A 72,089-nucleotide genomic window follows, 5' to 3' on the forward strand; every position below is an offset into this window, starting at 1 on the left:
GCCTGTAATTCTCTTTCTTGGTTGGGTCTTTGTGTGGTTTTGGTATCAGAGTTACTGTAGCTTCATAAAAGGAATTTGGCAATGACTCTTCTGTTTCTATATTGTGAAATACATTAAGGAGAATAGGTATTAGGTCTTCTTGGAAGTTCTGGTAGAATTCCGCATTGAAACCATCTGGTCCTGGACTTTTTTTGGAAGGGAGGTTTTTGATAACAGCTTCTAATTCTTCACGACTAACAGGTCTATTTAGGTTGTTCACCTGGTCCTGGTTTAACTTTGGTAAATGGTATTTATCTAAAAAAGCGTCCATTTCTTTTACATTTTCCAGTTTTGTGGCATACAGGCTTTTGTAGTAAGATCTAATGATTCTCTGAATTTCCTCTGTGTCTGTGGTTATGTCTCCCTTTTCATTTCTGATCTTATTAATTTGCAAATTCTCTCTCTGCCGTTTGATTAGTTTGGATAGGGGTTTATCAATCTTGTTGATTTTCTCCAGGAACCAGCTTTTTGATTCATTGATTCTTTCAATTGTTTTCTGTGTTTCTATTTTGTTGATTTCAGCCCTCAGTTTGATTATTTCCAGTCTTCTACCCCTTCTAGGTGAGTCTGCTTCTTTTTTTTCTAGAGCTTTCAGGTGGGCTGTTAAGTCTCCAATGTGTGCTTTCTCTGTTTTCTTTAAGTGGGCAGTTAGTGCTATGAACTTTCCTCTCAGAACTGCTTTCATAGTGTCCCATAGGTTTGAGTATGTTGTTTCTTTATTTTCATTGTCTTCAAGGAAGAGTCTAATTTCTTTCTTTATTTCTTCCTTAATCCAGGTATGGTTCAGTAGTTGACTATTCAGTTTCCATGAGTTTGTAGGCTTTCTGGGGGTAGCATTGTTGCTGAATTCTAGCTTTAATCCATGGTGATCTGATAAGATACAGGTGGTTATTAATATTTTTTTGTAACTGTGGATGTTTGCTTTGTTACCGAGTATGTGGTCAATTTTTGAGAAGGTTCCATGAGCTGCAGAGAAGAAGGTATATTCTTTCCTATTTGGGTGGAATATTCTATAGATGTCTGTTAAGTCCATTTGATTCATTACCTCCATTAATTCTCTCATTTCTCTGTTAGGTTTCTGTCTACTTGACCTGTCCATTGGTGAGAGAGGAGTATTAAAGTCTCCTACTATTAATGTGTGCGGTTTGATGGCTGCCTTGAGTTTTAACAATGTTTCTTTTACGTACGTGGGTGCTTTTATATTAGGGGCATAGATATTCAGGATTGAGACTTCATCCTGATGAATTGTTCCTGTTATGAGTAGAAAATGTCCCTCTCCATCTCTCCTGATTGATTTAAGTTTGAAGTCAACTTTGTTAGAAATTAGTATGGCCACCCCTGCTTGTTTCTTAGGTCCATTTACTTGAAAAGCCTTATCCCAACCCTTTACTCTGAGTAAGTGCCTGTCTTTGTGGTTGAGGTGTGTTTCTTGTAAACAGCAGAATGTTGGATCCTGTTTTCGTATCCAATCTCTTAGTCTGTGCCTTTTTATAGGAGAGTTGAGTCCATTGACATTAAGTGATATTAATGACCAGTGGTTGTTAACTCCGGTCATTTTTTAAGTTGTAAATTTTGTGTGTTCCCCTTCTTTGTGTTGCGCTGGTGAAGGGTTCTCTAGTTGTCTGAGATATTGTGGTCATTGTTGGACTCCTTGGTTAGTGATTTTCCTTCTATTACTTTCTGTAAGGCTGGATTTGTGGCTACGTATTGTTTAAATTTGTTTTTATCCTGGAAAATTTTGTTTTCTCCATTTATAGTGAACGAAAGCTTGGCTGGGTATAGTAGTCTGGGCTTGCATCCATGGTCTCTTAGTTTCTGCAGTACATCTATCCAGGACCTTCTGGCTTTCATGGTTTCCATAGAGAAGTCAGGTGTAAGTCTGATAGGTTTACCTTTATAAGTAACTTGGCCTTTTTCCTTTGCTGCTCTTAGTATTCTTTCTTTATTCTGTATGCTTTGTGTTTTGATTATTATATGGCGAGAGGATGTTTTTTTTTGATCCAGCCTATTCGGTGTTCTGTATGCTTCTTGAACCTTCATAGGTATATCTTTCTTTAGGTTGGGAAAGTTTTCTTCTATAATTTTATTAAATATATTTTCTGGACCGTTGAGCTGCGCTTCTTCTCCTTCTTCTATTCCTATTATTCTTAGGTTTGGTCTTTTTATTGTGTCCCATATTTCCTGAATGTTTTGTGATGAGAATTTGTTGGCCTTGCTGTTTTCTTTGATCAGCGTGTTTATTTTCTCTATGTTATCTTCAGAATCTGAGATTCTTTCTTCTATCTCTTGTATTCTGTTGGTTATGCTTGCTTCTGTAGTCTCTATTCGTTTACCTAGATTTTCCCTGTCCAGCTGGCCTTCTGTTTGTGTTTTCTTCTTTGCCTCCATTTCAGTTTTTAAGTCTTGAACTGTTTCCATTATCTGTTTGATTGTTTTTCCTTGGTTTCCTAGGGTATCATTCACTGATTTACTCAATTCTTCAAACTTTCTGTTATACTTCTCATCCATTTCTATAAGGGCATTTTTTACATGTTGTTTAAGGGTGTCAATCACTTTCATAAAGTCAATTTTATCTACTTCTTCATGATTAAGGTGTTCATGTCCACCTGTTGGGAGGTCGCTGGGTTCTGGTGGTTTCATATAGTTTTTCAGATTGTTAGGTGAATTCTTGCATTGGCGCCTGCCCATCTCTTTCTCCGAATGCTCCCCTCTGGATGTTCTTTTACCGGATCAGGTCTCCTTGCCTACTGATGTACCTTCCCAGTGATGGCTCTCTGCAGTGCTAGCTCTCCTGTTGTTCTAGTGATGTCTCTCCTTGCTTGTTGCAGACAGGCCAGTGAAACAAAGGAAGTCTCGCCTGCCTACTTGCCTTGAGGATTTGCCCCCAGCGCCAGACAGACTGAGCTGGATGGTGTTATGTGCCCAAAGAGGAAAGGGGGCAGAAGGAAGAAGGGTTCTGGATGAAAGCTGGGTGGGACAAGAAGAGAGAGGCAGTATGGGGGGTATAGAGCCCCTGCAGGGAGCCCAGGGAGTATAGGGAGGGGGATGAGGAACTTCAGAGTTCCCTTTCCAGGGCTGCTTCCGCTGCCACTGGTCACAAACTCACCGCACTGCTGTCTCTCCTGGTGCCGAGATCAGATCTCCATGCAGGTTGGGTAGTTCGTAAACAAAGCGCCTACCTTGGTTGGTGCAGGCGGGCCAGTGAGACAAAGGAGGTCTCGCCTGCCTACTTGCCCTGAGGATTTGCCCCCAGCGCCAGACAGACTGAGCTGGATGGTGTTATGTGCCCAAAGAGGAAAGGGGACAGAAGGAAGAAGGGTTCTGGATGCAAGCTGGGTGGGACAAGAAGAGAGAGGCAGTATGGGGGGGTAGAGCCCCTGCAGGGAGCCCGGGGAGTATAGGGAGGGGGATGAGGAACTTCAGAGTTCCCTGTCCAGGGCTGCTTCCGCCTCCGCTGGTCACAAACTCACCGCACTGGTGTCTCTCCTGGTGCCGAGATCAGATCTCCGTGCAGGTTGGGTAGTTTGTAAACAAAGCGCCTACCTTGGTTGGTGCAGGCGGGCCAGTGAGACAAAGGAGGTCTCGCCTGCCTGCTTGCCCTGAGGATTTGCCCCCAGCGCCAGACAGACTGAGCTGGATGGTGTTATGTGCCCAAAGAGGAAAGGAGACAGAAGGAAGAAGGGTTCTGGATGCAAGCTGGGTGGGACAAGAAGAGAGAGGCAGTATGGGGGGGTAGAGCCCCTGCAGGGAGCCCGGGGAGTATAGGGAGGGGGATGAGGAACTTCAGAGTTCCCTGTCCAGTCACAAACTCACCGCACTGCTGTCTCTCCTGGTGCCGAGATCAGATCTCCATGCAGGTTGGGTAGTTCGTAAACAAAGCGCCTACCTTGGTTGGTGCAGACGGGCCAGTGAGACAAAGGAGGTCTCGCCTGCCTACTTGCCCTGAGGATTTGCCCCCAGCGCCAGACAGACTGAGCTGGATGGTGTTATGTGCCCAAAGAGGAAAGGGGACAGAAGCTGATTCTTTAATTTTTAAAGAAGATGTAGGTATTGGTTTTATGTATGATTGCTCTATTTGCACGTATGGCCTTTTACCAGAAGAGGGCAGTAGATCCCACCTTGTGGTTTCTGGAAATTCCAGAAGGAAAAGCAGCCCATGCTCCTAACAAGCAAGTCATCTCTCCAGGCCTGATTCTTTAATTGTGTTTTGCTTGTGTGCATTGGTGGGAGATGTATGATACTACAGTCAGGGAGTGCGGGTGGGGGGCAGGCAGCATCTAAACCCTCTGTGCATGTGGGCTCAGCAATGGAATCTCCATGAAGTCCCTTTTATTTTATTTTATTTATTAAAAAAGAAAAGCAGGGAGGGAGGGAGGGAGAGGAAGAGAGAGAGAGAGAGAGAGAGAGAGAGAGAGAGAGAGAGAGAGAGAGACTCACTTTGCAATCAGTCAGCATCCAGGCTTCTCACGCTACCCCAAGTCCCAAGAACCACTATAACCCTAGCTTTGTTCTGTATACTGCAGTGAACCCCAGCATGTGCACACACATGGCTGAGATCAGAACCCTAGACTAGCTCAACTTTCCAACCCAAGACCTGAAGCTTCATCTCTTCCCCGGCACAAATTCCTTTTTCTTTTATTCATTTCTTTATCAATGTCAGGTTAATTATTTTAATTTTAATTATTTTTAATTGTATAGGGGGGCCAGAGGCTTTGTATTCTCTCGAGTAGGCAGACATAGTATAGAAAGAAAAAGAAAGAAAGAAAGAAAGAAAGGGAAGAAAAGAAAGAATAAAAGTAAAATTAACTGGGCGGTGGTACTGGGGAGGCAGAGGCAGGCTGATCCATGAGTTGGACGCAAGCCTGGTCTACAGAGCTAGCTCTAGGACAGCAAAGATGACACAGATAGACTCTGTCAAAAAACAGAAAACAAAACAACAAAAAGGTAAAATTAAGTAGACATAAACAGAAATATAATTCTCTTGGAATCAATCAATCAATCAATCAATCAATCAATCAAACAAGGAACAGCAGTGCTGAGGATCTGATTTATGAGGGAAACAGTAAGCCCTGGGCTCCAGGCAGCTACATGCCATTAAGGTCTCTTTTTTATTATTTTATTTTTATTTTTATTTGAGACAGTGTTTCTCAATGTGTAGAACTTATGGTCTAGGATTTTTTTTTTCTGTGTGTCAGGCCAAATTTGAACCCAGAGATCCAGTTGCCTCTACTTCCAGAGTGCTGGGATTAAAGGCATGCATGAACAGCTGGGAAGCAACAAGCAGCCTCCTACTACAGTTAACCATAAAAACTAAGGGGTCAAAAATGAGAAAAAGGCATGAATCATTTAAAAAAGTAATTTGTTATATAAACTATCCAAGGACTAGAGAATTAGAAAAGCTGAGTTTAATCCCCAGAACCACATAACTCTGTATGGTGGCACATAGCTGCACTTTGGAGGCTGAAGCAGAGGCAGGTGGACTAGAATGTATTGTAAAATAATGTCCCACCTGGGCTACGTGAGATCCTGTCAATTAAAAAAAAGGGTTGACTTTTTTTTAAAGGAAATTGATATACAATTTCTTCTATAAAATAAGATTTTTAGAAATATGTACTATTGTATTTTATAGATCAGACACAAGAAAAGAAGTAAAAATAAAATGTTTGTGCTTAGTTGGGGGTGTCAATATGCTCCTATTGTCTCAGAAAGGTGAGGCATGGGCACAAGTTTGAGGGGCAGACTCAAGTACACAGAAAAATCCTTTCTCAAAAATAAGTAAATAAATAAACAAAAATATACATTTTATCTCATTTCAATTAAATCTTTAAAATGGTCACCTGAGCCATTTTATCAATAGAAATAGTTCTGAAAACTGGATTGTCTTATGTCAGCTGTGCATGCTTCCCCAAGCTGCAGTGCAACGTCAAGGGCAGATATTTAATGAGAGTTGCAACCAGTCTGCCAGGATGAGGAAGTGCTCATGTGGTATGGAAACTGCTATGGGACATTTCTGGGCATTGCCATGAGCCTCCAGGTCACCAAACAAGACAAGCAGCTGTCTGGATCCATTGACAATGTGTGTCATCTTTTGCCTGGCCCAGTGAGAATCTAATTGCATAAGAACTGGTGGTGTCTTTCTCTAAAGGTTTCCAGCTGAAATCCAGGAGACCAAATTACAGGGTTAGGGCTAAGACTGCATGTATCTTTTCCATTTTTTTCTGGGGATGCTGCTGTTCCTTGGGACACATTTGAGTGGCAATGATGTAGAAGACCATGAACACACTATAGGGATGAGCATCTGTAACTTGGTGTTCTTAGAGAAAGATTGGTGGTAAGTCCTCAGACTATGTTAGAATACAATGATGTGTGCCAATGAACTGATCTCTAGTCTTTCATTAGTTTTTTGCTTGTTCTTTTGCCTAAGACAGGGTTTCTGCAGTCCAGGATAGCTGAACTTCTGATCTTCCTGCATCCAACCCCCAATGCTAGGATTATAGGCATGTAAATCCATGCCCAATCTTGAAATTAATATTTATTTTTAAATAAAAAATAAGTAATAAAATAATAAATAGTAATAAAATTTAATAATACTTAAATAATAAGAGATAAAATAAAATAAAAATGATTTATTGTACCTAATTAATTTAGATAGTTGTGACAGGATTTTGCTACGTAGCACTGGCTGTCCTAGAACAAGTAGACCAGGCTGACTTGGATATCATAGATTTCCAGGCTTCTTCAACCCCAACACACCCAGCCAAAGACACATTTTATAAAATGTGTGGAAGGCATCTTTTAAAGATAATTTTTGGAAAGTCTTTCAACTAACTTCCTATATTTTCTGTTAATACGGCAATGTTTTGTCTTATTCCATTGCTGTGATGAATATAGAAACAATCCCAGTGCCTTAAGCCTGCCAAGCAAGTATTGTACACCCCAGGCCATGGTCAATGTTTTGGGAGATTATTTAAAAAAAAAAAAAAAAAAAAAAAGAATAGATCTGGGCATAGTGGTTCATTTCTGTAATCTTGATACTTGGGAGTTTGAAGCAACATAATTTCAAGTTAAAGTCTAGGGTGACTAAACAGGGAGATAACTTTTTAAATAAAAATAAAAACCTTTCTCAAAGGCATTTTTGTGAGATTGATGGGCATCTTCCCATCAATAAGTTCTGGTCCGGAAAGGCATACTCTGAATTATGAGTGGGCTATTTGAATGGGCAGAGCAAGCCTGCATCTCAGGAACTGAGCAGAAATTATTCAGGTAGCTGCATCACTAAAGCCCACCCCAGCACTGGTGACAACTTACAACAACCTGAGAAACTGGAGCACTCTGCACAGCCTGAAGGCAGCTCACTAGGTGGGAGAGTGACTTTCCAGGTGGTAGGTAGGCTGCTTTTTGCTGCTTCCAGGCAGCTGTTGTGGTCTCAGTGGCTTCTGTCAAGCTCAGCTTTCTTCCTTCAGGGTACAACTCTCAGCTTTTATTATTTGCTCTGGACTTGGTTGGGCCTGGTGTGTATGGTCAGTTTTGGGCACTTTTTGAAGCTATGCTAGGTTGTTTACCTTCATGTTTAAAGAGATTTTTTGCAAGACAGAATGCTTCAATCTGTTATAGAGAGGTGGACTGACACAAAGTTTAAGAAAGATTTCTTTCTGCAGATTCTTGCTTATGCTCACTCTTGGCCATTTGCCATGGAGAGCTTACAATAAGATATCTGGTGCTAGAATTCAGAGTGTCTTTTTTTTAAAAAAATATTTATTTATTATGTATACAATATTCTGTCTGTCTGTATGCCTGCAGGCCAGAAGAGGGCACTAGACCCCATTACAGATGGTTGTGAGCCACCGTGTGGTTGCCGGGAATTGAACTCAGGACCTGTGGAAGAGCAGGCAATGCTCTTAACCTCTGAGCCATCTCTCCAGCTCCAATTCAGTGTCTTAAGCATAACTTTTGGAGATGTTCTCTCACCTGCCCCCATCACATTCACACCTCTTTGTTTGGGGTTTGAGTTATCTTTCTTTATTTTTGTGCTATGGTTTTGCTGTGTAGCTTGTCTGATCTGGAAACCTTGATCCTTCTGCCTCCGCCTTTCAATGCTAGGACCACATGTATTGGACCTCATTCATGGTACAGACTCCTGGATCTAACACTTTGCTTCTAACTTCTCTCCTCTTCCTTCTTTCTCCATCAATAAATACAAATCTACCCTCAGTGACTTATCACTCCTGTGGGTAAGACTCAGTGTTAGAAGCAACACCTGTGAATGTATGAAGGCAAGATGCTTCACAGTCAGTGTAGCACAGGCTGACCTCAGACTCTCAACAGCCTTCCTGCTTGGCTTCTTCCTGCTTAGAGTACTGGTGTGCCCACTAGGCCTTGCTTATGTTGCTGTGTGTCAATATTCTAGTTCTGGAATCCCCCACCCACATAAGTTCAGAGTAGTGATTTATAAACTGACAGGAAGCAGCACTTGGAAGCCTGGGAAACTGGTTATGGTGTTAATTGTGAACTTTTTAGCTCAGGCTGGTTTTTCTTTGTTGCTTTTGGTGTTTTGTTTTGTTTTTTCTAAGGGGTTTAGGATTGGCTTTTTAAAGACACTCTGACCGCACACTCCTTATATAACCAAGGATTTCCTTGTAACCCTGATTCTTCTGCCATTGTGCAGCCAGACCACGGTATCATGTGTGTGTTTATTTCCCATCCTGTTTGAGGAAGTGAAGAGGAGGAAAAAGGTTAGCACATTCTCTAGCACTTACTTCTCTGTATTTGACAGGTCTCCAGAATGTTACACATGTGAATACTATGGACAGGTGTTTACCTACACATATTACATAGATAAGTACCTCACTGCTTTTCCCTGCATGGACAAGGGAGATAAGAAGGTCCCACATTCCCTTTTCCAAATCTCCTTTAAGAAGACTTGCCAACTCCTGATGCTACTTCTTCATGTCCATGACAGGCAGCAGCACTACCTGGTGAGCAGCTGGTGGTTTGATGGCCTCTTTTACAGTCTGTTTTCATACACCTCTATCCTCCCAAACATATAGTGAGGAGCTCTCAGATACTGATTGGGAGATTCATTGCCTGCCTGGTCACTGTGTTGTAGAAGAGGCAGATGTTTGAGCTTGAGTCTGTGTTGGATTTGTGACTAGGGCAGAGGAAGAAACACAGAGGTAGGAGTAGGCTCCTGGGTTAGGAAAAGTACCTGTCTTAGTTAGGGTTTCTATTGCTGTGAATAAACACCATGACCAAAGGGCAAATTGAGGAGGAAAGAGTTTATTTGGCTTATACTTCCACATTGCTATTTATTACTGAAGGAAGTCAAGAACAGGAACTCAAATGGGGGAGAACCCTGGGGGCAAGAACTGATGCAGAGGCCATAGAGGATTGCTGCTTACTGTCTTGATTCCCCTGACTTGCTCAGTCTGCTTTCTTACAGAACCTGGGACCACCAGACTAGGGATAGCATCACCCACAATGGCCTGGGCCCTCCCCCATTAATAACTAATTGAGAAAATGCCTTATAGGTGGATCTCATGGAAACATTTCCTCAACTGTGGCTCCTTCCTCTCTGATGACTCTTGCTTGTGTCAAGTTGACCAACACAACCATTCATCACAGTAGTACCCAAATAGAGGCATCTTGTAGTTGAATCTAGAACATAAGGGCCATGGTTTGTACTAGAGGTTGGAGAAGGATAAAGTAACTGTATTTTGCTCCGCATCCAGTCAGGCAATAGACAGTCATAGGGAAAAGAAGCTCACTATTACAGACCATGGTCTTTGTAAGGATAAGAAACAACAATGATGCCAGGGAGCAATTTCTGCCAGCCCAGACACCAAGTCCTGCTAGGCTTGGTTAAAAGGACTAAAACCATTTGTCCTTAGAGAGGGGATGGGGCTATACACTTTTGTTACATTATTTCTAAAATTGTGTTGTATGTGTGGTTTTGTGCATTTGTGAGTACAGTACCTTGAGAGGCCAGAGAGGCTATTCAGTACTTGGAATTGGAGTTTCCGATGGTTCTTAGTCACCATTTTGGTGCTGGGAACCAAATCTGGATCTCCTGAAAGAGTATATTGTGCTCTTAACTACCAAGTCAATTCTCCAGCTCCTCATAATAGTGTTTTGTAAGGTGTATTATATGAATGCTCTTATTCTTAAAATGTTCCCTGAGTCGGGCTGGCGGAGCCAGCGATAAGCGGCGACAGTTTCCCACCAGCGGGAGGGCACGCACCATGTGCCCTGTGGTGGCGGGTAACAGACACGTAAACACAGAGATAGGCATAAAGCATTTTATTGGGGGAGAGAGGCAGAGAGAGAGAGGGAGAAGAGAAAGAGAGAAAGAGGGAAAGAGAAGAAACGCGCGCACGCTTAAGAAACAAAAGAGGGAAGAGCAAGATGGCGCAGGCAGGTCAGAGGTAATGGGAGTGGGTGTGGCTTGTCCCTTAAAGGGAAAGGAAAGCACAACAAATGCTAAGATATGTAGTTTTCCATTTTATATTTCTGAATTGGACTGTGTTCTGAACCTGGGCCACAATTTAAAGTTTTTGTTTATTATGTTTTTAAAATATGTTCATTTTTAAGGAATTATTTCTTTTTACTTAATATGAGTGTTTTGCTTGCATGTATGTTTGTACATCTTGTGTGGGCCAGGGCTCATAGGTGCCAAAAGAGAGCATCAGATCCCTTGGAAGTAGAGTAATAGATGACAGCCAGTTGTGAACTAGGTCCCTCACAAGAATAGCAAGTTCTCTTCACCAGAACCATCTCTCCAGCTTTCTAGCTCCTAAATTCTGTGTTGTTTCTGGTTTTGTGTGAGTGTGAGCATGTGTGAGTGTGTGTGCTGCTGTGCATGTGGGTGTACACCTCTTTGGATTATGTTCTCCTATATCACTCAGCTTTAGTCTTCTGAGGAAGAGTCTTTCAATGAACCTGGAGCTAGACCGGCAGTCAGCAATGCCCAACAATTCTCCTGTCTCTGCCTCCCAAAGCCCTGTGCTTTCAGGCATGCTTGGCAATGCAGGCTTTTTATATGGCTGCTGGGGTTTGAATTCATGTCCTCATGCTGTGCAGTCATTGAGCCATCTCCGCAGTCACAGAAAGGCTCTTGTATCTCTTCTCTTTGCAGAAATTTGCTAAGTAATTTCAACCTTTACAATAACAATAGCACTGCTTAACGCTGGGTTTTACATCTCTACCCAAGAATTCTTTCTTGAATGCAAGAGGCATCTACCCATTTACACTGCTCAAAGAATGACTGAATTTCTGGTGTTTTCCCATGACAATCCTATGCAGAGAATTGATGTGGGTTTTGTTTGTTTTGTTTGTTAAAGTCAACATTAACATTGACTTTTATTGAAAAAGAATTGAAGAAGATAATTCAAGAGAAACAGATAAGCAGAAATTTGAATATCTGGTTTGGTTTCAATTTGTGTGCTGGGGTTAAACACAGTTGATGCTATGTTGAACATTTTCCCACCACTGAGCAACAGCCACTGACTAACATCAAAAGACACTGGGTCTATGCTTGACAATTCTCTCCTGCCAGGTGTAGTAGCTCCGTAATTTCTGCACTAAGGAAACCAAATGCAGCTTCTAGCCTGACTTGAGTTATGTAGTCTCAGGTAAGTCTGGAACACTCAGCCAGGAGATGGATGACTCATAGGTGTGCTTAGAATAAAGAAAAGATTTCTCAGACTGTCATTATTACTCAGTGTTAAAATATTTGCCTTAAAAGCCTGACAACCTGAGTTTGCATCTGGGAACCAACAGTTGGAGTTGAGAATAGACTCTAAAGTGATTCTTTGGTTTTCATACCCATCCCAAGTCACATATCAACACATACACACACATTAATAACAATGTTTTTAAAATAATATAATAATAGTAAATTTATCCTGGGATGGACTTGGGAATCAGAGGCAGGAAGACCTCTTTGAATTTGAGGCATACACGGCCTACATAGTGAGTTCCAGCGAGGGGTACATAGAAAGATCACTTTTAAAAATTAATAAATAGGGGGCTGGAGAGATGGCTCAGTGGTTAAGAGCACTGTCTGCTCTTCCAGAGGTCCTGAGTTCAATTCCCAGCAACCACATGGTGGCTCCAAACCATCTGTAAAGAGATCTGGCACCCTCCTCTGGCATGTGGGTATAAATGGAGGCAGAAAGTTGTATACATAATAAATAATAAATCTTTAAAAAAAAAAAAAAAAAAAAAAAAAATTAATAAATAAATAAAAATAGGTTTAAAAATGTATCTCATCCCCAGGAAAACATAATGTTGGGACAGAATTGTGGGGAGATGAAATTTATACTTTCTTTTTTGTTTCTTCCTTAGTGTACAACGTTTAGGAATTGTTTCTTGCAATCAGAGCACATGCTGATACACTGGAGAGAAATGGTACCAGTGTGTGTACTGTACAAAGATAGGTGAGATCTCCTTTAGTGCCAGCCCTCTGTAACTGAAAGCATGATGCCTGAAATAATTCATCTTGGGTAAATAGTTACTTACCAAATGAATTATGGGCCAAGTAGGACTACATAGTGATATTGTGTCTCAAAAATATAAGTAAAATAATTTATAAAGAATTTTTAAGAGACGCCTTAGCCAAGGTCTAGTCTTCGCCTTTGAAGAATTCCTGACTGTGTAATCTTGAAGAAATCCATTAACTTTCCTTTTTAGTTTCCTCCTTGTAAAATGTGGGGAAATTGTATTTTGGGGGGTTCTATCAGTCAGTCTATATAAAACGCATATCACAATGCCTGATGAATTGTAACCAGTGAAGTATTGGCTGCTAATCATTCTAGAGGGATGTAAAAAGATGGCACCTGATCTATGCTCCACAGAACACTGAACATCAGAAGCATATTGCGTAATATTTTAATTGTGTTCTGACAAATAGTTTGCTTGGAGTCAGAGGAAAGAGATAGCCACTAGCTGACTGTTGAGGTTTGGAGGATTGTAGACAGAAGAAACATAAAGTTGATATGGGAGTTCTCTCTGTGTGTTGTGATTACCATTAATGAATAAAGAAACTGCCTTGGCTTGTTAATAGGGCAGAACTTAGGTAGGTGGGGAAAACTGGACTGAATGCTGGGAGGAAGGAGGCAGAGTCAAGGAGCTGCCATGGAGCTGTCAGAGTCAGACATGCCAAATCTTTGTCAGTAAGCCACTGCCACATGGTGATATACAGATTACTAGAAATGGATTAAATTAGTATAAGAGTTAGCGAATTAGAAGCTAGAGCTAATGGGCTAAGCAGTATTTTAATTAATATAGTTTCTGTGGGGTTATTTTGGTTCTGGGTGGCCAGGATGAACAAGCAGCTCCTCCTTCTGCAGAAAGTGGTAAGGCAGGGCTAAGAGAAGATCTTGGCCCTTTTGGGGAGAGGAACTGAAGATTTAGGATGGCACTAGTGCCTGCTTCAGGTTCTCTGACCTTTCAGGTTCTTGCCCCAATATATGACTCCTGATTTTTCATTAATAAAGATTCATTAGATTAATGTTGCTACTGGCATCTAGCTTAGGGCACGAATTTACCAGATAGCTGCTTGCCCATGACTTTGCAGCTGCTCGAACCTGCTGGAGATGCACACAGGAACTGCAGAGTCACTGCATCGTTGGCTGACTTTCCTTCCCCCCACCCCCCAAGCCCTCTGAGTGAGCCTTGGATTTTGCTCTTGCAGCCTCTCTATAGCAATCTATACTAGCTTCAAACTCCACAGGTGCCTGGGTTCCAAATGCTGCTGGTATTAACCCTTTACCACTGGCCAACTCTGACTTTAGGCAGATCTGTGTTTTTAATTCCCCCCCCACCATACATGCTTATTCTGCACAATCCCCTGTATTCACTTTTCAGACAGTCCACTCCCTCTCCCTGTGGGTTGTGGGATTCCACTGGACCCTTCCTCAGGCTATTGACACCCAGACAGCTGCCCTCAAACAGGTTGTGCACTGCCTGTATTCTCCACCCAGAAGTGCTATGCAGTGACAACCAGTCTTATACTTTTCTGTCATCATCATCATATTTGGTGGGACAACTTGGAATTCTTAAAAGGGGGAATTAGTTAATGAAAATAGTTTTTCTCATATTAAAAAATTGGTAACACTATTATGATAGAGGGTGTTAGGTCTCTGTATGATTCAACAATGGATGCTTTAAAAATGGAAGAATTAAATGAGGGGATAATTAACTTATATGGGATTTACATAATGTCAATTATAAACTATTGGTTTGGCAATTCTTGCTTTATACCCAAAAAAGTTGGTTGATGTGAGTGCTAAGATACAGGCCTCAGAAAAGTTTACTAAAGAAAATAATGCAATTTTCACTGATAAGTAACAAGCCTTAGAAAAACTTTCTAAAACAGATAATAGAGATATTCAGATAAAGATATAGAAATTTAAGGGAAAATCAACCTCACCATTATATTATAAAATTATAGAGGAACAGCCCAAGGTTATCAAAAAACAACCTTAGTTTATCCTGTCACCCTACAGGGCCAAATGACAGGCATCCCAAAGGCTGTGGAAAAGCTAAATGGATCCCTCTGGAAATGTTAGATTTGAGGAGATTTAAAAAAGTGATAGTCTTACATAGTATGCATTCACCTTTTGTGAAGCAGATATTAAATTCATGGTCAAATAGTAACAGAATTGTCCCACAAGACTGGAAAGGCTTGGTTACAGCAGTATCAGAATTTGTTCCTCAATTACAGTGGAGGATCTAGTAGAATGATGAGGCTAGGACCATTGAACAACAAAATAGGCTAGAAGTATTAAAATCTTCCAAGACCAACTTATTGGAGAGAACTATTATCCTGATGTACAAAGACAGTCTCTACATGATGACCACACCCTGGCTCTATGCCATGTAGTGGCATAGAATTGAAGAAGTCAGAAAGATCTGAATAATTTACTAAAGTTAGACAGGGCCCAAAGGAAACCTTTATTGTTTTTTTTTATTACAAAAATTGACTTGAGGTATAAATAAAATAACACCAAATTCAGAAGCTAGATGAATAATAATTGAATCTTTGGCTATTAAAGATGCTGATTCACAAAGCAAAAGGGTGATTAGACCTTTAAAAGCAAGATCAGTCTTCATAGAGGAGTGGATCTGAGATACAGTCAATATAACCTTTATGATACTTGGATGTATCAGAGATGTAAGGAAAGATCAAAATACCAGGTATTTTAGCTGTGGAAAACAAGGTCACCTAAAAAGGGATTGTAGATGGAGTATTCCTAGAAACAATCTTTCTTCTAATAAAAACAGAATATCCTTGTCTTCTAGAGTATGTGGAAGGTCAAAGACCAACATTGGACCAATAAATGCAGAACAACAGGCAGCCAAGGTAACCCTTTCACATTGGGAAATGCCTTGGGGAGGTCTTTTGCATGATTCAATGTCAAATTTGCGTCAGGTATTTCCTGACACCATAAGGAAAACTTCTCCCCAGAGCAATGAAAAAACTCAATGCCTATCATAAAAAAAAAAAAATCATACTACTCTGGATGATAGAATGGCGCACACCTTTAATCCCAGCACTCGGGAGGCAGAGGCAGGTGAATCTCTGTGAGTTCAAGTCCAGCCTGGTCTACAAGAGCTAGTTCCAGGACAGGCTCCAAAAACCACAGAGAAACCCTGTCTCGAAAAACCAAAGGGGGGGGGGAAGAATAGCTTTAGAAGAGAGAACAAAAATTTCAGGAGAAATTATAAAGCAAATATAATGACAAACTTCTATAAATGGTCAAGACCAAAGCAAAAAATATGAATAAGTTATATTGTAATTGAAGGTCTTGTAGAAAGGGGCAAATGTAACCAAAATTGCACCAGTATCTTGGCCTTTTCAGGTGTGAATGTTCAGTTTTTAAGGTTTGGAACTTTATCTCAGGTAAAAACAAAGCATGAGATGGATCAAATCTATAGAGCCAGAAGTAAAGAGAGGAAAATTAAAAGTATATGGGGCTAACATAGCAATGAATTTATGGGAACATGATTCATTACAACAATAAAATACTCAGATTAACATTCCTCTAACCTTTCAAGAAAACCATAATTTATCTTGTGTTTCTGGGAAAAATATTAAAAGGTGTATTAGTCACAGATAATTAAGTTTGTACAAAAACAGGGAGCAATAGGTACTGATCTGTCAAGGGTACGAACAGCCCTATTTTTAAAATTTTAATTGACAAACCTATCTTGATGGAACAACGGTCTTTGACAGAAAAATTACAGGCCTTGAACAGCTGGTACTGGAGCAACTAAATGATCAACATATGGAAGAATTTACCAGTCCTTGGTATCATCCTGCATTTTTTATTAAAAAGAAATCTGGAAAATGGAGAATGTTAACAGATTTGAGAGCAATAAATAAAGTAATTTAGCCAATGGGATATCGACAGTCTAGAATTCCTCTGCCTTCTCTATTACTTAAAGGATGCTCTATTATAGTTATTGATTTAAAGGACTGTTTCTTCACTATATCTTTATAAGAAAAAAATAGAGGAAAAAATTGCCTTCATGGTGCCTACTTATAATAATTCTCAGTCTGTTAAGAGATATGGATGGATCTCTCACAAGAAATGTTAAACAGTCTCAACCTGTGTCAATATTTTGTATCACAGTCATTGGAAATTATTAATGTACAGTTTGCTCAATCTATAATTTACCATTATATGAATTATATATTAATAGCTAATTCATATGTAGATATTTTTTAAAATGTTTGAAGAAGTAAACAAAATTTTGCCTTGTTGGGGATTACAAATTTCCCCTGAAAAAATACAAAGAGGAGATTCTATTAATTACCTAGGATATAAAATAGGATTATAAAAAATTTGACCCCAAAAGGTACAAAGCAGAAGAGGTCAATTGTGGACTCTTAATGACTTTCAAAAATTCCTGGGAGACATTAACTTTCTACAGCCCACAATTGAATTAACAACTCAAGAACTGAATAATTTGTTTTAAACATTAGAAAGTGACAAGGAATTAAATAGTCCAAGAAATTATCCATTGAATCTGAGAGAGAATTGACCTTGGTTAAAAAAAAAAAATCACAGGGTTCACATGTGTATCATTTGGATTGACAGCTTGATTATATTCTGATTATTTTACCTTATACACATTCCTCTAGGATATTTGCTTTTTTAAATTAATTTATTATGTATACACATGCCAGAAGAGGACACAAGATCTTATTATAAATGGTTTTGAGCCATCATGTGGTTGCTGGGAATTGAACCCAGGACTTCTGAAAGAGCAGTCAGTACTCTTATCCTCTGAGCCATCTTTCCAGCCCAGAAATTTGTTGCAGAGAGAAGATATCTTATAATCGATATTTTACCACACAAACAGTAAATAAAGACCTATGTAGAAAATATTTCTGAGTTGACTCTAAAAGAAAAATTGAGACTTTGTCAATTAACCGCAGTAGATGCAGCAGAAATTTCAGTAACTTTTACTAATACTAAAATTTTCTCTCTATGGGCAGAAATGAATATTGGCAAAGAGATTGCCTTAATTTTTTGGTAAAAGATTAACAACAAATATCCCAAAAGCAAGAGAATTCAGCTTATAAAGAGAAGTAACTGAATCCTTCCTCACATTGTATAGGGAACACCAATTTCTGGAGCCCCTACATGCTATATTGTCCCCCCCCCCAAAAAAAAAATCAGGAAAGGCAGGTTATAAATCAGGAAATGTAGCATGATTAATTAAAACTCAGAGAGAGAAATTGGAGTCCAACATGTAGGTCAGAAAAGCAAAACAGTCAGTCACTGACTCTTACCTTTACCTCAGTCTAAAATGGCAATCCTGCTTCCAAGAATCTCAGAATGAGACTGAACTTAAGAGCTGTCTCCTCCCATTTTAAAATCCTCTCCAGTTCTGGGATTAAGGGTGTACACCACTACCACCTAGTTTCTATGGTCAACTAGTGTGGCTACTGGGATTAAAAGTGTGTTTCATTGCTGCCTGGTCTGGAAGGCTGGCCAGTGTGGCTATTTTACTTTTCTGATTTTTAGGCAAGCTTTATATAATAATATACAAATGAAATGCCCCTATAAGAAAATTTGAATAAAGTGGCTCAAAGCCATTGTAATTCCATCCAAAAGTCAGGTTATGTGCTAATTTCATGGTATTATTAAATTTTCCAGAACATTAATATAGTTACTGATTCAATATGCAGAAAGAGTTATATTGCATTTTAAAACTGCTGAATTTGTTCCAGGCAATACAAAATTGACTTTGTTATTTATTCAGTTACAAGAAATAATCAGAAATAGAAATCATGCCTTATATAACACATATTAGATTCCTTATATGTAGGTCCTACTGGCCCACAGTATCTAGCAGACTTCTTCATGAAGCAGAAAATTTTAAAGACAGTTTAATCACTTTCTTTTGTATTCTGCAGAATGTCTCATAGACTCTTTTATGAAGCAGGAACCCCGAAGGATTATTTCACCTTTAGACAAGTTTAGCAGTCATTATTTTGTGGATCCTGCATGTCCAGTTTATCTAACAACCTCTATAAGGATCCTCTTTGATTCCCATCTTCCTCTTGAAGTAGATTGGTGCTGCCAGGAGCAAATGTCATGAAAAGTCTTAAGTTCTTAAACATTTTAAATGCCATATTCTGAAGGTCTCTGAAAGATTTGTAGAATACCTATCTAACTGAAATTTATCTCTATACATCTAGAAAATCTAACATGACTACAAGCTTGACTATTATAGATGACTATCTAATAATTTATATTTCTTAATTAAACATTACATGTTTAAATGAGCTACACAAACACAATATGAGATGTCTCTGTCAATTCTAGAGTTTTAAAAGTTGCTTACAATATACTTCCTGTTAACTTAGGTAATATATTTTTCTGGAGTCTTTAATAGAGTTGAAGAATTTATAATTATAGTTACAGTTTTCCTTAGTTATTTTTTTAAAAATATTTATTTATTTATTTATTTATTTATTTATTATGTTTACAATATTCTGTCTGTGTGTATGCCTGCAGGTCAGAAGAGGGCACCAGACCCCATTACAGATGGTTGCAAGCCACCATGTGGTTGCTGGGAATTGAACTCCGGACCTTTGGAAGGGCAGGCAATGCTCTTAACCTCTGAGCCATCTCTCCAGCCCCTTTCCTTAGTTATGATAAAAGATAAAATAAATATAAATATTGTAACTGTAATTCTTGCTTATTAACTATTTTATATGTAATTTTACTATGTTAAAGTTAAAGCCTTCCTTTTTATTTAAACAGAAAAGAGGAGGTGATGTGGGAGTCCCCTCTGTGTGCTGTAATTACCATTAATGAATAAAGAAACTGCCTTGGCCTGTTGATAGGGCAGAACTTAGGTAGGCAGGGGGAGGGGAAAGAGTACTAAATTCTGGGAGGAAGAAGGCAGAGTCAGGGGAAGCCATGGATTCACAGCCGAAGTAGGCGTGCTGAAACTTTGCTGGTAGGCCATGACCTCTTAGTGATACACAGAAGTTAGAGCTAATGGGCCAAGAAGTGATTTAATTAATACAATTTCTGTGAGGTTATTTCAGTTCTGGGAGGCTGGGACAAACAAGTGGGCCCTCCTCCTACACAATGATGTAGGATCACAGAGAAAATTTGTTTTAAATATGATTAAGTGCAATTGCTCATCCTGTCATTCTAATGCCGCATTAAATGAAGTTGAAGTGAGGCATGGTAGCACAGGGCTGTAATCATGGTATTTAGAAAGTGAAGCCAAAAATTTCAGTATTTTAAAGTTATCCAAAATGAACATGATCAGATCGGTGTGGTGCAAGGTGCACAGAACCAAGGGGAGGCTGATTAGTTCAGGAAAGTGATCATAGTTATCCCTACAGCCCCATAACTTCAGAGCCAAATGTAGGAGGAGGGGCTTGTTTGGTTCCCACCTGCCTGGCTAGCTTAGATCCAAAATAACTACACAGAAACTGTACTAATTAAATCACTGCTTGGCTCATTAGCTCTAGCTTCTTATTGGCTAACTCTTACATTTTAATTTAACCCATTTCTATTAATCTGTGTGTCACCGTATGGCAGTGGCTTACTGGGTAAAATTCCCAGTGTCTGTCTTTGGCAATTCCATGATGTTTCTCTGACTCCACCCTTCTTCCTCCCAGCAATCAATTCCATCTTCCCTGCCTACATAAGCTCTGCCCTATCAACATGCCAAGGCAGCCTCTCTTTTCATCAACCAAAAAATGCAACCCACAGACAGAAAGACGTCCCACACCATTATTGCTCATACTTGGAAGAAAATGGATTTTAAGGCAGGAGGACTGCATTTTGTGGGAGCCTTCTATTCCTCTAGTTAGGACCAGAGCTTGTTTCCTGGCTATGCTAAGTAGTCAGAATCAACCACTCATTCTTATTAAGTCATTTAAACAAATTATCCAGTTGTGATATGCCTACCTACAATGTAGGCACTCTGGAAGGAAAGTGAACAGATCTCTCTGATGTCCTAACACAGCTTAATCTATTGAGTGAATCCTAAGCCATCCAAAGATTCATTGTAAGACTGATCTGAAAAGAAAGAAGAAAAAAAAAGCTGAAAAGAAAAAGGTACATTATTAATGAACACTGAACAAATGGTATTTATTCAGTTTTACTAATCAGGAACAGTGATGAAATCATAAGGTAACTAATCCATTCTTTGGTCCTAAAAGATTTAGATTGAAGACAAAAGATAAACATAAATAATCTAATGAAATTGTATAATGAATTTTTCCCATTTCTAAGACCCTCCCCATTTTCAGCTCCTGTGTCTCCTGACATGTGGTCAGATAAGGAGTAAATGTTTCTTTAGCAGAGATATTCTTATTCTAAGGACTAAGTCTTTTCTCACAGTGAGATTCCCAGGGAAATTAGAATTTCATGGAGTCTACTGTTTTTCTAGTTGTTAGCCAACAAAAGTGATATGTCTCTTTTATAAGCATTTATAAGAAATGCTTATTCCTGCCATGCAGGCAAGTTACAGTGATGCCAATATGGGGTCTATAGAACTTTAAGATCCAAGTGGGGACACAAAGTGGCAGCTACAGGGTATTACCCCTGATAGGTATACTTAGTTGTAAAAAAAGAAAAGAGTTGAAGACCTGGAGGTAGCTAACTCACCAGTTGAGAGCATACAGAGAGCACAGTAAGATCAGGTTGTCCTCAGGTACACCCCTACAAGCATTGTTTTCTGGTCATTTGATCTTTTGACTTTTATACCCAAAGCTCCCTCTGTAACTAGTTCTACACACTTCAGTTCTTTACAAATGCCTCAATGCTCCACCTTTAGAGTGATCACTGTTTAACTCTCAGGTTCTCCTGATAATCTGCATGTCATCTAGAGTCACAATTCAGGGCTCCTAACTGAAGGTTTTGCAGGCATAAAGGAAGCAGCTATGATCCACTTCAGATAAGTGAGTCTCCATGCCTTCAAGTTCTTTTTCTCTGCATACAGGAGATATAAACTCCAGCAAGTGGCACACCTGACTTGGGTCCTTATAGAGTCCCATTTTTGCCTATTTAACTACATTTAAGATAATCTGAATTTTTGGCTTTGATCAAGTAGTCAGTCACTTTTAAAAGACTTGTATTGCCAGTTACAATCCTGAGCATTTTTGTACTCCTACCTCATTTTTGTAGGGATTGAGGCTTGGGATCTTTTTAAAGCAAGATGTCTAAGTCAGTTAATGATGCTATCAACTTTCTATTTCTTCTGGATCATCATGACTGAGGTAAAAACGAACACAGAATCATCCATTCATATCATATGGGTGTAATGTAATGTTCATCTATGAGCATTGGCTGGTCATTCCCAGCACCCAAGAAAGAGCTCACAACTATTTGTAATTACAGGCATGGGGGAAAAGATACTCTCTTGCAACCTTTACTGGTACCTGACATGCAATTGATATACATACTGGCAAAATGTAAACACTTAAATTTTATTCTTTTTGAAAATAATATATACATGAAGACATTCTTAAAAAATATGGAATCACATATATATCTGCCATTTCACCATTTGCATATCTGGTGCCCTAGCAGGGCAGAAGAATGCATCAGATCTCCTGGATCTGGAAATACAAGTAGTTCCGAGTCATCTGATGTAGGTACTAGGAACCACACCTGGGTACATAAGAGGAACAGTACTATTAAGCAAATTATCCAGCTGCCAAATATGTCATTATAATACTAAAAATGAAAATGCCCCATTACTCCTTCTGACTCCTATCACCTTAAGGTGATGAAAGTCCCCACTAGATGGTTGTCAAAGAATTCAATGGCTTTCTATTCCTCTGTGAATAGACTCTCCACATTGCTTCATATTTTGTTTGTTAACACAATTCTATTTATGTGAGTAAAGATAACAAAAGGTTTGGTTGAAACCACTGAGTCCGTCAGATTATTTTAGGATAAGTTCCATAATTTGGGATCTTCTTTTTGATCTTTTTGGAGATAGGCTATTTCTATATATGCATGGATGTCCAATCTCTCCCAACTGCTAGAATTACAGGCACTCAACTCTAAGTCCAGCTGAGATTTATTTTAAAAATAATCTATCTTTGAATAAGAGTTAAAAGGGGACCATCAATATTTTAATAGAAAAACTTCTTAAAATTCTATACTAATAGTTTAAACAGGAATTTCATTTTTATGTTCTCAATAATTGGGCTTTTTTGTCTGTTAATTTAATCCATTTAAAAATGTTTGAATTTTGCTTGTGTGTATATATCTTTGCCATGATGTGTATATGGCATTGAGAGGACAACTTATAGGTTTCTATTATCTTCTTATCCTACATGAGTTCTAGAGATGAAAGCCAGGAAATCAGTTGGCTGCAAGTAACCTCAATGGTACTTCTTTGGGTTTTAAGGTTATTTATGTATGTGCTGGTGTGTGAGGGTGCAGATGCCACAAGTATAGAAATAAGAGGAAAAATATGTAGGAGTAATATGGGTTTCTTAGAGATTGAACTCAGGGCCTCAGGTTCAGCAGCAACAACGTTTACTCACAGAAACTCCTCTCTGGCTTTCACTTATGGTTTTGAAAAAGGGCTATGGACATGTATTTGGCCCTCAAAATAAACTAACACATTCTAAACACAAAAAGGACAAACAAAACAAAAGATAGAAGTATATCATTTTCAAGACTTTTTATAATTTTTAAATTATAATTAAAAAAATGCTTCAAGATTCCCAGTGGCAGTAGGCAGCAGAAATGCTGTAGGTCCCAAGCAGTCGTGGCAGGCCATGTGGTGGCAGGCAGCGGGCTCTGGGAGCAGCCAGTCCCAGGCGGAGACGGCTGCTGGTCCCTGAGCAGTGGCTGGTCCCAGGCAGGGAGACACATGGCAGGCAGGCAGGAGACAGAGACATGAATAGACATGACATGCAGAGGGAGGTTGAGTATTTATTTAGGGGGTTATTAAGGGGGAAAGGAGAAGGGGGAGCAGAGAGAGAGAGAAGAAGGAGAAAGAGACAGAGGGAGGAAGCAGAGAAGTGGGGAGAGAGGCAGAAGCGAAGCTGCCTCTCCGAGGGGAAGATGGAAATGAGAGCGAGCTCAGGCCAGAAGCTGAAGATCGGCTTGCTTCAGCAGATGGGGGAGGGAGTGGGCGTGGCTTGTGTCTTAAAGAGACAGAAAACCATAACTGTGACCTCATCTTGATCACCATATGAAGATAGACAAAAGCAGACTCTCCAAAGTTCTTGTTTCTACATATCTGTAATGGCCTAAAACCCCATAGTCACATTAAAACACACACACACTAGAAATTTTGTCTTAAAATAAATCTCATTGCAATTACACTATCTGGCATCTCTGAATAATTTATTTAAAAGGAATAAGATAATTTGCCAATTGGATAACTGATGAAGATGTGAAGATAAATAAAACTTCAAATTATCTTTGCATATCCATAACACATTAAATTATATTGTGAAATATACAGTTGATCAATGACTATCTGACCTAATTATATCTCTTCCTGATAGACGAAAATGTGTCTTTGGATACACACATGGGGTATTTAACTTTTTAAAATATTCTTTATTAAGTATTTTAACATTAACATTGTTAAAACATTTTGACAAAACAGCAAACGTTGGGCATATATCATCTCCCCTTAAACTTGTACTTAGGAGACTGACACATGAAGATCACGAGTTCAAATGTATCCCTGCCTAATTACTGACATCCAAGCCAGAATGCATAACAAACAACATTTCAAGAGAATCTGTGACAAAAAAATGTGAAAAATAATACCAGGAACAAAACCCCAACACCCTTTCACAGACACCCTTACTTGAAAAGTATGATCACACACTGCCTGATATTTAAACAAAAATGGATCACTTATAAGATGGCCATCTCATTCTATACATTGCAGCAGAAAATTTCTCTCACTGTGAAAGCACAATAGAAGATTAACAAAAGCCACAGAAGGATTATAAGGGCCACAAAATAAACTTCACTAAATGGATTTGCCACACATACAGTACACTTTAATATCTACTTCAAATGTTGCAAAACAGAAGTCACAAAGTGACACAATAGTCTTTAATGAACTTAGTTAATAATTTATTTACTTCAAGGTTACAATGAAAAAGAGATAAGACAAGTTTTGTTTTCTTGAAACTGAAGACAATTGTGATGTCTAAAATTTTTACCAAATCATTTACATGAATAGAGCTTTTCTATTGTATGAGTTCCCCCCAACTTAAGGATATCAATGTGAAAAAGAAAAACTTTAAAATATTTACAGGGCTAGACACATGGATGAGGTTTTAATACAAGTCCATTCCCAGCACCATGGTTAGGTTTTTGACAACTTCCAGTAATTCCTGCTACAAGAAGCCCTAAAGGTCTAACCTTCTTGGGACCCAGAATGCAATACCATACCAAGACACACTGCCATAGCAAAATTAAAATTAAAACAAATCTTTAAGTTTCACTTACGAATGTTTTCTCTTGTAATTCCTGTAACATATAGGTGTTGAGACACCTAAAGGCTTACAGAATATTTCTCCATCATGAACTGGTTCATGTAACAGAAAGTAAGCATGTAGGCTTGAAGTCAGAGAAATCAATCATTCTCAGTCTGTGGTATTATAGGGAAGATTTAGGCAATGCTGCTTTATCACTGGGCATTGACCTAAGAGTTTATATCTACACATCATATTCAGTTTATACTTTCTGCTTCATGCTGCAGATTAAGGATGTGAATTCTTACTTTCCCACCTTAGTTGTCATGTCTGACACGTTTCCATGCCACCTTCACAGCAATCCTGTAACACTCTTGAACTAAGGCCAAATTAAAACTCTATAAGTTCACTTAGACATGAAGTTTTATCACAGCAACAGAAAAGGCACTAATACACATCCATTAAGTTTTATACCTGGATTCATTATCTCATGTAATTAAAGAGAAATACAAAATCTAAAAGGGTTATCTTATTATTTAAATTCATAGGTCTTTTGTCCATGTGAGTCTTCATGTGTAAACAAAATAAAGAGGAATATCATAATGCTTGAACACATTGCTTATATTTTCAGTTTTTTCCTCTGGAATAAATAATCTTGTGTAACTGAATGTAAATGTATTGGCTAAAGATCTTACCAAATCACTTATATTCAGAGTACCTTCAGTATGAGTTTTGTCTGTTGTAATAAGAGCGGTGGGGCTGTGTCCCCGGCACCCGGCCGCCCGCATGGCTTATGCCCCAAAATAATCACATGGAAATTGTATTCTTTTAAATACTTTCTGGCTCATTAGTTCTAACCTCTTATTGGCTAGCTCTTACATATTGATCTAACTCATTTCTAATATTCTGTGTAGCACAATGAATTGGCTTACCAGGAAAGATCTTAACCTGCGTCTGTCTGGAGTGGGAGAATCATGGTGACTGCTTGACTCGGCTTCTTTCTCACAGCATTCTGTTCTGTTTACTCCACCTACCTAATTTTCTGTCCTATCAAAGGCCAAGCAGTTTCTTTATTAATTAACCAATGAAAGCAACAGATCAATACAAGACCCACCTCCAACTTTGTCTGAATCCTAAAGTCTAATTTTATGTTCAGGGGTTTTAACAGACAAATTACACACTAAATTTTTACTCTTGTATAAAGACTACCATGACTTGCAAAACTTTGCAACACTGATTATATTTAAGTGGTTTCTCTGCAGTATGATTTTTTTCTTATGTTTTCAAAGGTTTCTGATACAAAGGCTTTATCACATTGATTACATATGTTGGATTTATCTCCAGTATGTGTTCTTTTATGTATTTTAAGACTACTGTGTTGTGAAAAAGCTTTACCACATTGACTACATTCATAGGGTTTCTCTCTAGTATGTATTCTTTTATGTATTTGGAGACTACTTTGACAAGTGAAGGCTTTACCACATTGATTACATTCATAGGGTTTCTCTCCAGTATGTGTTCTTTTATGTATTTGGAGACTACACTGACGTGCAAAAGCTTTACCACAATGATTACATTCATAAGGTTTCTCTCCAGTATGTGTTCTTTCATGCCTTCGATAATGAAACTGATGTGCAAAAGCTTTACCACATTGATTACATTCATAGGGTTTTTCCCCAGTATGTGTCCTTTCATGACTTCGATAATGACTCTGAAGTGCAAAAGCTTTACCACACTGATTACATTCATAGGGTTTCTCTCCAGTATGTGTTCTTTTATGTATTTGGAGATTACTTTGAGATGCAAAGGCTTTACCACATTGATTACATTCATAGGGCTTTTCTCCAGTATGTGTTCTTCTATGCCTTTGAAGATGATTGTGTTGTGCAAAGGCTTTACCACACTGATTACATTCATAGGGTTTCTCTCCAGTATGTGTTCTTTTATGCATTTGAAGATGACTATGACATGCAAATGCTTTACCACATTGATTACATTCATATGGTTTCTCTCCAGTATGTGTTCTTTCATGATTTTGAAGTTGACTGTGACATGTAAAGCCTTTACCACATTGATTACATTCATAAGGTTTCTCTCCGGTATGTGTTCTTTCATGAATATGAAGATAACTGGGAGATGTAAAGCCTTTACCACACTGATTACATTCATAGGGTTTCTCTCCAGTATGTGTTCTTTTATGGATTTGAAGATAACTATGACACGCAAATGCTTTACCACATTGATTACATTCATACGGTTTCTCTCCTGTATGTGTTCTTTTATGGATTCGGAGACGGCTTTGACATATAAAGGCTTTATCACATTCATTACATTCATAGGGTTTGTCTCCAGTATGTGTTCTTTTATGTACTTGGAGATTACTTGGATGTGCAAAGGTTTTACCACATTGAGTACATTCATAGGGTTTCTCTCCAGTATGTGTTCTTTTATGTATTTGGAGACAACTTTGACGTGCAAAAGTTTTACCACACTGGTTGCATTCATAGGGTTTCTCTCCAGTATGTGTTTTTTTATGTATTTGAAGATGACTGTGACATGCAAATCTTTTAATGCACTGATTACATTCACAGGATTTCTCTCCAGTATGTGTTCCTTTATGTATTTGGAGACGACTATGACATGTAAAGGCTTCATCATATTGGATATCTTCATAGGGTTTCTCTCCAGTATGAATTCTTTTATGACTTTGAAGATGACTTTGATAGGCAAAGGCTTCAACATATTGAGTATATACAGAGGGTTTCTCTCCCGTATGACTTCTTTCATGCCTGCAAGGTTAATTGACACATGTAAAAGTTTTACCACATTCATAACACTGTTGAATCTTTATATCTGAATGAATTAACTTTTACAATTTGGTCTAATTGTATAGAGTAATCAGAAATTAATCTTTTATCACTTTGTTTATACTCATTTTGTTCTCCTTCATTAAGGGTTGTTTTGCATATTTGAAGAAACCTGTGGTGGTAGGAGCCTGGCTCCTGTGGTATAACTGGCTCACATTTATGGCATCTACTTTCTCTATGAGATTTTTCACATATTTGAAGAGAACTGGAAGAATTCAGATCTTTATTCCACTACTTACATTGATAAATTTTCCTATACTGTGAGTCATATTAAATTTGTAAAGTGAACCAGGACAAAGAGAATTATTTACATTCCCAATACTCATAGGGCTTTTTTGCAATGAGGTTATTGATGTATTCTCAATGAAGCTAGAAAACTAATTACTTGTAATCTTGACTCACAATCAACGAATCTACTCAACCTGGGGACTACTACATATCTTCTAATAGTTCTGAGGTGGGGAGAGGTACATTGCTTCTTTCCATATCCCTATGCTCATATGGCTTGTATCCAGAGTAACATAATATACCTGTTAAAGGAAGAATAACAAATAAGTGTTTCCACATTGCATTCACAGAGTTTAACTTTCTGTTCCTCACAGACATATGGTATAGAAATTAAGGTTTTTACATAACAAACCACCTTAACTCTTGACTCTAACTACATATCTCACTAAACTTTTCAAAGATAGAACAACTATATGAGTCACACTAGGTTTACTGGAGTCTATTTGCTCTTTGGGTTTTGGACATACACTTATCACTATTCAACGTGTATGTTTTTGTAAAATAAGAGGTATGAAGCTAAATGGTTTGGCAGTTCTACAGCATAGATCTGAGGGAGCTATGATTCAAATGGTGATATCTGTAAAGACATTGATTCCTTGTCTTCCTTCTTAAAAGAATGACTTGCAAACACAATTCACTTACCTGCCATTGAGGAATAGTGTTTTGTGAGAATTTAATTATCATAAATGCCCTGTGAGCTGTGCTTATGAACACTGCTACTTTAAAAAAAAAAAAAAAAACCCTTCCAGATACATTAAATTATCTTTAGAGGCACATTTGTATCAGTTTGTATATAAAAATTTACCTTCCACGTCTTCGAGAACTTTGACAATGTTCTTCAATATTGTGATCTTCCCATTTGTAGCCTAAAATATAGCACCAGGAAATGTATGATATATTATTGGAAACTGTGAAAAATTTAAGTTGCTATCTTCAGTGATTCTTAGATCCATGCCTGATTTATTCACCTCATTCTCCTCATTCTCAATCAAAATTACAGAAAAGCATTGAAGTAAGAAATAGTTTTCCTGTTATTTTAAAACATTAAGGAAAATTCACAGTATTACCTATAGCGGTGAGGTTGATGTAGGTCTCCAGCATCACATCTTTGTATAGATTCTTCTGGGAAGGATCCAGCAAAGACCACTCTTCCCAGGTGAAGTCAACATGCACATCATTATAGGTCACTGCATCCTAAAATATGTCATATATTATATAACAAAAAGCATGATATTGACAACATTGCAAATGTATACTTTTTTGACAATATAATCTTATAATTCTGGTGCTTCCGGCACTTACTCTATGACACAAGAATTTTAATATAATCAAGTCACTTTAGAAGGAAACTGAATAGGAGGTTTACCCCTATCATTTCTGAACATTTCAAATGGAATAGCATGATGCAAGAGAAATGCCTATTAACAGACAAAGAGAGACAAACAAACAGATAAACAGTACTGGGTACACATCACAGAAACTGTATGAACAAATACTAACTACAAAAAAATATGAGCAAGCTGGGTGTATTGGCTCATGCCATTAATTCCAGTACTCAGAAGGCACAGGCAGGTATATCTGTCTCTGAGATGAATGTTAGTAGCAAGAAGTAAATATTAAGAGCTTGTCTCCCCTGGAAAAAAAAGCATTAATCAAAAAAAAAAAATAGGAAGAACTCAGAGGGTTTTTTTTTTTTTTTACTTAAGTTCCTATAAGGAGTTATACATTTATCCCAGTTCTGTATTCATCTTCCAGAAATCTGAAGTGCTTCAGTTTAAACTGTAACTTTAATAAATCTTATTAAAAGGAACTGTGCATTTAAACTGTTACAGATTGACAGATGAAAACATTAGCAAAGTAAATGTTGATCATAAATAACACAGGGCAGGAGAGATGGTTCAGAAGTTAAGAGCTCTTGCTAGTCCTGCATATAGGTGTACTCAATTGACACTACATATGTGAATGATCACAATTATCCATTATTCCAAGCTCAGGGGTTCTAAGACTACCCTTTGACTATTGTGTGGACATGCACATGTTGCGCATATCCATGTATGCAGGCAAAAAAACCCATATTCATTAAAAAAATAAAACACATAGGAAGAATGTCACACACCTGTAATTCAGTTACTCAGAGCCCCAGGCAATATTAATGTCATGAATACTGACATCCTGGGAAAGAAAATGACATCCTCTGCCAAATTTCAAAATTCCAGTTGGGGTTGCAGCTCAGTAAACCAGTGTATGTTTGACGTGAACAAAAGTCTATACTCTAGACCCAGCATACAATTATATAAACATATATAATTATATTTAAAACCTAGGAATGTTGTCCCACCTTTAATACCAGATTTGGAAAGAAGAGTCAGATGAATCTCTGTGTTCAAGGACAGTCTGGTCTACAGAGCAACTTTCAGGACAGTAAGGGCTACTCAGACAAACTTTGTCTTCAGAAAATAATAAAGACAACAAAATTAAAATAAAATCAGGGTATAAAAATGGCTTATCATTGAATATCAATCACTTCAGTTGTATCTTATGTGATCTATTGATATCATCTATAATGGTGGTGAAGTCATGACAGCACAAGAAGGAAGCTGGCTGATTAGTTTCAATCATAACATAGTAGAAACGAAGAACAGGAAATGGGTTGAAACTATAGATACTCAAATTACATCCCTAATGAGAAATGTCTTCCAGAAAGGTTCCTCCAACTAATGTTTCCACAGGCATCACAAAGAAAGCCACCAAGGAGAAATGCATGTTCAAATACATCATTCTATCTGAGAGTTTTTCATTCACTTGACTAGATTCTGACTCAGGTCACTATAGACTCATGGTTATCTAGGAAGAAAATGCATTTAGTCACCTCAATGATCTTCATAGTCTGTAACAGCCCCTACACTCTTCAAATGTCCAAAATCTTTTCTGAAACTCAAGACAATCTCTTGACTGTATTATAAAACAAGTTAAATAAATCTGTCCAACATATAATGGCACAGACTGCTCTTTCCCATTGCAAAAGAGAGGAATTGAGACATACTGAGGGAAGATTGGACCAATGCAAGACTGAAACACAGCAGGGCAACCAGATATCTGGGGCTTCTGCTGTGGAATAATCCTCTTATACATGGTAAAGATTTGTTACTCAACTGGTTTAATAAAATGTTGATTGTCCAGTAGCTAGGCAGAAAGTATAGGCAAGGCAGCCAAACTAAGGATGATGGGAAGAAGGACTGAAGAAGGACGCTTAAAAGAAATCCCACATTAGCTCAGAATTGAGAATAATAGATGGTTATTTATTTAGGGGTAGACTCACAAATCAAAATCCTCTGCTGAAACGGAGAACAGAAACTGAATCCCACAGCCAGAAAAGAGAGCGGACACATGCTTTACATCAGCATAAATAGTATAAGAGGCCACGTCCCAGTGGGTGGTTAACTTAAAGGCTTTTGGCTTTATGATTTCCTACAGCAAAGGGCAGAGTCAGGAAAGATGCCATGTAGCCAATGCACAATCAGGACATGTAGAAAATGAGGTTAAGAAGTCATAAACCAAGTGGCAAAGCATAAATAGAAACAGGGGTTAATTTAAATGTAAGAGTTACTCAGTAACATGAATGAACTATCGGCCAAGCATTTATAAGTAATATTAAGCCTGTGAGTGGTTATTTGGGAGCTGGTGGGCAGGAGAGAGACATATGTCTACATATGGCACTCTAAGGTTTGGCAAGAAATTTGACATTAAACCTGAGAAAATTTTAATAGAATTCTAAACAAACAAAAAAGGAGTCAAACTCAGCTTCTTGGTAACCACTTTTTCTCCACAGGCTCTCTCTGTTTGCTGGCAGTGAGCAGAGGTACAGCTCCTTTAAGAGATGGCTTCCTTATTTAGTAATAGTGGCAAAAACAGGAGCCTCTTTTAAGAGACTCTATTACCAAACACTTATATGGTGCTTATAAGCAACTGACAACACACTATGCAGTGGTAGCATGGACCTAGAAACTCCCCATAGTTGGGGCAATAAATGAGGCTTCTACCAGTACCTATAGCATGAGGCTAGAATTTATGGAAGCCAAGGAATTGGTCAGAGCCAGCCACCAAAGTCACTACTTTGGTCCTAGACATGCTGCTTAACAATTTAAAGACTCACATGGTCAGAAAAAAATATAGAGATATTCAGTAAAGACAGATTCAAATGAAAATTAAAAAAAAAAATCCCTCTAAATGGTTTACAGTATTGCAGTGTGTTTAAAATTATACATAGGCTTGGGAAAGAAAAGAGAAGAAATATATAGTTTTAAAATAGTAAGTAAAGTCCTTAAAAGGGAAGTAAAGTAATATAAAAAAAGCCAGGTAAAGAAGGAAAATACACAGCAAACTGGACACTCTATGTTACTGTGTTGTCTTTGCATTGTTTGACTGCTGAGGGAGGAGCAACAACTACTGAGAGACATTTGATTATAAATGTTGCTGGATTAATCCAACTTATACATTTTGAAAATGTGTTGACTTCAAAATTAAAGTTAAAAAGTATGTTACTTTGGAGAAGGGGTTATGCTTTTGTTTCAACAGGAAATGAAAGTTTGTGGATTCATTCCAGGTTAAAGAAAATCAGGTTTGATTGAGGACTACTCCCTGAAATCCTTCCTGACTACAGACATAAAGAAATAAACTTAAAAGAACTACAAGACACATAATGTATATTTTACCTGCTCAAACACATAACAGAAAATTATCTTTTACCGACCTGTGTATAATGAATAAACAATCTATACTTGTATCAATGCAAATATGTAAGTTACTCCTAAAAGGTTATATATTTTCAGAGCAAGGAGACAGGACACCAATAAAAATAGATGACCCTGGTGATCCAGCATTTCAAAAATGCCTCTATTACAGTCTCCTCAGAATTCTGTATCCAGAGTTTAAAATATGATGCAGCCTCACAGAATACTCCAGTCAGGTCTTGGCCATAATCGTGAATTTTCTCAGGGTCCTCCAAAGATTATCAGTGCCCTCAGTCAACAAGAAGTAGTCTAGATAATGACACCCACATTCCCAAATAATGGATTATGAATGTTTGCCTTTTGTACAAGGGGTTGGTTACAAATTTTTATTATTCAGTCAAAAAAAGGCTAAATGAAAAAGTTAAATTCAGAGATCTCTTTCTAAAAGAAGAAAAGAGGATATGATATAAAATTGATAGAGAAAAGGATAGATTATTGAATCTACTTTAATGCAAAAATTAACTATTAGTCTTACATATTTTACATTGGTATGGATTTTAGTTTATTAACACAAATTTAAAGCTAATTTTGTTTATATATATTTTTACTCTTGTTTGGGGTATTATGTTTGTGCAGCTCATTTAAAAATATAATATATGCCAGGCAGTGGTAGTGAATGTCTTTAAGCACTCAGGAGGCAGAGGCAGGTGGATCTCTGTGAGTTCAAGGCCAGCCTGGTCTACTAGAGCTAGTTCCAGAACAGGCTCTAAAGCTACAGAGAAATCTTGTCTTGAAAAACCCCCCAAAAAGTAATATGTAATTAAGTAATACACATTAATAGTTATCTATAATAACAAACTTACATGCAGGTATGTTTTCAAGGTCGTACAGAGATATAGTTCAATATACATAGGCAATCTTAAAAAACTTTAAAGACCTACAGAATATGGCATTTAAAATGTTTTAAGACTATTCAACAGTGAGAAACATCTGCTCCTGGTAACACCAATTACTTCAAAGAGGATGGTGTTCATTGTAAAAACTACATATGGAGTTTGTTTTCTTTATGGCAAAATCTAGATAGCCATGTGAACAAAGAAACTACCCTTGCCTTAACTGCTGAGAGTTACTATCTAAACTGGACCAGCAGGACACAAGAAAGGTAACTACTGATTTTGAGAAGACAAGGTACTTCAGTCCTTCAAAATTCCCTGCTTCACAAGAAAGTCTGTCAGACAATTTAGGGTTGTAGGCCAGAGCTGGATATCCAACACTGCAAAGGAACTTTGGGTGACTGTTCAGGCAGCTTGAGGTTCTTGTCATTAGGTATTATTCACATATTATTATTCACATATTATTCTTGTATTAGGTATTTGTAAATTAGATATAAACTTTAGACTCACTAAGAAAGACAATTAAGTACTTTATCTAATTTTGCCAAATGCAAATAGATTAGATAGTGTTACTGTAATTTTTACTTAATAATTACTTTTGTTGTATATAATTTTACAATTTTAAAGTTAAAACCTTCCTTTTAATTAGACAAAAAAGGGGGAAATGCTGTGAAATAATCTTCTTATATATTGTAAAGATTTGTCATTCAAGCTGGCTTAATAAAACACTGATTATCCATTGGCTGGGCAAGAAGTATAGGTGAGATGACCAAACTAAGTATGATGGGATGTTGGCCGAGGCTTTCTTACTGCCTGGTCCTGCAGCCATTAAGTCCCAAAGAAACACACAGAGGTCTATATTAATTATAAAACTGATTGACCCATTAGCTCAGGCTTCTTATTAACTCTTATAACTTATATTAGCACATTATTCTTGTCTGTGTTAGCCACGTGGCTCGGTACCTTTTTAGGTGAGGCATTCACATCTTGCTTCCTCTATGGCTGGGTCACGACTGCAGACTACAACTTACCTCTTCCCAGAATTCTTGTTGCTCTACCTCTACTTCCTGCCTGGTTATCCCACCTCTACTTTCTGCCTGGCTACTGGACAATCAGTGTTTTATTAAAAATAATACAAGTGACAGGATAAAAGACCACTGTCCCACAGCACTTATGCCCCTTTAAAAAAACAAGAACTCTGAATCTAATATTCTTTCTTTAGCTTTTTTCTGACCATTATTTATAACAACTTGTAACCAACATTCTAAACAGAAGAAAATATCTATAGTTCATTTTTTGGGAATGTGAGCATAGTTTTTCAGGCTACTTTCTGCTGACTGGGGACACTGATAATCTTATGGGAACCTAAAGAAAATTTATAATTATGATCAAGTCATGATTGGAGGGACTTTGCTGTGAGGCTTGATCATCTCAAGCAGTAGTCTTGAATCTGTTTTGGATGTAGAACTCTGATACTTGGGCCATCCTCTCCTATTGGAGATTTTTTAGGGAGTCTTTATTAAACCAGATTTTTTTAAACCTGGAATGAATCCATAGCCTCTCATTTTCTTTGGAAACAAAAGTAAAACCTCTTCTCCAAAGTAACATACGTTTTGACTTCAATTTATAAACAAATATCTTTTAGCAGCTGTTCCTCCTTTCTCAGCATTTAAACAATTTAAAGAGAACATAATAACATAAGTATCCAGACTCTCTGTATATATTTATCTTTATTTGGCTTTATTTTAACCTCTATTTTTACTTTTACTTTTTGGCTTTTTGAGACAGGGTTTCTCTGTTTATCTTTGACTGTCCTGGAACTCACTCTGTAAACCAGGCTGTCCTTGAACTCACAGAGATCTGTCTCCCTCTGCCTCCCAAGTATTGGTATTAAAGGTGTGTGCCACCATACCTTGAACTCACAGAGGTCTGTTGGAATTAAAGGTATGTGTCACCACAACCAACTACTCTCTTTTTTAATTTTAAGAACTTTATCCTTTGTTTTCCAAGCCTACATATATTTTTAAACACACTATAAGTTTTTTTTCATCTGAATCTATTTTTACTATACATTTCTCTCTCTCTCTCTCTCTCTCTCTCTCTCTCTCTCTCTCTCTCTCTCTCTTTTTGACCACATGAGTCTTTAATTTGCTAAGCAATATGGCTAGGATTAAAGCCATGGCTTTGATGGCTAAATTCACCCCATTTTTTTTTTTAGCTTTTTGAGAATCTAGCTTTACGGTGGAGGACTGGCCAGAGTCATGTTTATTGCCACAATTGTATGGTGTTTTAAGGTACATGTCACCACCAAGAAGCATGCTGTAGGCTATTTATAAATACCATTTAAGTGTTTTGTGGCAGAGCCTCTTAAAAGGGCTGCAAATTTTTTGCAGCTAAAGCTGAGTCAGGAAGCCTCTCTTAAATGAGAAAAACTTGCCCCTAGCAAACAGAGGAAATCCAAGAAATTGCTGCTACCAAGAAGTCATGCTTAATACTGTTAGTTTATATCTAGAATTACTTTTTAACCTCTTTCAGGTTTTTTTGTGGATGTAGTTTCCCAATGTTGGGTGCCATTTGTTGACTGAGGTTTTCTTATAGCATGGTCCTGCAGTCATTAAGTCCCAAAGAAACTTATAGAGGACTATATTAATTATAAAACTTATTGGCCCATTAGTTCAGGCTTCTTATTAACTCTTATAACTTATATTAGCTCATTATTCTTGTCTATGTTAGCTACGTGGCTCAGTACCTTTTTTGACAAGGCATTCACATCTTGCTTCCTCTGTGGCTGGGTCACAACTGCAGACTAAAACTTCCCTCTTCCCAGAATTCTCGTTGTTCTACCTCTATTTCCCGCCTTGTTGTCCTGCCTATACAAGAAAATTGAAATAACTCCCTGTATCCTATCAGAACACCATGGATTACAGTTCAATATTTTTTTAAAAAAAAAACAGAAACAATAGAAAGCTTACATACTCATGGAAACTGAACAACTCTCTACTGAAGAAAGTGGATCAAGACAGAAATAAAGGAAGGAAATTAAACACTTTTTAGAATTCAATGAAAATGCATACACAACATAACCAAACTTGGGGGACACAATGAAAGTGGTGATATAAGGAAACTTCATAGCACTGAGGGCTTACATAAATACAGAAAAAAATGAGACACCTTATACTAGCAACTTTAGAGCAAACATAAAAGCTCTAGAACAAAACAAAGTAAGCATACCCAACAGGAGTAGACAGGAAGAAACTATCAAACTAAGGGCTAAAATTTACAAAATAGAAACAAAGAAAAATACAAAGAATCAATGAAGCATGGATTTGGTTCTTTGAGAAAATCAACAAGACAGACAAACCCTTATCCAAACTAACTAAGAGACGGAGAAAGAATATCCTAATCAATAAAATCAAAATTGAAAAGGGGAAGCATAAGAACAGACAATGAGGAAAACTGAAGAATCATAATTACATATTTTAAAAACCTGTACCCCACCAAATTATAAAAGAAATAGATAATTTTCTTGGTAAGTATCACTTACCAAACTTCAATCAATATCATATAAAAATTTAAATAGTGTTGGACTAGAAGTCCAATCATCAGGGAGGAGTTGCTCCAGACACCACTCACACAGGCGCAATTGATGCAAAAGCAAGAGAATTTTTATTCTGTCATGACAGGGCCCTTCAGGTTTGGGATATAAAGGACATTGATAGCTGTTATAGCCCATCTTTTAAAGCAAAAAGCCACAGACACAAGGGGGGAACCTGTAGGTTGTTTTCCAACTTATTGGATTGGCTTATTCAAAGGGTTACTAGCAATGATTGGTCTATTCCAGGGCAGGAGAATAGTTGCATGGTCAGGTGATAAGGGAGAGCATCTGTGGTCCATCCTGACCTTTGGTTCAGTGACAAAATCAATACATCAGGAACTGAGTCAACATCTGTGGGTTGTATTTGCCTCAATTCCCAGAATGGAGTTACGTTTGAAGATTATTCACAAGGACACGGGAAGATGAGCAGTCCAGCATGTGGTTATTCACAAGGACACAAACAGATAAGCAGTCCAGCATGTGTGTGTGGGGGGGTGACTGTCCAGTTTTCAAATGTTAAGATGCTTCAGGAAATGTCTTTAGAGCTGAGAGGCCTCAGAAATGCATTTAGAGTCTTTCAATAGAACTATAACCCCTAGTGAAATGCAACAAGTCATTACAAATCTCCCCCCCTAAAAGCAGGGCCAGATGGTTTTAGCCCCAAATTTTACCAGATTTTTCAATGAAGAGTTGAAACCAATATGCCTCAAATTATTCCATGAAATAGAAACAGAAGGAACATTATCCAATTCATTTTATGATGCCACAATTACACAGATACCCATACATTAAGGTTCTTGTTTTTAAATGATCACAGATAACTTATAACAGATGCTGCTACATCAGATATGTTAAGCCCGAGACAGGGGGCAGTGGAAAGTTAGATTTCTGGATTGGTCCTTAACAATTGGGCAATTGCAATCAGGTTGACAGACTCTGGGAATTCCAATTTCAGGTATTCAATGGGTTGTAGACCCTCTGCTGGATAACCTTGAGATTATTAACCTAATTCAGCACAGATTTTTTTTAGTGTTGTGATAAATAAAAAGAGAATTACAGACCATTTTCCCTCATGAACATATTCACAAATACTCAATAAAATACTTGCCAACAGATTCCAAAAACACATGAAAAAGATTATCTAAACCGATTGAGTAGGCTTCATCCCAGAGAGTAATCCACCATAAAAAAAAAGTGTCTTCCTACTAGATGTTGAAAAAATGATACATAATAAAAGTCTTGGAGAGATTAGGGATGCAAGGCTCATACATAAACACAATAAAGGAAATTTAAAGCAAGCTTATAGATAAGAACAGATTAAATGGAAACAAACTCAAAGTAATTCCATTAAAATTTGGAACAAGACAAGGCTGTCAACTTTCTCTATTTCTATGAAATAGAGTACTTGAAGATTTAGTTAGACCAAATAACTGAAATATATCAATAGGATATAACTTGGAAAGGAAGAAGTCAAAATATCCTTATTAGAAGTTGATGATAGTACATTAGTGACTCTTAAAAAAATCAACAAAGGAACTACAGCTGATAAACATTTTTAAGAAAGTGACTAGGTACAGGAGTAATTAAAAAAAATCAGTAACCCTCCTCTAAAAAAAATGACAGACTGAAAAAGCAATAAGGGAAACAACACCCCTTACAATAGCCTTAAATAATTACTTGTGTGACAAAAGCTTCAGGTATTTGAAGAAAGAAATTGAAGACGATATCAGGAGATGTAAAGATCTCCCATGCTCATGGACCAGTAAGATTAACACAGTAAAAAGGTTATCCTATCAACAGCAACCTAAAGATTCACCACAACCTGTAGTGGCATTTCAAATGTATTTTAATAAATAAAGACTACCTGAAGATCTGAGAGTAAAATAGTTTCACTAATTAGCCTTATTAGGTCTATTATTAATTAGACTAGGTAATGGTAACACACACCTTTAATCCCAGTAGCCACAATGGTACACACCTTTAATCCCAGTGGTGCACACCTTTAATCCCAGCCCTAGAGAAAAATCTAAGATGGGGGGGAGATAGCTCTCAGAGGTGTAGATTCATTTTGAGATTCCAGAGGCAGGATTGCCATTTCAGACTGAGGTCAAGGTAAGAGCCAGTGGCTGGCTGATTTGCTTTTCGGATCTTCAAATTGAACCCAAATTTCTGACCCTGAGATTTATTAATCATGTTTCAACAATTCTCATCAAAATTCCAACACAAATGTTTAAAGACCTTGAAAGGACAGTTTTTAGCTTCATATAAATAACAACAACAAAAAACCAGAATAGCTAAGGCAACCTTGAACAATAAAAAAACTACATTCATTGTATTTGCAGTAAAACAGACAAGTTTAAAGACCTGCAAAGGACAGTTCCTAGTTTCCTATGAAATACCAAAAAAAAAAAAAAAAACCCAAACAAAGAGATATTTAAAATAATCTTGAACAATAAAAAACTGCATGGCATTGGAAGAAAACAATGGAGTTGAATTAAAGACCCAAACATAAATCCAAACACACATGGATACCTGATTTCTGTTAAGGAAATTCAGAAATACAAAATGGGGGGGGGGGTCTGCACCTTCAACAAATGGTGCCTATTAACCTGAACTTCTGCATGTAAAAGAATTCAAATAGATTCACACTCATCACCTTGCACAAAACTCAAGTCCAAGTGGGTCAAAGATCCTCAACATAAAACCACACACACTGAAACTGAAACAAGACAAAGTCGAGGAAAGTCTTAAATATACTGGTAAAGGAGACAACTTTTGGAACAGAACACCAAGAATGCATGCACTAAGATCAATACTTAATAAATGGTCCTCATGAAACTGTAAAGCTTCTGTAAGGCAAAGGACACAGTCAATCAGACAAAGAGAATGCAGAAAGATTTTTAAGAACTCCACGTCCAATAGAGACCAAATATCCAAAATATGTAAAGAACTCAGAAAACTAGATGCTGAATGCTGTGGAATAACCCTTTTGTATACTGCAAACATTGCATTACTCTCATTCACTAATAAAGAACTGACTGGTGTATAGATGGATACAAAGAGATTAGGTGGGGGAGGCAAACTAAGAGAATGCTGGGAAAAAGAAGGGTGCAGTCAGAGGAGTCACCGGTAAGACTAAGAGAAAGCAAGACATGACAGAGAGGTAAATGCAACAAACCACAGGGCAGCACATAGATTAATAGAAATGGGTTAATTTAAGTTTTAAGAGCTAGTTAGTAATAAGCCTGAGCTATTGGCTGATCATCTGTAATTAGTATAAGCCTCAGTGTGTCTATTTGGGAGCTACTGGTAGAAAAGAAACATCTGCCTACAGTTAAAGATCTAAATAATCCAAATAAAAATGGGTTACAGATCTAAGCAGAGAATTCTTAACAGAGGAACCTCAAATAGCTTTTACCCTGTAATATGTGCCTCGGGGCTCTTATTATTAAGACCTATTAAAATTTGTGTTACATATTGGCACCTAAGTTTGTGGTATGAATTCATGAAAAAATGACTTGACTGTGGCTTTGCAGCCTCTGGCACAATGCAGAGCTGCACTTGAGGGCTCCTGCCAGAGTCACTGCACTCCCACTAGGTTTTCTGAGTGAGTTTGAGATTTTCTTGGTGTAGCCTCTCTAAAACAGACTCCAGCTGCCCACTAATCTCCTGAAGCACCTGGGCTCCAAACACCTGCTCTAGACTGGCTGGTTCTGCCATTAGGCAGCTTCCACCACATGTGTATGTTTTCAGACAGACAGCTCCCTCTCCCCTGTGGGTTGTGAGTTTCCTCTGAACCCCCTCCATGAGCTGCTGCCAAACTAGGTCTCTGCCTTGATACCCGCTAAGATTTCTACTGTTGTGACCACCACATACTCTCAGTTCGCTACACACTAGCAACTGCAGCTGTCTTCAGCCAGGCTGTGTACTGCCTGTGTCTCCACTCAGACATGCTACTCAGCTGCAGCCTCAGGCTCCACAGTCAACAGATTTGGTGAGACAATTGGGAATTCTTACTTAGAGGGGGGGAAATTGGTTAAAAAGATGAGAGGTTTTTGTTCACATTAAAAAATAGCAAACACTATTACAATGGAGGAATTTAGGTCTCTTTATGAAAATAAGCTGGACAGTTTGAAAATGGAACGATTAAATGAGGATAACTAATTTAGATGGAACTTATGTAATGTCAATTATAAACATTATTGATTTCATCATTTTTGTCTTTTCACTACAAAGGTTGGATAATATTGGTGGGTGCTAAGATACAAGTTTTAGAAAAAGTTGCCGGTTGTGGTGGTGCACACCAGTAGGATTTGCAGAAGGAGGCACAGGTAGGAGGATTATGAGTTTGAGGCCAGCCTAGGCTAATTTTTTAGAAAATTTTAGAAATTTTAGAAAAACTTAATAAAACAAATCATAGAGATATTCAGATCCAGACAGAGTAATTTAATGGAGAAACAATTTCAGCATTGCATTATAAGGTTAGAGAGGTACAGCCTAATGTTTTCAAACAACTCTACAAGAACTGTCAAATGATAGATATCCCCAAATTAAAAATAAAAAATTGAACAAAAAATTCAATCCTGTGCAAATTTATTCACCACACATATCCTAAGCGTCCTTTAAATACCAATATGGTTTTTGAAAGTTTCTTTGTTTGTGTATGTTTGTGTATGTGTATATGCTTTTTTTTTTTTTTTTTTTTTTTTGGTTTTTCGAGACAGGGTTTCTCTGTGGTTTTGGAGCCTGTCCTGGAACTAGCTCTTGTAGACCAGGCTGGTCTCGAACTCACAGAGATCCGCCTGCCTCTGCCTCCCAAGTGCTGGGATTAAAGGCGTGCGCCACCACTGCCCGGCTATGTGTATATGTTTTTGTGTGTATGTATGTGTGCCTGGGTTTGTGTGATATGTGCTTGTGTGATGTGTGTATATTTGTGTGTCTATGTTTGTGTTTCTGTTTGGGTATATGTTGGTATTTGTATGTATATTTATGTGTGATGTATGCATTGTGTGTATGTTGTATGTATATTTGTGTATGTGGGTGTGAGAGAGAAAGAAAGGAGTATGTGATATGAGTATCTGATGTGTGAGTGCAGTTACATGCTATACCTAATGTGTACTGGTCAATGGACAACTTTCAGGATTTGTTTTTTTTTCTACCATGGTTTCTTCTTGTGAACAGTAACATGTTTTGATCTGATGAGTCAATCTCAAGATCTCACAAATACATATTAAATAAACTTTATAGAATAATTGCTGGCACCTAAAGTCAATCTAAATATACTTGTCTTATGTGACTGCTTTTGAAACATACAAGAACTAACTCAAGTTTATTATTGAACCAACCTAAGTCAACTTCATGATTGGGGAAAATTTAGTGTTTAAAGTAATATTATAAAGCAATAGTGGCTTTGGCTTTATTACCCAAATTCACTATATCCATTGGTCTATGCAGTTGCTAACACCAGTTTGAAACACTTTAGACTTCCTCCTACTGTGAAACTCTCTAGAGTTGCAAATTACAAATACCTGCATTAAACCAGTTTTACATAAAATTCCACTTTCTAGGCTCCATCTCCTGACTGTTATGATTCAAATTAACTCAAATCTTGTTGAGTAAGCTTTAGTAAGCTCTTCTTAAAATCCTGATAGGCAGCCAAATTTGGTTACCATTACTCTATACATGTTGACCTTCTGTTTTTAAATCCTCCATATCAACCCCTGCAAATGTATGAATGTCACAATGAATGTGAACAAATACCCTCCGTCTCTGCAGCCTGTTACAGCTCTCAATGGCTGAATCTTTTTCCCTTTTAATTCTACAAGAAGCAATGAACCAAGGTCTTCAGACCTCTCAGTAATTTTTAACTATTCAGAGGAGTACATGGCATGCACCCGAGAACTCAGAAGCCGGGATAAAAACTGCCATAAATTGGTGGCCAACCTGGACTAGATAACAAAACAACAGCAGCAAGATTCTCTTCAGGAGAGTAGAGCAGGGCTAAGAATTTCAAGTGACTGAAAAACTCTTAATCCTCAGAATAGAATGAGATTTACAATACTTTAACTACAGCACTCTGGTTCCCATATGGAAAATAACTTTAACAAATTTGTACAGCCATTATGGAAATCAAAACGGCAGTTCCTCAGAAAACTGGGAATAGATGTACCCCAAAATGCTGCTATAGCACTCTTGGGCACATATGCAAAGGATGCTCCATCCAACCCAAAAGACACATTCTCAACTATGTTCATAGCAGCTTTATTTGTAATATCCAGAAAATGGAAACAATTTAGATGTCCCTCAACCAAAGAATGGATAAAGAAAATGTACTGTATTGATATAATAGAGTATTACTCAGTTATTAAAATATGGACATCATTTGCATAAAAATGGATGAAACTAGAAAAAAATGATCCTGGACTTAGAGATGGCTCAGAGGTTAAGAGCACTGGGTGCTCTTCTGGAAGTCCTAAGTTCAATTCCCAGCAGCCACATGTTCAGGCTTACAACCATCTGTAATGAGATCTGGTGCCTTGTGACCTGCAAGGAGACATAAAGGCAGAATACTGTATACATAATAAATAAACAAACAAACAAACAAATATTTTTAATAGGTAAGAAAAATATCATCCTGTGTGAGGTAACCGAGACCCAAAAAGACAAACACAGTATAAATTTATAAGTAGATATTAGCTGTAAAGTAAAAGATATTCATGCTACAATCCATAGTCCCTGAGAAGCTAATTAAAAGGAAGGCTCAGGGGAACACAAGGATCTCCCTGGAAAGAGGAAATAGGATGGATTTTCTGAGGGTGGGTGGGCATGGGAATAAGGGAAAACAGGCTAAATTTAGGGATGAAGGGAGAGAGTGTGGGGGAAACTACTGGAATTGGGAGACATTTAGAAGTTGATATGAAAACCCAGTGCAGCCTCTGTAATATAAATCTTATTGACTGAACCATTTGTTTCTAATTCTAAAAGAAGCAGCAAAGCTAGCTGTTCAGATACTCCTTAGACTCTATGAAAACAACAATGGTCAGGACTCCCAGGAAAGGGGGATAATGAGTCTGAATAGCCTTCTCTAGTCAGGCAAGGTTTTCAGTACTGGGACTGGGAAACCAACCCAGCCACAAAACCTTCAACCTACAATTAAGTCCTACTTGCAAGAAGCAGTTTATTGGTGGCTCAGAACTTGTGGGAGTGGACAAACAATGATAGGTCTAACTTTAGGCCCATTCCAAAAGCAGGAGCCCATGCCAAACATTGCTTGGATGTCCAAGAATCTGAAGTTCAATAGCCCAGAGATCTAGGATAAAACCAAAGACTAGCAAAAGAATAAAAGAAAGAAAGAAAGAAAAAAAAGTCAATGAAATGATTTCTAATAATATTCTGCTATACACATAGAATTGTACCTAGCTCAATTTTATTCAGAAAAGTCTAATTCAAAAACTGATGGAGGCAGATGCAGAGACCCATGGCCAAATATTAGAAGGAACTCAGGAACCCATGCTGATAAGGGGGAGGAAGAATTGTAGCTGTCAGAGGGATTGAGGACACAAGGAGAACACACCCACAGAATTCAGTAACCCGGTCAAAAGTGCTCACATAAACTGAAGCATCAATCTTGGATCATGTAGGGGTCTGTACTAAGTTCTCTGCATATAATGATATGTTTACATACTTGGTATTTTTTTAGGACACCTAAAAGTGGGAGTATGTGTGTAGGGTGTCTTTGGCTCATTTACTTGCTCTGGGACCCTTTTCATCTTAAATGGTTGCCTTATCTGGCCTTGATATGATGGACTGTGCCTAGTCTTACTGTAACTTGTTATACCATGTGCCTGGGTTGGTTTTGGGTCATTTGACACCAAGTTAGAGACATCACAGAGGTAGGAGCCTCAACTGAGGAAATACCTTCATGAGATCCAGTAGTGAGGCATTTTCTCAATTACTGTTCAGTGGAGGAGGGCCCAGACCATTGAGAGTAGTGCCATCCGTGTGCTGGTGATTCTGCAGTCTATAAAAGGGAAGCTGAGCAAGTCATTTGAAGTAAGCCAGTAAGCAGCGTTCCTCAATGGCATTTGTATCAGCTCCTACACCTCCAGGATCCTGCCTGTTTGTGTTTCTGTCCTGACTTCCTTTAGTAATGAACATCAATTTGGAAGTGCCAACCAAATAAACACTTTTCTCCCTAACTTGACTTTTGGTTATGGGGTTTCATCACAACAATAGAAACCCTAACTGAGAAACCTACGCCTAGTTGATGTCTATGAGAGATTTATGTTTTTCTAAAGGGAAGTGGCTCTATCTCTGCAACTTTTCATAACTCTCTCTCTTTTGTTACTTTCACACCCCATATGTAGCTATCCACGGCAGATGTCTCATAGTTTGGTTATCTGAACATCCTGTGGTCTCAAATTCAACCCACTTTCATCTTCACAGCTTCATATATTGAACTCTCACACTTCCCTTACTAAGGCTCTGACTCTGCCAAACACAGATGGGTATATTAGTGATGAACTGACCACAGAAGAAGAATTCAAGACCTTCACATTTCGCAACTTTCTCATTTCCAGAATCAATACAATATAGGTGATTTTGCCATGTTTTGATGGACCTTACCAATTGTGGACTACAGTTGTTGCAGGTTCTGTATGAAGTTGCTTCCCAGGACTAGGAAGCCTACTTTCCCTACTCCTTCCATAAATTAAAGACTTAGCTGAATGGAGTCTCACCACTGGGACACCTTCCTAGGCTTCTAATTCAGAGCAAGTATCTTTTCTTTAATGGTGTTAATCTCCTTGAAAATTCCTGCCTCTTTTTCACCACTTGACTGCCATATGAAACTACCTACTTCTGTCTTTCTCTACAAAACACAGACTTTTCATTTCTTTCTAAGTCCACTTGTTTTTCACTGTAGACCTCAATGAGTCATCAGTAATAGCCATCTAACAGAAGCAATATTTTCTCTAAGAAATCAGCCCATTACTCTTTAATACTGCCTTACTCACTTTCTTGGGACATGGAGAGAATAAAAAAAATTGGGGGCCAAAATATAATACAAATGACCTGTATTTGTGGAGTATTATAAGCGCCTGTGCTTACTTACCAGGAAATGGTCACCTGATAAAGCCATGAGGAATGAAGCCAGTCTCTGGTTAGAGTGGCCACACACAGCAAGGGGAGGAGGCTCTGATTGTTTTATTGACAGCAGCCACATGTTTTATAGCCTTATCAGAAACAGAACATAATAACAATTTCCAAATCAATACAATTGTAGTTGCCACGACACAAGAAAGTTTGCAAGCTATACACAGTACACAAAATTAATGTCTAATACCAATTGTACCATTAACCTTCCTTGCTTCCTTGACTACTAATGAACCATAAAAACACAAAGCAACCTGAATGCTTCACTGCCATTGGGTTACATCACTCTCTCAGACACTGGAAGGCACACTATGCCCCAGGAGCCATGGAGTTTAACCGGGACAAACCTATGATAAATATCTCTCAAGGCAGGTAAGCCAGGTCAAATCCATGGTTCCCTGTAGAGCCTATTGCCCACTAAAATACTATGAAGCCTATTGCCCACTAAAATCCTATGACTTTGACCTCCACTGTCTGCCATTACTCTCAACATTCCAATCTTCCAGGTCCTACCAGAACAGCTGATTAAGCTCTGTGAACAGCTTTCTATGGTTTTTGCCATCTAAAGTCCTAATATCTTCAACATTCCTCCAAAAGTCAATATTCCCAGGTCCTTTGCAGCAACAAAATAACATTTGAGGTACCATTTTTTTGTTCCAACTTTCTTCTCTGTTGCTGTCATAAAATTCTCTAACCCAAAGCGATTCAGGCAATGAACCGATTTATTTGGTGGGTACCCCTAGGTTACAACCCCTCCTTATAGGAGCTTATAGGATAGAAAATCAAGCAAATAACTGAAGGCAAAACATGGGCAAACACTGTTTCCTGGCTTTCTCTCTTGCTCTGTCACTGCCTCATGCTCAGTTACCTCTCTTATCCAGTCCAGGCTCACTTGCTTAGAGATATTACCAACTCAGGGGAAGAGCCTCCTCACATCAATCATAATCAACACAGTCTCTCTCAGAAACAGCAACCAGATATTCTGATCTAGCCACCCCCTCAATTGATGTCCCCTCAGCTATGTGTGACACTGACAGCTGAGTCTCATTAGGAAAGAGAGACAATAATATACAAGAGGTTTAAATATCCAAAGACAGGATATTAATGATATCAATCACTTAATCAGCAAAAACCTAAACATGAAGATAGTAACATCTGGAAAACACTGATATACCAGGAAATGGGAAGTATATATACTTCAAGGGAGTAGACCTAAGCCAGGACTCTGGTGGGTCTGGGCAGGAACTAGGCCTGAGCCAGGACCTCTGTGGATCTGAGCATTGGTCTGGGACATCAAAGGGAATAGGCAGGAACCTAGAACCTCTGCAGGTCTGAGCATGGGTCTGGGACCTCTGAGGGAGTAAGCAGGTCCTCTGCTATCCCAGGCACACCTGAGCCTGGGACCTCCGAGGCAGTAGGCCGGAGCCAGAAACTGTTCCAGGTGCAACTCCAAGTCATGGACTTTTGCAGAAGGGGTTCCAGACCACAAAGTCAGCAACCTAGGCCAAAGTAGGCCTGAGACAGCAAACTCCAAGGAAGCAGAGCACTGAGCTATCTCCAGGAACACGGAGTAACCAATGGGGTAACTAGAACTGTGACAGTGACTGTACCACAAGGAACAACCATCTGAGCTTTGGATTCACTGGCACCTAGAAGATTATTCAACAGAATCTCAGGCAGCCCCAATCACACCTATTAGAGGAAAAGATAAGTAGAAAAGGTAAGAACACATGCAACACCGCAAAGAGCAATACAACACCAGTAAAACCTAATAATAACCAAAACACTAAACATAAAGAAAGAATATTAAGAGCTGCAAAGGAAAAAGACCAAGTAACATATAAAGGTAGACCTATCAGAATTACACCTGACTTCTCATTGGAGACAATGAAAGCCAGAAGGTCGTGGTCAAGCATTATGCAGACATTAAGAGACCACAGATGCCAGCCCAGACTACTATACCCAGCAAAACTTTCAATCACCATAGAAGGACAAAACAAGGTATTCCATGACAAATCTAGATTTCACCAATTCCTAGCCACAAACCCAGCCCTACACAAAATACTAGAAGGAAAACTCCAACCCAAGGAAGTTGGCTACACCAACAAAAACACAGACAATTAATGGTCTCACAGCATCAAATCCCAAAGAAGGAAAAAATGCACAAGTTAACATCACCAACAATGAAAACTAAATTAACAGGAGATAGCAATCACTGGTCATTAATATCCCTTAATGTAAATGGACTCAACTCACCTATAAAAAGACACAAGCTAACAGACTAGATATGAAAACAGAATCCATCCTTTTTCTGCATACAAGAAACATACCTCAACCTCAAAGACAGGCATCGTCTCAGAGTAACAAGTTGGGAAAAAAATATATCAATCAAATGGACCTAAGAAACAAGCTGGTGTAGCTATCCTAATATCTAACAAAATAGATTTCAAGCTAAAATCAGTCAAAAGAGACAAAGAAGGTCATTTTATATTAGTCACAGGAAAAATCCATCAAGAGGAAATCTCAATACTGAACATCTATGCCCCAAATACAAGTGCACCCTCATATGTAAAAGAAATATTTCTAAAGCTTAAATCATACATTAAACCCCACACACTAATAGTGGGAGACTTCAACACTCCCCTCTCACCACTGAACAGGTCAGTCAGACAAAAACATGAACAGAGAAATAAGAGAATTAACAGATGTTATGAATCAAACGGACTTAACAGACATCTAGAGAATATTCCATCCAAACAGGAAAGAATATACCTCTTCTCAGCATCTCATGGAACCTTCTCAAAAGCTGACCACATACTCGGTTAAAAAACAAATCTCAACAAATACAAAAAAAGTGGAATAACCCAATGTACCTGAATCCTATCTCCTAGTCCCCTTTTATTCCTATTTCCCATGTAAGTCTCTCTTAGTGTCCTCATTGTTGTCTAAATTCTGGGGATTGTGGTTTGTAGGCTGGTTTTCTTTGCTTTATGTTTAAACATCTACATGGGAAATAGGAAGTCGAAAAAGACAAGATCTCCTGAGTAAATTGGGAGCATAGGTGTTATTCCCCAGAAGGCCCCTGCGCGTGGCTCGCCTGGGGAACTACATTTCCCAGGAGCCCCTAGCGTTCCACGCAAAGGCTGCGCAGGCGCAGAACGTGGCGCTTGACGCACGCACATGGGGGACCCTTTAAAAGGCTGAAATGCCGTCTGTTCTTTCTCTTTTTCCCCTTCTCTCCTGCACACCACAATAAACCGCGCGCCGAGTTTTGTTATGTCTTGCGTCCTCCTTTCCCTCGAGTCGCGACGAAGAAGACGAAGACGAAGGAGACTAAGAAGAGAAGACGAACAGAACAGATGAAGAGAAGAACAATAGGGACCTTGGGGGAGTGTTGAAGGGGGAGGGAGGGGAGCAGAGAAAAATGTAGAGCTCAATAAAAATCAATAAAAAAGATAGAGAATAAAAGGGGATTAGGAGATAGTTATAAGATCCCCAATTTGAGTGTTGGTATCTGAACTCAGGTCATCTCAAGAATATGTGCTGAGCCACCTACCAAGACATATAGCACTTCTTACCCAATAAACCAAAAGTCTCACAGATTAAGAACAAGAACAAAACCTAAATAAATAAATAATCCTTGGGAATACGATGCATAAATATAGGATGCTGTGTACGGTAAATTTGCAGCATGAATTGAATGCAATCCAAAGAAATTTCCCAACAATTTATAACAGGAAAGCCGATCGTTCAATCACAGTGGAAACACTCAGACTGTTCAATGGGATTGTGAAAAAATAGTACAGAGATTGACATAGTATGACTTCTATACTTACCACAATACTATAACAATCAAGAATGTGTAGAATATTTGTGAAAGAAAAAAGGGCACGGAGAGAAAAAGCCAAGAACAAAGGCAGGAAAATATAGTCAACTTTTAATCATAAGACCAAAGGAAACTCAGTCAGGAAAAGTGTGATCTGAACTAATGTCAGTTAGCTCTCTATGATTCTATCTGTATAGAAATTAAATAAAAACAGACTTCACAACTTCCACAAAATTAACTCAAAATGAACTCTTATGTTTCTAACCCTCCAGCTACTGATATTTATTCTAAAGACAGAAGCCCCATGCTCTAGGGCTCTCTCTGCAAACAGAGGTGATCTCTTGCTATGGATTTATAGCCCCCTATAGTTCCTTGTAGTTTCAGGTAAACCCATCCCCACTGATGCCCAATAGAAAAACAACACAGAAAAATAATTTAAAATCTGCTTCTTGCCAAATGGATTGCACAAGAGGTGAAATCTGCCCTATCTACCTGCCCAGCACCATGGACGCTTGAGAAATCTCTGCAGATCAGAAACCCCCCTTTGTCCTCTGGAACTGAACTTCACTGAATCACACCATGGTGGTTTGCTGAAGGATGATCCACATCACCTCTTTCTATCAGGTGCTAAACTATTTGTAACACTTATAAGCCAAACCTGACAGTGGAATGCAATATTCAGAATGTCTAGAAACTAGACCATCATTTTCCAATTCATTTTCCTACCACACACCACAAGCAACGACTGCACCCTGGACAGTGATATTACATGCATCATATCCTCCCATGCCAAAACTTCTGTGCCTCCCCCTGCCCAGAAAATTCCACACAGGGAGGCTTAGAGAACAAGGGCCACTGCCAAGGTTAGCAGAAGACCAACAGAATCACGGTCTGGCTCATGGCCCATTGAAGTCTCAGCAGAAATGACAATGCAGTAGACCTGCTCTGGAAACCCCACATTCACCATGGCATGGCTTGTGGTCTTCCTTACAACTTCCTACAGCAGAAACATAGAAGAATCATGAAAAGAACAAGCTAGGGCCACCCAGCTGGGCCTCAGAATATTAGCAGCTACCATACTGGGTGAACAGAGATCAAATGACTCACACAGCACAGACCTTCCCAGCTAGAGCCCAGCAAACAGGGCTCTTGTCTAGAAAGTTTTTATTTTTTATTTTTGTTGTTGTTTTGTTTTCTGAAACAGGCTTCTCTGTAGCTTTGGAGCCTATCCTGGGACTAGCTCTTGTAGACTAGGCTGGCCTCTAACTCACAGAGATCCACCTGCCTCTGCCTCCTGCGTGCTGGGATTAAAGGCATGTGCCACCACCGCCCAACTTGAAGGTTTGTTTTTAATTGACATTCTTCCATTTTCCAAGTACACTTCCTATTCCTCGGCCAAGTACAAGGTCTTTTTTGTGCACATTCTATTATACACTCACTGTTCAGTGCAGCCAACCCATTGCTTCTTAGCTGGGGAATCCTGCAGCCAAACATAGCTCACATTCAAACACTGATTGTTGTTAAGGCAACAAACAGGCCATGAATTAAAAACAATGAGGAGTCATGATAGGGCTTAGAGGCAAGAAAGAGACTATAGGTATGATGTAGTTTTTATCTCAAATAATTATTGGAAAATTTAAAACAAGGCTTTAGGGCCGTGTACTCCAGAGACTAGGGATTTGTATGAGAGAACACCAAGGATTGCGCACACCTTTTCTCTCAGCCTGTACATCTTAAATCTGGAAAATAACAGTACTGTTAGGCAGGGCCACAACTTTTTACAAAGATCCTCTACTTTGGTTGAACTAATGTAACTGCAGTAATTTGGTTACATGATAAGTTCAGTCCTTTACCCAGATTCTTGATTGCCTTGGTCTGTGGACCTCAAGAAATGGCCAGCCAGGACATTTTTGGAGCATCTAAAATTGATTACCCGACTCCACATTGCTAATATCAAATACTGCCAAAGCAAGAAAGCTCTCCCACTCCTTCCTGCCCCTCTCTTTCTGTACTGTGATTACACCAGCTTCAAAGCTAGTCAATGAGATCAACTCCCCAGTAAAAATCAGAGATATTGGAGGACACACATTCACTGGTGTCTCTTATCCTTCTCACTGAGCTGTCAAGGCACACCCTGGAAGGAGCTGCAGCACTGTCTTTCCAGCACTGGGCAGCAGAAGCAGGATTAGGTGTTTGTTCAAAGCAATTCTCAATTCTCAACTTCATAGCTATGGGTAATATTGCTCTAAACAGAATTAAATAAATTGATAACACTTGAGAAAAAAGGAATAAAATTCTTAATGACCAAGAAACATTGAAGAACAGAAACAAATAAGAGAAATAATGTACATAAAGCAAATGTTACAAAAACTGATAAGACTCCAGCAGTTAACTGCCTACTCTGTCCCCGTCTCCCCGCCCCCCTACAGTGTACACAATTCCTCCAACTCTGGTCTGAAGGCAGAAATGTTCCACATGCAAATCCTTTTCCTGTAAGCGCAATGAACAGTCAACTACATTACGCAAATGAAAAAATTTAAAACTCTGAGGTGGTACGGTCATTTAAGAATTTTGGAGGGAGAATATAAAGGACAACAAGGTCATTGGCCTAGAATGGAACAGTCTGAAATGAAGGCCACCTGAGTCAACAGAAGAGAGCTTGTCTCAGAAATGCATTTTCCAAAAGAGTGGGAGTTCAGTTGTTCTAGAATTAATATGCCTTCCCAAGGAGAAATTACTCCAGACACTTAGGAGATTAATAAAGAAAGTTCTCTTTAATGAGAGCATTTATCTATCTTTGGCTAATGCTCAAAAAGGTGCCAGCCTAGACAGATTTTGCATTCCACACATGCTATCATCCTTAAGTTTCTTTTAGGTTCACGCTCCAGGTTATGCTTTGAACAATTATTAAAGAGGGAAAGGAGACTGCAAGTCTAGGAGATGGGAGTTACACAGCAAAGATATTGCCAGAATTATTTCTGAAGTACACCAGTGACTTGATACGACAGGTCATTCTTCAGTGACTGGGTCCTGAGGTAAAGGTGCCAGTGAATGGGAAAGACAGAGCAAGCAGAAGGTAGAAAAGATAAAAGCTAGGGTGGAAGGTCTTACACAAGCTTTGTTTCATGCCAAGTAAGCTTTGTAAGAATACCTTCTTGTACACTACTTCCAGGAGGGGGACAGTGGAAGGAAATGGGGAATTTCTATGAAGTCAGCAGAAGCTATCACACAATGGGACAAATTCAGGAGGAGGCTAACCAAACAATTCTGCACAACGGGAACACAGGGTATTTCAAGAACAATACTAAGTTGACAGTGCCTTGGGACTGATAGCTCCACTTGGTGGAAAATCTTGGGTTCTAGGGATCAGAAGCAACCCCTCCACAAAGGCCCTGTCCCAGACCATTACCACCTCTGTTTTCCTCATTTTAGAGGTGCTCTGTTTTATTCTCAGGTCATCAAGGCCTTTACAGGAAAGCTCCCAAGGCCTTTGCACCAGGCTGTTATACTCTCTTCCAAGAATGTTTCTCCTCCCTGCTTGGGGGCCTTTATGATCATCCCAGACCAGTCCTCAACACAACCGTGTTTTATCCTTTGAGCACTTGTCACCTGGTGTCGCATTTCCCATCCCTCAGAACTCTGCTTTTCTCAAGAAGAAAACCAGAGCTTTAAAGCACACCAGCCCTTAAGGTTGGTTATGACCCAGTAATGCCACCTTGAGCAGCTTGTTAGAGGACTGTTCTTTGATACAGAGATGGGCCTAATGACTGTAAATCAGGGGTGGCTTCTTTGTAACGGTTTGGAGCCAAATATCGGGGCAGTCCTGGTTTAAAAAAAAAGTATATCTAGCATCTCTATCTTTGGGATGTTTTAGGGGCAACCTTCCCTTAGCTAAATTCTACCGTGTGAAATTTACCATCTACTAAGCATTAGTAATTTCTTTATATCATCAGTTCTACTCCTCTACATCAGCTAAGTAGTGGAGTGCTACCCAACACAATGCATACCTTTTACGACCTCCACAAAATTAACTGAATGGATCTTACACATAAAGGTTAAATGCAAAATGCTTAACGTCTAGAAGATACAGGAGAAAGTAGGCCTCTCCAGGTTTGGCAACCTGTCTTCCACAGAAGCACCGAAAGCACATTGTTGTTAACTAAAAATACTTTTCTACACACAGCTCCGTGCTCACAATGCTCTGAATAGATGCAACCCACACAGCAAAATTATTCAGAGGCCTGTGCCTGAGTCCAAGGAGTCTCGCAGACCGCATGGGAACTCGCAGGACAGGGAATCTGACTGCAGATTCCTAACCAGGTCCTGTCCCGGGGAGGACCCGCCACACCGGCTCCCGCACCTCCCATTCGGTCTTTCCATCTGGGGACAGCAGCCCTTCCCTCACCATGTCGTGGCTTCCCAGATCGCCCATGGCCCCCTCACAGCACCCTGCAGCAGCACTCGCAGCGCGGCACACGAAAACACTGGCACCAACTCCTCTACAAAGCCAAACCGGCAACCTGACTCCCGGAAGTGCCCTGCACTACTTCTGACTGGCAGTTCGGCCTGGAGGCCCTGATTGGCTAGTGTTGAGAGCACATCCCTTAGGGTTACATTGTTCTTAAAGACACAGCACAACGGGTCCTGATCTTGCCTTCCACCCCAGACCCAGATTTTTTCCGAATCTGCAGAGATACGCATTTCAATAACACTTGCTCCTGGCTCCAGTTGCTGACTGTGCTATCTTCCTGCGTTCCACGGGCACTCTGCATTTTCCTCCTGGACACTTTGTGATTAGATTGCAGGACCCTTTCCTCAATGTGGAGTGGAGTGATTTCCTGTCACACAGGTGGAAGGGCGCCCAGAATATTAACAATTGGAAAGAGAGATTTTAGGACACAGAAGGATATGTTTGTTCTCTGGCTTCAGGTGAAGAGAAGGTACTTTTGACCCGTGAGTCACAGGTTCTTCAGAGAACCAGGAGACAAATGCAGCAATCAGATAAGAAAACATAACAGCTCTGTCTCCCACCAGAAGGCTGGATGATGGTTCCATTGCATTCGAAGTTTTCTTGGCTCTAAAGGGCTGTTGACCCATGTTCATTTTTGTGAAACTGAAGGTGCTGAGGTGGGCATTTGCTCCCCGCACAGTCTGTTTTATGGTTTCTTGAATGAACGTCTCTATAATTTGACAAATAAAGGGCCACATGTGCTTTACCATCTTATTTAGCCATTCTATTCTTTCGGTGTCTGGAAAATGAACCCAGGTGGACAGATTGCAGGCGCTCACCCCCAGGTGCACTGCTCACCCCTCATCCTCCAACATCACCAGTGCATAGCACAGGATGCTGGCCTTGAGGCCAAGGCTCCCCGTGGCACCAAACAAGAAGACCAAGCACCAGCAGCAACCAACTGAAGATCAACCCCAGGTAGCCAAGGACATCCACCGGCAGCAGCAGCATGAAGCTATGCACCAGCTACGCCAGCAGCCCTGGCAAGTCCACACTCAGCACGACCTCAGGCTCAAAGTGAGCTTGGGGAAGATGTGGACATAGCAGCCAGTGACTCTTCAGGCCTTGCACAGCCCCCAGCCATCATCGCTTTCCGAGTCCCAGCGGCTGGGGCCAGTTACACAATGCAGTCTACTCCTGGAACAGAGAGCACTGCCAGCCAGCGCCTGCACCCAAAGGAGGAGTGCCAGTGGGATATAGGTGTTCCCAGTTGCATGCTAGCCAGGACTCCACATCAACAGCTGGCCCCAGGGGCCACTCCCTGTGGCTACTGCTGCATCCACCTGCCTGCTGCCTCCGGAGAGTCAAAGGGGATCAGGAATTGTGAGGACATATTGGAGCAGCCAGCTACAGCCTTACTCTGCCAGCCAGGCCCAAGTTCCCATTGCTGGGACCACCTACCAAAGTCCCAGTGGGTCCTGCAGAAGCAACAGTGGACCTGGACCACCAGGCCTTAGACCCTGAGACCCCAGCTTTACTAGTGATGTGCCGCCATCCCTGGACTGGCTGCCAAAGTTCAAAGAGGGCCCTAAGTCGCCTTTCATGCACTACTGTAAGGTCTGTGCAGGGCTGCACACCTATCGGGACCACCTGGAAGGACAGAAGCACTCGAAAAAGCAGGTGGCTCAAATGACAGGCTATCTATTAATCTGTATTTCTTAATTATACATTACATTTTAAATGAGCTGCCCAAACAGAATTCTTTAAACAAGAGCAGAATTGCATATACACAGTGTAACAAAATCAATCTTAAATATGTATTAATAAACCAAGATCCATACCAGTGCAAACTATTCACCTCTATATCATATCTCCCTTGTGTATTTTTGTTCGTTTGTTTGTTTGTTTGTTATAGAAATTGACTGTAACCATTGACCACTTATAATCAACCACCTTTAAATGAAAATATACATTATAAACACTCATTTTGGGAATTTGAGTGTTGTTCTCTCCAAACTGCTTCCTGCTGTTTGATGGGTGAAATATTTTTATGGGTTCATGGAGACATTTTGAGAGATCTTGTTCCATCAAACCACATTAGCCTGGAAGGAATCCACAGGTTCTCATCTTCTGTGGAAACAAAAGCAGAACCTCTTTTCCAAAGCAACATATCCTTAGAACCAAATTTTGAAGTCAAGATTGTAATTATTCAGCCACAGATAAGGCTGCACTTCCAGGTTCTAAAGGCAGGCATGTGTGGACGGGCCCTCGGGCACAAAGGGCCCTGTGTGACCCACGCGCATGTGTGGTTACATCCATGTATGACTCAGCTAAACCCTTGTGCGCATGTGTGAGTCGCCCGACATCTGCATCCTCAGCATGTGGCGTAGTCACGGCAACCCCCTGTGCACATGTGCTAGGCAGCTTTTAAAAGCTGTTTGCACCATCTCCCTCTCTCTCTCTGCACACTGATCCCCAGGCCTGTAAGCACCCCCTCTAATAAACTCCTAAGTGGGTTTTTTGCGTGTTCCATGTTTCCTTCTCACCCGCACCAAGTAATTTCAAAGATATCTATAAAATATATATGTTGGTTTAGCTTGCAGCCTCCAGAATCAAATATCTCCCTGCAATCAAAAAATTCAAAGAAAACACAATGATATACATAATCTAGACTCTCTATGTATATTCCATCTGTATGTGACTTATTTTTCTTTACTCCTTTAATTTATGACTGTCTGTAAGCTTTAATATTACTTTTACTGTCTCTTTAAAGACTTCGTTTTTTTAGAAACCATTTACTTCTTTTTATAACTGTCCATATTTTTTATCCCCTCTCTCCCAAGCCTACATACATTTATCCAACACTGTGACTCATTCAGAGGTCTTTTATTATCTGAATCTGTCTTTATTGCATATTTGTATTCATTTTCTGACCAGGAGCACTGTTTTTTCTTTGTTTTGTTTTGTTTTTGATGCTAAACAGGCATAGCAAGGACAAAGGATGCTTTCCCTTTTGTCTCCACCCAGTCTAACATGGCAGAGGTACATCCACCACCTGTTCTGCAAGCCATGCTCACCTCCTCAGCTCCAGAAACACAGCAGGTCTATGTTGCCCTTAAGCAAGTTGTAGCATTCTCCCATCTTATATTCCTCTCTATTGCTGGGATTAAAGGTGGGCACCACTAACACCCATTTCTATGAAAAACTAATGTGGCTACTGAGATTAAAAATGTATGTCACCACTACCTGGTCTGTAAGGCCAGTATGGTATTTTACTCTCTGAACTTCAGGCAAGCTTTATTTACTAAAATACAAATGAAATATCACAATATATAGGTTTCTTAATTAGCCACTTAAAGGTATAGCTATTGGTAACTCTGAGATTTTGCCAGTTGTTGTTCTTGTTTTTGTACAGTCTAAATGGTCAGTGACTTTTTTTCATAGGTCCTTATAATATTCTTCCCAGAAACATGAGTTGGTTTATGTCCAATTTCTGAGACTGCAGGAATGTTAATCTTGGAATTTCATCGTTGTAAGAGATCACAACCCCATAGTTTCATTGGTATATTAGCCATATATCATCTCCATCTTCCACTCTGACCTTCTAGACCTATGCATTCAACCCATTTCTTGCTTTGTTTTAGATGGGACAGAGTTCCAATTCCTAGGAATTGAATATCTTCCTCCTCAAGAGGCCAATTCTAATGCCAAGATTTTGGAGTAATATAGTCACACCTGTATCTGTACCTAATATTCTTTCCATTATAATGTTATTTATTCATACTCTCAGTTTTGGTCTTAGATAATTTATAGAAGTCTGCCAATATATGTTTTTTTATTTTCTATTAGAATTTTTGATTCAACCTCCATAGTTTTTCTATCATCATGAGAAGTATGTTTTTTTTTTTTATATAATAGGCATTGGATTTTCTATTTTCCTGGGGAGGTTCATCCTCCAAAATTACTGGTAATGACGGAACTGTTTTCAACCTGTGGCCTATGAGAGGCCCCCTAAGGAGATTCCCAATGGTAGTGAGTTGACTTGTTTATCTCTGGTTGATCTACATTCATTGGTCCTTGTTGGCCTTTGCCGTTTCTTCTCTATAATCCAAAAGATTAGGGTCTTCTATTTGCATCATTCCCAGAAGAAACATTATTTCTATGAATGCTCTGTCTACAATCCCTTCTCAGATGGCCTATTCTACCACAATTAAAGCATTTGGTATTTTGATGTCTCCTCATACTTTGAAAGTTGTTTATCCTACCCAAGCCTCAGTGTTCCAGCCAAAGGACTGAGCATTGGCTGTGTGTAGGATCCATTCATCCATTGGTATTGATCTGAACTTTAAGGACCCAAGTATCTTTTTGCATTCTAAATTAGCATTTTCAAAAGCCAGAGATTCAATGAATACTAGTCTAGCTTCTGGATCTGCTACCCCATATTTGTAGAGCTTTAGTTAATCTTTGCAAAAAGTCACCAAATGGTTCTCTTGGACCATTTATAACCTTAGTATATAATATATATTCAATTCATTTTCCTATTCTTGAATCTTGTCCCAAGCTTTCAAGTCCACTGTATAGCACAGGGACAAGATATGTTCACTGTAAATAGTTTGACTATTCAGATCAGCATAATGGCCATCACCAAGAATTTGATCTTGGAAGACCTCAAAATCTCTGACTCTACATTGATGTTCCAGGACCTTAGCTTCCTCTCTCCAATAACACTTCCACTGTAACTGTGAACCATCTTCTAATACAACCATCTTTAAATTGAAACCAATCATGTGAAGTAACCTTATTTCTTAAAGACCATGTCTTTACCAACTACCTCACATATGGTAAATGCCTGCCATAAGATACCATTGCTTGCTTAATATATTTTAGATCTTTTATACATATAGGTTCTGTATATCCTTTTGTATATTTACTATTTTTCTGGCTTTTCAGAAATAGTAATGAAAGACCCTCAAGGACCCCCTCTCAGAACCCGCAGCTAACCTGCTCCCGTGAGAACATCCTGTTTGAAAGACCTTCAGGATTTGCAGCTGGCTGCTCCCGTGAGAACATCCTGTTTGCTTGAAAGACCTACAAGACCCCCCGCCCCAGAACCTGCAGCTGTCCTGTTCTCATGAGAACATGCCGTTTGTTTAGGAGAACAGGATACCTGTGATTGGCACTTGTGCCGGCACTTGTGCCAAACTTAAAATGACAGCAGTTCACAAAAGGAACAGTCTGTCCCCTTGAGTAATCTAACAAAAAAAAAAAAAAAAAAAACAGATGAGGAAGGTCAGGGCCAGAATCTGGGAAATGGAATAAACAAACAAACAACTTTGTCCATTGTCACTGTCTGATCTGTCTAAAATAACCTGTGATGTTTATGCTTTGAAAACTGTCGATTACATAATTAACTTTGCCTATATAAGCTTGCTGGAATTTTGCTTGGTGTGCTCAGTCCCCTCCACCAGAGTCTGAAGACACCCAGTGGCACTATCGAAATAAAACCTCTTGCTGTTGCATCTGCTGGCCTGGATTATTGAGTCTTGGGACTTCCCTCATGGCCTTAGAAATTCTAGAGTCTTTCATTAACAGGCTAAGTAACTAAAACTCTTGGTAAGTCATCTCTGTCTCTAAGAGGTACTAGCAATGTTAAATCTTTATTATTTTCTTTTTTTCTTTACCTCATCTCCTTGTTTATCAATTCCGACAAGTTCTTCAATGGTTTCAAATCTATGTATCACTATCTTTTGTAAAGGCTGAATTTCTTCACCTGTGGATATTTCTAACAGTTTCATCAAATAAATTTCTGCTTCTCATCATGTACATATGATTCCATGTTTTTAACTTTTTCCATTAATGATAGTTTCTTATCCTTAGAGATTATTTGGATGGCATATAGATTGTCTTCCAGGAGGTATATTCTATTGGCTAGCTTGTCATAACTTTTAAACAGATTTTGATTATAAGTTTCAGCAGTATGAATTCTTTCAGATAATCTTTCAGTACCATTCTGTAAGGTTTCATAACCCATTGTCATGGAGTAAATTTTTCCTGTCAAATTATAGTTATCATTTTCAATAGTATGAATACTTTCAGTCAACTTTTCATTACTAGTCTATAAAGTCTGTATCATTTCTAAAAGTTTCTCATTCTTGATTCTGTTATCAAACCTTTTCTTTAAGGATATAATATGAAATATCAAACTAAAAGCAGATATGGCTAAGAATGTATACATTCCAGGTAGGTCATATACTTCTTTTAGAATTCACTCCATAGTAGAAATGAAAAGGTTATTAAACTCCTGGATGGTGATATTATCTATTATCAGATGACTTACCTTGTTAAAATCCTAGTTCAGATGAGAGTTTTAGGGTATAATAATGATGTGGTCCAGTAGGTGTTGCAGCTATATCGCTAAAGCAGTTAGAGATGCTGGAGTTCTGATCTTACTTGTTCCAATGTTGCTAACCTGTGGCTTTTCTAAGCAGAACTCAAAACCAAACTGAATGGATTTTTGTTAAAGAGATGGCAGTCAGGGTAAGTCTAGGACCTCCCAGGAACTAGGCCTGAGCCAGGACTTATACCAGTCTGGGCATGAGTGAACCTTGGAACTCTGAGGGAATAGGTCTTGGTGGGGCCAGGCATGAGTCTGGGTCCTCAGAGGGATTAGGCCTGAGCTACGACCTCTGTGGGTCCAGGTATTGGTCTGGGACATCAAAGGAAATAGGCAGAAACCTGGAACCTCTGCAGGCCTGAGCATGAGTCTGGGACCTCTGAGGAAGTAAGCAGGTCCTCTGTGGGTCCGGGCACACCTGAGCCTGGGACCTCCAAGGCAGTAGACTGGAACCAGAAACCTTTCCAAGTCCAACTTCAACCCAGGGACTTCTGCAGGAGAGAATCCAGACCAGGATTTACAGATACAGGTGAAAGCCAGTAACCTAGGCCACATTTGCCCTGAGGCAAGGAACTCCACCTTGGGCAACAAATTCCACAGAACTGGCTCTGAACAAGTTACCTGGGACAGAAAGGGCCTGAGGAAATAAGCTCCACTGGGAGCAGAAGCCAGGAGCAAATCCAGTCCCAGTCCATTTTCTTTAGATTTTCCAGTTTTGTGGAGTACACATTTTTGATGTATGGCCTAATGATTTTTTTTTTGGATTTCCTTGGTGTTACTTGTGATGCCCCCTGTTGGGACCAATTGGACTCCTGGCCTTCAGCTGCTCTTCCCTGCTAGAGTCTTCTGATTAGAGTTACTAAAAGCTGTGCCTTACCTAGAGGATCCAGAGGATGGGATTTTCACCTGTTGGCCATTGACTGTTGGGTATTTAAGCCTCCATGGTGCTATTAAAGAAAGGGATTTTTTTTTAAACCAGTGATTAGACAGACGTCCATGTATCTGTCTGTCTCTGTGTGTGTTTGTATTTCTCAACCTCCATCCCCTTGCCCAAAGCTCGTGAACTGTATTGTAGCGCATAGAGCGCAGATGGGGGTGCAGTGCACTGCAGTCCCCCCTTTCATTTATTATTTTGTTAATTTTGATCTTTTTTCTCTATCTTTTAGTTAGTTTGGATAAGGGTTTGTCTATCTTGTTGATTTTTTTCATAGAACTCTTTGTTTCATTGATTCTTTGTTTTCTTTTCTTTTTTAATTTAATTTTTTTAAAAAAATTACATACTAGCCCCAGTTCTCCCTCCCTCTCCTTCTCCCACCTCCATCTCCCCCAATCCAAGACCTCCCTTGGGGAGTCAACAAAGTCTGGTATACCGACTTGAGGCAACACCAAATTCATTGCCCCTGCATCAAGGTTGAGAAAGATATCCCACCATATTGAATAAACTCCAAAAAACCAGTTCATGCTCCCAGGATAAGTCCTGGCCCCACTGCTAGCACCCCCCCTCCAATAGATCAAGCCACATAACTGTCACCCACATTCAAAGAGCTTAGTTCACTTTGTTTTTAATTTTATTATTTTGTTTTGAATTTGATTATTCCCTGCCATCTATTCTCCTTGAGTGTGTTTGCTTCTTTTCGCCCCCTAGAGCTTTTAAACATGCTATTAAGTTGCTATTATGAGATTTCCCAATTTCTTTATTTTGGCTCTTAGTACTATTAACTTTTCTCTTAGCACCTCTTTCAATGTGTCCCATAAGTTTGGATGTGTTATACATTCATTTCATTGAATTCTAGGAAGTCTTTAATTTCCTTGACCCATTGGTTATTCAATGGAGTTTCTCATTTTCCTTGAGTTTGTAGGCTTTCTATTGCTTCTATTGTTTTGAAATCCAGCTTTAATCAGTGGTAGCCTGATAGGATACAGGAGGCTATTTCAATTTCCTTGTATCTGATTAGACTTGCTTTAGGATGGAGTATATCATCAGTATTGGAGAGCTCAGCAAGGTGCTGAGAAGAAAGAATATTCTTTTGTGTTTGGATGAAATGTTCTGTAGATATCTGTTGGGTCCACTTGAGTCATAATGTCTGTTAGTTCCATTGTTTATCTGTTTAGTTTCTGTCTGGATGACCTGTCAATTGAGGAATATGGGGTTTTGAAGTTTCTCACTATTAATGTCTGAGGTTTGATGTGTGATTTAGGCTTCAGTAACTTTTTTTAAAAATAAATGTGTGTGCCCTTGTATTTGGGGCATAGATGTTAAGAAATGAAACATCATCTTGGTGCATTTTATCTTTGATGAGTATGAAATGCTCTCCATCTCTTTTGATTTTGATTTAAAGTCTATTTTGGTAGATATTAGAATAGATACATCAACTTTCTTTTTTGGTCAATTTGCTTGGAAAATATTTTTCCAACCCTTTGCTTTGAGGGTCTACCATTAATGTGGAGGTATGTTTTTTTGTATGCAGAAGAAGGATGGGTCCTGCTTTTGTTTCCATTCTGTTATCCTGTATCTTTTAATTGGGGAATTGGATCCATTGATATTGGGAGTACAAAAACAGCCACGCTGCCCACTTCCTGAACAAAGGTTCACTTCCTGTTATTATCAGGGCAATTCATGGAGTTGAGAACTGTCTGCAGGACATCTTTAGAGGCCTAGAAGCATCTGGGTTGATAGTATGTCTGTCTTTTTTTTTTTTTTAAGGCATCTGAGACTTCTGTTAAAGAACTAGTTCTCAATACATGCTACACATAGAAGAGTGAAAAAGATGTTGACTTGGAGTTCAAAAGCTGAGCTGCTTATTTTGGTCACGTTTTGAACCTGGAGAAAATGGAGAACTCTTTTTTAAATACCTGGTCCTTCAATTAATGGTAAGTACTCAAGAAATGTAAACACTATTCTTTAAATTACAGTAATTTGCTCAGGTATAGCACTCACAATTCAGAAGCAGGCAGATCTCTGAGTTCTAGGCCAGATAGGACTACATAATATGACTCTGTCTCAAATAAGTAAATAAATAAGTCACAGCATTTTCCTGGTTGATAAAGAAATGGAAGACACATGAGAGACCCTGGTTAGGTTCCAGACCTGCCTGCTTTGCATGGCTCACCAAAGTGTGCGCTACAGTTCCTGGGGATCTGATGTCCTCTGCTGGCCTCTTTGGGGGATATTTCATAAAATTTAACTGTAAGGTTTAAGTCATAGTGTGTAACAACTGTGCAGGTACATTTAAAAAGGAGTGAAAATTCAAGCCAGAGGATCAACATCAGAAGAAATATTTTGAGGCAGAGTCTACATGTCTTGGACTAGTCTCAAACTCATGCCTAGTGCTCCTCCTGTCTCAGTGTTGGGATTACTAGGATTAATTATTAAAACTTACTATTTTTGAGGGAAAATTCTACTTCCTGTTCAAATACTTTATTAAAAATATCCACTTGAAAGAATAGGTATTTGAACTTTCCTAAAAACTTAAATTCTACCAACAATTACCATACATTTAAATAATTCTGTATTAGCAAATTATACTATTAATTACAATACACCAAGTGACAGCATGTGCTGAGAATATTTGAGACTATCTAGATTGTTTCTGTACTGACTTTTATTTTTTAATTTTAATATTTTTTATGTAACCACTTAAGCACTTGAATTGAGAGCTTGCTTTGTTTTTAGAACACTCATTTATCATGTATAAATTCAATTGCTTTGAGAACTGTTGCTCTGCTTTGTTTTTAGTGCAAATGATCAAAACTAGAGACCAGGGCACACTTTGTGTGTATTCTACTACTGAGCTGCATCCACAACTCCTTCAATCATCTTCTTACTCCATTTTTTTAAAATCAAGTCAGTCAATATGCCCACAGAAGACTGGGGAGGGAATTAAACTGAGGATTTCAGAGTAATAAAACAGTTATAATGAAACTCTGTATAAAATTTTATCCTTTCAAAAAATCATACAGTATTTGACTTGATTTGGTTTGAATAGCAATATGAGTATCCCTAAGGTTTCAGAGTTGTGTGTGTCTAGACTCACTGTGCAGTCCAGATCTACTCTTCTCAGTCCAACCCTTTTATGACTTGTTAACATGCTGGCTAGGGCAATGTTTTCTGAGACTGCTGAGAAAAAAAACAAATGGGGGCAAATTTTGAAGCAAAGGTGAGCACCACTGAGGCAGGGAAGAAAAACTACAGGCTTGCTAATTCCTTTTCTCATTCTGTACAAAATACAACTTGGCAGAAAAGGTTTATTTTGGCTCACTGTCTCAGGAGAAGCAATCCCTTGTGGCAGGGATGGCATGGAAGCTAGAGCAGCTAAAACCTGTGGCTGTGGGAGATTCTCAGGCAACTTCTTGTCTATCTAGAAAGTAGAAGGTTCAGGCAGACTAGTACCAGAAGCTGGCATTACCTCCCAAGATCTGTTCCTAGCGCCATTCTTCTATGAACCAGCCCTCACCTCCGAAAGATTCTATTCTTAATGGCTCACCACATCATTACCTGAGCCAAGTGTTCAAACACTGAGCCTGGGGGGTGGACATTTCACAATCACACTAAATCAATGGGAAAGCTACACCTGACACAGAATAGATGAAATACTGATGGCTGCAGTGATGTTGATGTCTGCAGGTTATGGTTGGTTCCAAGTAGAAACTTGATTCAGTATGTAGTCCTGTAATTTGTGTGGTCTTAGAGAACTAGTGGTTCAGTAATTTGAACATATTCAGTTTTTATTAATTTATAGAATGCATTCCTACAAGTATATTAGCTGTTAGTTTAATTTTTGTTTATTAAGCATAGACAAAATATCTTTGTAACAGAGAAGGTAAAAATAAAATAGAAGTTAATTTTCTTCCTTTCTCTGCCTTCCCTTTTATAATATGTATTGTGACACTGACTTATAGATACTCTCTGACTGTTCTCTATGGCTCAGGATGTTTGTAATTTATAACTCATGTTTGAATAAAAAGCTGTGCTGTTTGCTTATTTTCTGAAAATGCAGTTTTAACGTACATTCATTTGTTGATGTTTTAATGAATTCCCCACAAACCTGGATGCACAGATTTTATGGTGTTTCCAGAAAGATTCAGTTGCTTGTCTTTAATGTTATCTTCAAGGTGTCTGATTTAGCTTTCATTTAAGTAGGTTTGATATTAGATAAATGTGTCTGGATCCAGGGCCAAATAGATGTCTAATCAAAAAATTGGAGGACACATTTTATGTTATCCCCAGTTGGGTATTGTCTAGCCTTTCATGTTTAAGTAGTTAACAAATACATCCATTTATTTTATCACCTGTATTTTTGCAATAAATGTTTTAATAACTCATCTATGTGAAAAATAGAGGGAGGAAAGAATAACATCTTCACTTGTATCTTGTTACTCAAATTCTAGGTTAATAGCATTCTAAAATTGAATTGTGTGATACCTTTCTATATAATTTGATTTTTTTTATGGTCCAAGGACAAAGAGAGTAGACTGTAATCTTATCTTTCCTGCTACACATAACTTTAATAGCACAGACTTGTTAGAAATTGTGCTTTAGAGGCAAGTGTATAGGCAATCAATTTTGTCAATATTTATTTTTTTGAGGATGTTAAGTTTAAAAAGATAATTTTCTAAGTATATGACATGTACTTATCAGAAAAGCTGAGATAAAATTGAAAGCATAAAGATTCTATTTAATGGCAGTATATCAGAAAAATGTCCCAAATATAGATCAAGAAATAATCCTTCACATTAATCTCTCTATGAACTATTATAGCTAAAATATCAAAAATACAAAGCAAAGACACAATGTTCAGAGATGTCAGGGAAAACCCCGACTCATTTAAGACTGTAGATGTTTCAATAATATGTCACCATTGTAGAGGACAGGACATGGGCTGACACATTTCATACCACGAAAGTAAGTAACTGTTATCTAAGAATTTCTGTATAGAAATTCTATCTTCTGTAGCTTCAAAACTAGATTAAAAATAAAATCAAAAGAGGTAAATTCCAAAGTAATTCTTTAACTAAATCTGCATATGGTTTGATATGTGATACAAGTGCTATGGTGATTTCCTTTCTAAATTCTTAGAAAATTATGTAGACTGGGGCTGAAGGGGTGGTTCAGTGGTTAAGAAAGCTTACTGTTTTTGCAGAGGGCCTGAGTCTGGTGCTCAGCACTCCTTTCTGGTATTTCACAATCTACCTGGAGCTCCAGTTTCATGGAATGTTATGCCTCTGGCCTCAGAGGGCACCTTCATTTAATACAATTAATAAAAACCCAGAAACAGATATTGGGGTTCAACCTGAAGATAAGAAAAGCAAAGCAGCAAGTCACTGGCTCTTACCTCTACTTCAAACCAAACTGGTGATCCTGCCTCCACAAATCCTCAGAATGAGACTGAGACTGAACCTGTCTCCTTCCCTCCTATATTCTTCTCTAGTGCTGAGACTAAAGGCATGCACCACCACTGCTCAGCCTTTATCCCTAATTGGTATGACTGCTGGAATTAAAGGTATGTGCAACCACTGCCTAGACTGTATGACTGACTAGTGTGGCTGCTTTACACTGACCTTCAGGCTATAACTAATTTAAGAAAACTATATACAGTAAGTACAATAGCTATATAAGTTATTGTATATAAGGTAGTAAATACATCAACAATGTCTAGTCCACTTGCATATAAGAACTTCAGAGAAAATACTCCATTACCTAACCTATCTTGGTGATTCCCAAGTCTCACACCTAATTTATTTTCTATCATAACTTGTTTCTTCATCTGGTAAACAAAGAAAACTATAACTATCTAGTTTTAACTCCCTTAGAGACCGACCCAAGAAGGAAATAATATTAACTGAGTGAGCAGGAAGTGCAAGTAAGCAACTTTCAAAAATTGTGAGAAATGACAGAAACAGCTGTCTGCCTTGATAGATACCCAAAGTTCCTCTGCAGTGTTGGAGCATCCATCTTCATCCTACAGGTCTAGAATATTTGATAGACTTTTCTATAAAGCAGGGTTTGTGAAGGACTGACCTGCCTTGCCTGGGCAAAGAGTAGCAGTCATTCTCTTTTATTTCCTCCTTGTCCTATTAAGACAGTATGCTTTCAGTAGTTGAGGAATGAGTACTTTCTTGCCCAGTGGTTTCCTTTTGCTGCAAAGAAAGTAAACTCCACATGGAGTTTCTCTGATGCCCATTATCTTCTTTGAAGTAGATTGGTGCTGCCAGGAGCAGACCTGTCTCATTGTCATAAAAAGAAAAAAAAAAAACAATGTTGTTGAAACATCTTAAATGTCATATCCTGTAGATCTCTGAAGTATTTGAAGATGATGTATCTATTTAAAATATATCATTGTTTGACTTTAAAAACATACCTAATGTAACTACAAGTTCAATTGTATTAGGTGACTAATTCTAATCTGCATTTCCTTATTATCTTAAACAGTTGGTAACAACTTTCAAGGACTAGAAATTTGCATTACATTGTTAAGTGAGCTATACAGGTACAATACCTAAAACAAGATTAGAAATCTATGTACAATAAGTTTTAAAAAATTAATCTCAAATTTGTATCAATATACAAAATTTGTATATGATATATAAAAGTCCAATAAAATGTAAAACATTTAAAATTAGTAGCTGCCATTAAAAAGTAGATTCAATCACTAATCTACCTTTTTATATTAACATATATATATCCTCCCTTTTTTCTTTTCAGAGTAGTTTCAATAATCTATTTTTTATCATATCCTATCTATGTCCCTCTTTTTTTCTTTTCAAAACAGGAACCTTGAATCTAATTTCTTTTGTTTAGCTTTTTTCCTGTACATTACCAACAACTTGTTACCAATCTCCCTAAACAGTGACAAATATCCATAACCTATTGAATGACCAAAAACCAATCACCCCACTTCTTGAGAATGTGAGCATTTTATTCTTACATTTGCTTCCTGCTCTATAGGGGCAATAGTATCTTTAGGGGATCCTGAAATGAAAAATTTGGGTTAATTGTAAAGTTCTTGGAGAGATAGTTGTGCCAGTTTTTTTGTTCAGTTACTGCATAAAGGGAAAGTGAAGGGCTTGTTTGAAATCCTTTCTAGAACAGTCTGTTCAGCTGGATCATCTCAGCTAGCCATCTTGAAATTGTTCTGAGCATTTTGTAGTCCAAAGCCCATATTTAGGTAGAGTTTTTCAGTGTTATCATAGTCCTGGGGAAATGTCATTGTGGGGGTCTGATTCTCCTTATGGAGATTTCAAAGGTTGCTGTTAGTTCACTCATGGTTCTCTATTCTAGAGACTCAAACCTGAAATCATGTACAGGAAGGTAGATAAAACTTTTTTCTAGAATTGGTTAGTACTCTATATGATCATTAATATTATGACAAAAAGTTTAATATATATGTATACATTTCTCTTATAAATCTTATACCTTAAGAAAAACTGTTAGTCAATTTAAAATCAAAGAACTATAAAATTGGTAACAATAATATAGTCCTTAAAATTTTGTTTATCTTCTGTCCCATATCAGGTGGCTCTTCTGACACAAGACAGAGATTTTGAATTTCATTTTCATAAGTATGCTTGGGTTTAGAGGAGGAGAGAGCCGCACTCCAAATCCAAAGCTAGTTTTAATTTTTATTTAGACTTGGACTACAAAAAGACCATTTGTATTATGTGTCTGTAGAGATCAGCAGAAGCAAATATTTAAGAAGATTTATGAAATTTTATCCTGTTGGAAATTTGATATACCAATAAGTCAATTAACTTTTTCTTGAGACATTGTTTCCTTGGATTTGTTCATTTTCTTCAGATATCTCATTTGTCCAGTGGTCTTTAGATTCCTTAGCTGAATACCTTTATTCTCCTCAAAAGGCAAAACAAAACCCTTCTCAAACCCTAGTTTTTGGGGAATTCCCTTTGGAAAGTTATATCCGATCAAATGAAAAGTGTTTATTTGTTTTTCTAGGTTAGTTTGGCTTAAGCAGCCATGCTGTTTGATGAACTATTATCTCTTGTAATTAAGAGCTGTCTCTTGTTCAAATTGAATCTTTATCAGTTTTGATGGTATCCATAGCTTTTCTTCTCCTGTGGAAACAAAAGTAAAACCCCTTCCCCAGTGTAGCACATGTCCTGGTTTCCATTCTGATGTCAGTACATCTTTAAAGTATACTGGCTGATTTGATTCTGCAATTTTTTTTCTACTATCCAATGTCTCTCCACAGCTATTGTTTCTTTCTCATTAGTATTTAGATAATTCAAAGTTAATAAAGAATTATGCAGTCTATTTCTGGGAGTACTTATCATTCCTTTCTTTTGTTTAGCATATCCTTTCCCTGTCGCACAGCTTCCAGTTTGTGCTTCTTGCTGGTGAATTCTGGGCTCCTTGCTCTGTGTATGGAATTGATTGCTTTTAATTTGTCAAGCAAGACATATTTGTCAGTATTTAACAAGGCACCAAGGCATAAAACCAAAGCGATACAGACTATTCATGCCACCACTGGTTATTGCACTGCCAGTTGTGACTCTTCACCATGAGCTACAACTGTGACACCTGCTGGACAATAAAGATTATTACACCTAAAACAATTTACCAAAATATAACAAAGGTAACTATTTGATTAATAAACAAATCAATAAACTTGAAAGTTATATAATTGCAGACAATATTACCATGCAGAATTTTAATAACCTTTTTGCTGATACTATGGTTTGTATTCTGCAAGGCTTATTTGGTTATTGTGATATATTTATTGGATAATGGGACTCAATTTTATTCTGCATAGTATATCCTTAAGAAAATGGTTTGATAACAGAGCCAAGAATGAGGCACTTTTAGAAATGATACAGTCTTTACATACTAATGATGAACAGCTAGCTGGCAGGATTAATACCATCGAAAATCAAAATTTACTTGAAAAATTAATACTACTGAAAAGGATAACATTAATTTCACAGATAAAATTCAATCTATGTCAAAGTGTACTGAGAAATTATCAGAAAGAATTCATCTGTTGAATTTGACAATCAAAATCTGTTTAAAAGTTATAATAGGTTAGCAGATAGAGTATCTCTCCAGGAAGGCAATCTGCACACTACTCAATGTCCAAGGATGAGATGTTATCTTTAAAGGAAAAACTTCAGAATCACATGTGCAGAATGAGGACCAGAGGCTATGTGCCTCAATGAAATCACTAGAAATATACACAGGCCAGGAAATCCAGGCTTTACAAATGGCAGTAGTAAAAAGTTTTGAAACAACTGAGGAAATTATTGGAGTTGATGGACAGGAATTAATATCACCAGTACTCATCAGAGATGACTTACCCAGGGTTTTAGCTTACTACCATGTAACTCTGAAAAAGCATCAAGTTTTAAGTGCCCAAAGGGATCCAAAGAAGGTAGATGGATACCTATAGAAATGAATGAGCTAAAAGAAATTAATCAAGCAGTAGTAACTTATAACTAGAATTCAGCGTTTGTTAGGGAGATGGTAAAGACATGGGCTTCTAGCAATACAGCTATCCTACACGACTGGCTTCAATTAGTTTTGGCAGTCCTGGATGACGGGCCACAATTACTGTGGAAATGTTATTTGTGAGAAGAGGCCAAAAATTTTAGAATAACAAAGAAAAGTAAAAGGACTTGAGACTTCCCAAGATCAATTTCTTGGTGAGAGCACTTATGCTAACCCACAGGCTCAAGCTCTTCACACTGAACAAATCTTGTTCCTAGGCCACAAAGTATCCTTAAATGCTTGGGATGGGATTCAAGAATTAGGAAAATAAATTGAATCATATACCAGGGTTAAACAGGGCCTGAGAGAATCCTTTAGTGACTTTTTATAAAGATTAACTAAGGCTGTACAAATAGGAGTAACAGACCCAGATGCTAGATGAGTACTTATTGAATCTCTGGCTTTTAAAA

At 38.5% G+C, this 72,089-nt stretch overlaps 1 protein-coding gene across 2 annotated transcripts; it reads right to left on the reverse strand.

The window, feature by feature from the left end:
- Positions 1–24,174: 24,174 nt before the first annotated feature.
- LOC130873862 (zinc finger protein 431-like) lies at positions 24,175–54,826 on the reverse strand. Of its 2 annotated transcripts, XM_057768856.1 has the most exons (4): positions 54,743–54,826; positions 29,208–29,334; positions 28,946–29,006; positions 24,175–27,774 (listed from the first exon to the last, which is right to left on the reverse strand). In XM_057768856.1, exons 1-4 carry the CDS (start codon positions 54,767–54,769, stop codon positions 26,229–26,231), a joined length of 1,761 nt encoding a protein of 586 aa, XP_057624839.1. In that variant the 5' UTR covers positions 54,770–54,826; the 3' UTR covers positions 24,175–26,228. The 2 variants fall into 2 exon arrangements, with proteins under 2 accessions (XP_057624839.1, XP_057624840.1); XM_057768857.1 differs by lacking the exon at positions 28,946–29,006.
- Between the last annotated feature and the right edge of the window lie 17,263 nt (positions 54,827–72,089).

Source organism: Chionomys nivalis, chromosome 4 (genome assembly GCF_950005125.1).
Source record: "Chionomys nivalis chromosome 4, mChiNiv1.1, whole genome shotgun sequence".
NCBI lineage: Eukaryota > Metazoa > Chordata > Mammalia > Rodentia > Cricetidae > Chionomys > Chionomys nivalis.

Bases quoted from the DNA above. Each gene is read 5' to 3' on its own strand.
- LOC130873862 (XM_057768856.1), bottom strand. From the start codon at position 54,769: ATGGGCGATCTGGGAAGCCACGACATG. The intron at 29,335-54,742 runs GTGAGGGAAGGG...GACATATTTTAG, and splicing joins ATCTGGGAAGCCACGACATG to GATGCAGTGACCTATAATGA. The intron at 27,775-28,945 runs GTAAATTTTTAT...TTAACCTTGCAG, and splicing joins AGTTCTCGAAGACGTGGAAG to GCATGAAAGAAGTCATACGG.